Genomic DNA, 72,089 nt, shown 5'->3' with positions numbered 1-72,089 from the left:
CAGGAGACAGGGCAGGAGCTGAACGATGGGATCCCCTGCCCCACCTCCTTGAAGGACAGGAAGGAGTCCCCTACTGCCAACAAAGTCCAGCGCTGGCTCAGGGTGAGTGGAGGTGCCGGAGGGACCCAGCACCCAGGGCACCGATGCGGCACAAAGGGACCCAGATCCCAGAAACCAGCCTCTGGGCTCCTCGGGGCTCCCTCCTGGACTCCTGCTCCCATGTGAACCTGGATCCCCATCTCCTCCCCAAACCTGCCGTCAGGGCCCTGCCAACGGCCTTGGCCCCATGCACAGTCCCTATCCACATATCTGTACGAATATCAGAAAAGCGACCTTAAACCACCTCTCATCCCTTGCTCGAGATCCTGCTGAGCTGGGAGACTTTTCCCCAAAGGGGCCTGGGGCTCATGGTACTATGCCTATTGCTCTGCCCTTTGGTTGTGAAGGAACCCATCCCTGGGGCCCCTCCAGGGTCCGGAGCAGGCGCCTCCTTGTGCTGCACAACATTCCAGAAGGCCCATCCGTTACCGCAGCCACTGAGCCCTTCACAGAGGCAGGACGTTCATGTGATTCCCTTCTGTTGCCAACTCACAGCGCTGCACGGAACATCCTACGTGCCCTAAAATCCCGAGCACCCCCACCCATGAAACAGTCTCTGTGTTCTCAAGCCTGACATACATCGTCAGAAATCACAGGGACGATGCCGTTAGTGCAGGGAGTGGCTGTCAATACTCCGCTAACGATCTGACCTGAGATACCGACGTCCATTCACACACCCCCCACCTCACATCCCCGTATTGTTGCCATTCTCCTTTTTCCCTAAAGAGATTGCACGAGTTATGTTTTTGAGAGACAGACAGAGACAGAGACAGAGACAGAGACGGGGGTTGGAGACACAGAGGGAGAGACAGGATCCTCAAGCAGACCCTGCCCTAAGTGCGAAGCCTGACGACGGACTCGATCTCAGGACGCGCGCATCAGGAGCTCAGCCGAAACCAAGAGGCGGACCCTGAACCCACGGAACCAGCCAGGCACCTTGCTCCTTTTGTCTACTGTGGGCCCTCCTGTCCCACCTCTTTGCCTACGTCACCGAGAGCCTGGGGGTTTGCTCTGGGCTCCAACCCCCAACCCTCCTGGTGACCGCAGTGAAGACCGCATGTCTCCCCTGTCCCACCTCAGGCTAGAAAGGCCTCAACCGTGAAGAGCAATGGGACCTGCGTGGTGCGGCCCCAACGGGCAGAGCTGCTGAAGAAGCGAGTAGAACACCTGCTGCCCGCCTTCCTAGACGGAGACCTCAGCTACGTCTCCATGTTCCTGGCCACATACAGAGCTTATGCTACCACCCAGGAGGTGCTGGACCAGCTGGTGACAAGGTGAGCACCCTGCCCCTCCACAGCCCAGTGGGATTTGCCCACCTCCTGCCTGGGAGTCTGGGGAATGCCACCCAACTTCGCGGAGCCTCAGTGGGCTCCTCGGACTGGGGCAGAGTTATTACAGGGACTCAGTGGGGTCCTGGAGGGTAAGGACACCTGGGCGCCTGGCCCTGTGGAAAGGTCCTCTACGGGGGCTGTGGTCGTGCTCGTGGATCATCGTCCCGCTCCCCATGAAGAAGCCTCTGCCTCAGCCCTCACCGTCACCACGGTCTTGAGCTGGGCTCTTTTCCCCTTGGAAAAGGACATCTGACACTCCATCTGGGGTCTGTGTCCTGGGTGAGACCAGAGCAGGCATGCCCGGGCATGAGCAGGGGGCCCCAGGCCCACTCAGCTCTCTGGGATGGGGCTGGTGGGGGCCCTTTCATTCATCGAGCATAAAGGATGGATGCCCTTCTAGGTGCAGACCTGCAGACGCTTCCCTGGGCGCTGACTGTGATCCCACGCACACAGCAGACAGCACCCGGGAGCACCCCAGGGCTCCATTCTAGTCGGCAGTCAGACAGTGACACTAGATACGATGAGAGGGAGGGTTCACAGGGCATTTCATGCGATCCCCCCACCACCCCTCCGGCCTCCTCTAGCTACGGATGCGTCCTCTCTTCCTGGGACGAGATCGGCGGAGACCAGGAGCAGCGGGGCACGTGAGTGAGCTTTGGCTAATGCACAGGGCCCTTCCTTCTTCGAGAGGGCAGCGAGGGGACTGTGATCTGGGGGCTGCTGGACCCTCATCCCACACATCTGCCATTCCTGTGAGAGGGTCCAGGTCTGAGGGCTGCTTCTGCAGAAGAGGAAAGGGGGCCTGGAGAGCCCTGGGTGGGGTGTGGGCACTGTGGGAGAGCAGAGCGGGCTGGAGGGCCGCCTCAGCCCCTAACAGAGTCATTCCCCATCCCCGCCGCCTCTCAGCCCTGTCTCTACCCTAATCCTGGGACCCAGAACAAAGGGCGTGGCTTCCACACATCTGGTGGAACGTCGACACTGGGTGCTCAGCAGGTACTCAGGAGACCCAGGGAGGGCTCGGGGACTGGACGTCCCCCAGCCAGTGGGAGATTAGTGTCCACGCAAGGACACCCTCTCCTGGCACCTACTGAACGAGGCAGCACGTAGGCACGGGAGGGGAAGTGGGCGGTATCGGGAGGGTCCTGGGAAGGCCAGGGATGGGACAGAGTCCCTTAGTTCCCTCCTTGATTGGATAGTCATAGCAATGACCACGCCAGACACGCCACCCCTCCCTGCCCACATGCAGTGCAAGTCACGCGGCAAGTGGGCAGGGAGACTGAGCAGGGTGTCCAGCTTCCGCTTGGAGGACAGAAATGGTCACACCAGGGGTCAAGGACTCCCACTCACAGAGGCTTTGGGCCAGCCCCTCCTCAGTGACCAGGCCTGCCTCAGGCAGCTCTGCCACATCACAGGTGGACATGGAGTAGGAATGGGCTCTGACAGCCAGGAGCCGGGGACCCAGGGGCCCAGGTTCCGACAGGGGCTCCCTGGGGCATCCGCGTGGGAGGTGCCCTGTCCTCTGACTCCTCTGCCCACCTGTCTGTCCCCAGGGTCATCTCCTCCATCCTGGGCACCTGGCTGGACCACTACCCTGAAGATTTCTTCCAGCCCCCGGAATTTCCCTGCCTAAAGACACTACTGGCATACGTAGGGTTCCTCGTGCCAGGCTCAGACCTGGAGCAACGTGCCTGGCTCCTCCTCTCTCGGCTGCGACACCTCGAGCCCGCTGAGCCGGAGGCTGGGGGTGAGGAGGACTGGGGGTGACTGATGGAGGCCTGTGGAGGGGAGAGAGTGGGCCACACAGAGCAAGCCTCCACAGACTGCAGTGTGGCTGGGAGCAAGGAGTGGTCTCAGATCACTGTCCCCATGGGCTACAGTTTGGGGAGACCACCCAGGGATGGGTTCTTAGACAATACTGAGTGGTGGGCAAAGTTGCCTTCATTTGGAAGGGACATGGAAAGACAATCATGATGACCATACTTTCTCTTCTTGGAGCGACAGCAGCAGCCCCACAGCGAGATCCGCAACCGCGCCGAAAGCTAGTCCCAGCTCCCACTGTGGTGCCTGATGCAGCTTCAGAGCCTGAGCTGGAAAATCCCATCACTGCTGCTGGAGCTCAGCAACTCAAAAGAGCAGGGACGTCATCTGTCGTGTCGGGCCCAGTGCAGCTGGTGGTCAGAGCTCTGATCCACCGTGAGGACGTCCAAGAGTCACCTGCACCCTTGGAAAGCCAGGAGCCTCAGCAGGCCCCAGCACCAGCCACGGAGGTCCCTGAAGAGCCCGAGATGACACCTCCCACGTCAGAGCCACGGCAGGATATACTCCCAGCTCTGACTCTCTGTCGGGAGCTACAAGAGTCACCTGCACCTTTGGAAAGCCTGGAGCCCGAGCAGGCTCCAGCACTACCTATGGAGGTCCCTGAGGGGACCCTGATGCCACCTGCCCTGTCGGAGACGGCGCAGGACATACTCACTGCTCTGACTCCCTCTCAGGAGCTCCAGGAGCCACGTCCGGCCTTGGCAGCGCCGGAGCCCGAGCAGCCTGCAGCACCACCTTCGGAGGTCCCTGAAGAGCCCCTTAGGCCGCGTCCCATGTCACAGCCAACAGAGGATATACTCCCAGCTCTGACTCCCTATCAGGAGCTTGAAGACCCACCTGCACCTTTCGCAGCCCCAGCGCCCACGCACGCTGCAGCACTAGCTCTGGAGGTCCCTGAAGGGTCCCTTATGCCACTTGCCATGTCAGAGGAAGCGGAGGATACACTCACAGCTCTGACGAACGGTCATGAGCTGCAAGAGCCACTGGCATCTATGGCAGCCCCAGAGCCCGAGCAGGCTCCTGCTCCAGCTATGGAGGTCCCTGAAGGGCCCCTGATGCCACCTGCCCTGTCAGAGCCGGCGCAGGACATACTCACAGCTCTGACTCCCTGTCAGAAGCTCCAAGAGCCACCTGCGCCCTTGGCAGCCCCGGAGCCCGAGGAGGCTGCAGTCCTAGCTATGGAGGTCCCTCAAGAGCCCCTCAGGCCACGTGACATGTCAGACCCAGCGGAGGATATACTCACAGCTCTGACTCTCTGTCAGGTGCTAGAAAGGTCACCTGCACCTTTGACAGTGCGGGAATCTGAGCAGGCTCCGGCACCAGCCATGGAGGTCCCTGAAGAGCCCGTGATGACACCTGCCATTTCAGAGCCACGGCAGGATATACTCCCAGCTCTGACTCTCTGTCGGGAGCTACAAGAGTCACCTGCACCTTTGGAAAGCCTGGAGCCCGAGCAGGCTCCAGCACTACCTATGGAGGTCCCTGAGGGGACCCTGATGCCACCTGCCCTGTTGGAGACGGCGCAGGACATACTCACTGCTCTGACTCCCTCTCAGGAGCTCCAGGAGCCACGTCCGGCCTTGGCAGCTTCGGAGCCCGAGCAGCCTGCAGCACCACCTTCGGAGGTCCCTGAAGAGCCCCTTAGGCCGCGTCCCATGTCACAGCCAACAGAGGATATACTCCCAGCTCTGACTCCCTGTCAGGAGCTTGAGGACCGCCCTGTACTTTTCGCAGCCCCAGCATCCGCGCACGCTGCAGCACTAGCTACGGAGGTCCCTGAAGGGCCCCTGATGCCACTTGCCATGTCTGAGCCACCGGAGGATGTACACAGCACTCTGACCCCCTGTCAGCAGCTCCAAGAGCCACCTCCGGCCTTGGCTGCGCCGGAGCCCGAGAAGCCTGCAGCACCAGATTCGGAGGTCCCTGAAGAGCCCCTTAGGCCGCGTCCCATGTCACAGCCAACAGAGGATATACTCCCAGCTCTGACTCCCTATCAGGAGCTTGAAGACCCACCTGCACCTTTCGCAGCCCCAGCGCCCACGCACGCTGCAGCACAAGCTCTGGAGGTCCCTGAAGGGTCCCTTATGCCACTTGCCATGTCAGAGGAAGCGGAGGATACACTCACAGCTCTGACGAACGGTCATGAGCTGCAAGAGCCACTGGCATCTATGGCAGCCCCAGAGCCCGAGCAGGCTCCTGCTCCAGCTATGGAGGTCCCTGAAGGGCCCCTGATGCCACCTGCCCTGTCAGAGCCGGCGCAGGACATACTCACAGCTCTGACTCCCTGTCAGAAGCTCCAAGAGCCACCTGCGCCCTTGGCAGCCCCGGAGCCCGAGGAGGCTGCAGTCCTAGCTATGGAGGTCCCTCAAGAGCCCCTCAGGCCACGTGACATGTCAGACCCAGCGGAGGATATACTCACAGCTCTGACTCTCTGTCAGGTGCTAGAAAGGTCACCTGCACCTTTGACAGTGCGGGAATCTGAGCAGGCTCCGGCACCAGCCATGGAGGTCCCTGAAGAGCCCGTGATGACACCTGCCATTTCAGAGCCACGGCAGGATATACTCCCAGCTCTGACTCTCTGTCGGGAGCTACAAGAGTCACCTGCACCTTTGGAAAGCCTGGAGCCCGAGCAGGCTCCAGCACTACCTATGGAGGTCCCTGAGGGGACCCTGATGCCACCTGCCCTGTCGGAGCCGGCGCAGGACATACTCACTGCTCTGAGTCCCTGTCAGGAGCTCCAAGGGCCACCTCCGCCCTTGGCAGCACCGGAACCCGAGCAGCGTGCAGCGCCAGCTACGGAAGTCCCTGAAGAGCCCCTTGGGCCACGTCCCATATCAGAGCCAACAGAGGATATACTCAGGGCTCTGACCCTCTCTCAGGTGCAAGAAGAGTCACCTGCACCTTTGACAGTGCGGGAGCCTGAGCAGGCTCCGGCACCAGCCATGGAGGTCGCTGAAGAGCGCGTGATGACAGCTCCCATTTCAGGGCCACGGCAGGATATACTCAAAGCTCTGACAGCATGTCAGGATCTTGAAGACCCACCTGCACCTTTCGCAGCCCGAGCACCCGCGCATGCTGCAACACTAACTATGGAGGTCCCTGAAGGGCCCCTGATGCCACCTGCCCTGTCGGAGCCGGCGCAGGACATGCTCACTGCTCTGACTCCCTGTCAGGAGCTCCAAGAGCCACCTCCGCCCTTGGCAGCGCCGGAGCCCGAGCAGCCTGCAGCACCAGCTTCGGAGGTCCCTGAAGAGCCCCTTGGGCCACGTCTCATGTCACAGCCCACAGATGATATACTCCCAGCTCTGACTCCCTGTCAGGAGCTTGAAGACCGACCGGCACTTTTCGCAGCCCCGGCGCCCACGCACGCTGCAGCACCAACTATGGAGGTTCCTGAAGGGCCCCCGATGCCACTTGCCATGTCAGAGGAAGCGGAGGATACACTCACAGCTCTGACGAACGGTCATGAGCTGCAAGAGCCACTGGCATCTATGGCAGCCCCAGAGCCCGAGCAGGCTCCAGCTCCAGCTATGGAGGTCCCTGAAAGGCCCCTGATGCCACCTGCCCTGTCGAAGACGGCGCAGGAGATACAAACAGCTCTGACTCCCTGTCAGAAGCTCCAAGAGCCACCTGCGCCCTTGGCAGCCCCGGAGCCCGAGCTGGCTCCAGTCCTACCTATGCAGGTCCCTGAAGAGCCCCTTTGGCCACGTGACATGTCAGAGCCAGCGGAGGCTATACTCACAACTCGGACTCTCTGTCGGGAGCTAGAAGAGTCACCTGCACCTTTTGCAGCCCCGGCGCCCGCGCACGCTGCAGCACTAGCTCTGGAGGTCCCTGAAGGGCCCCTGATGCCACCTGCCCTGTCAGAGCCGGCGCAGGACATACTCACTGCTCTGACTCCCTGTCAGGAGCTCCAAGAGCCACCTCCGCCCTTGGCAGCACCGGAACCCGAGCAGCCTGCAGCACCAGCTACGGAGGTCCCTGAGGAGCCCCTTAGGCCACGTCCCATATCAGAGCCAACAGAGGATATACTCAGGGCGCTGACCCTCTCTCAGGTGCAAGAAGTGTCACCTGCACCTTTGACAGCGCGGGAGCCTGAGCAGGCTCCGGCACCAGCCATGGAGGTCCCTGAAGAGCGCGTGATGACAGCTCCCATTTCAGAGCCACGGCAGGATATACTCAGCGCTCTGACTCCCTGTCAGGAGCTTGAAGACCCACCTGCACCTTTGGCAGCCCCGGTGCCCGCGCACGCTGCGGCACTAACTATGGAGGTCCCTGAAGGGCCCCTGATGTCACTTGCCTTCTCAGAGCCAGCGGAGGATATACACAGAGCTCTGACTCCCTGTCAGCAGCTCCAAGAGCCACCTGCACCTTTGGCAGCCCCGGAGTCCAAGCAGGCTACAGCATCAGTTATCGGGCTTGCCGAAGGGCGCCGCCTACCAACTCTCTCAGTGGAGCATACGGCCTCGGCCCCGGCCCCGGAGCAGCAGTTCCTGCTCGCTGAATCCCCAAAGGATGGCTTCCCCTCCCCTGTCATTCCAGTGTTTCTAATTTTTGCGTTGTTCATGCACCTATTTCATAGCTTAATACATCCTGGTCTATAAATAAAGGATAAATTGAGTTTTCATGGAATTTTACTCTGATCCTTTTAAACTGTACCTCCAGGTGTCATTAGGTACACAGTGTTTCACAACCTGTCCTTCTACAATATTTCCCTCCCAGACACTCCCGTGCCACTCGTCAGATACTGCTCATTCCCTCAGCCCAGTCCCTGTAGCCACGGCTCCCCTCTCATCTCCGCCTCTGTGAGTTACTTCTTCTGGGTTTTCATGTGTGTGGGATCAGGCAGTGTGGCCTTTCTGTATCTAGCTACGTAACCTATGAGTGATTCATTTTTTTTTTCAGCTTTTTTTCTCTTAAAAAACAAACAAACACAGAAAAACAAAAACAGAAACAAACAAACAAAAAAAAAACCCTTTTCACTACAAAGGAATATTGCTGATACAATACTGCGCATGTGAAGCCCCAAAATGAAATGTTTTCATGATCTGGGATAGGCTTCCCTTTTGTAAGTGTGACCCAGGAGCCAGAAATCTCTGGGTCCAGGAGACACCTTCAAAATCTTTCATTTTCCTGGATAGGCCAGGTTTCAATGATTCTAATGTGCATGTTATAAAAATATTAAGACTGCATATTAAATCTTCCTCTTTATTACAAACATATCAGGTAATTTAAAAGTTCTCTAAGGTTTCAGCCAGATTACGTTTTGGTAGCAAAAGAGTGATGTAAATATGAAGAAAGGAAGACACATTCCTTCTACCTTCTACCATGATAGCCCATAACACATGGCGTCCCTCTTCCAGTCCTTTCCCTCGGAGTGTATGGGTGAGTGAGAGCGGGGGAGGGGGTTTGCCTGTGTGGGGGACAGGGTGGGGCAGGGAGGGTTCCACAGCTGGGCTCTTGTTCGGCCTGAGGTCCCCACAGTGGACAGGCACTGCTACTCCTCTCCTGTCCCCTTCTGCATTTTCAGGGGCTACACATCATTTACTCAGCAGCACCACCTGCCCAACAACTGAGACCTCTCCAATTCTTTGAGTCTCCTCCTTAAAGTGAAGAGTACAATGTGCCGTAAATCTCTTCTGCTTTAGGGCTGTCTCCTAAAAGCACAATTTCTGGAACACACGCTAGTCCCATTGTTGGGAGTATTGGCTGCAGGGTCCTCTAGCTATACTCTCTTTCTTTCCGTGGAGCCTTGCTCGGGAAAGGAGGGTCCCCGGAGACTAGAGATGAACCCTGAAATCACGAGGAAGACAAGCCAGCACTGAGGCCACCAGGCTACCTGGGCGGGACCCGTGGAGCACGGGAGAGCCTGTCCCTACCGCCCTCATGGATCCTCCCTCCACAAGCAGCCCTGCCCCCCCACCCCACCCCCACCCCCCGTCCTGGAACACCCCTCATCCAGACCCCGTCCCGGGACACACCCCAGCCACTCCAGCCCCTCTTGCTCTAGAACTCAGCTTCTAAGTAGAGCAACCGGGTCCTGCTTCCAGGCCAGCAGAGGGGCGTCGGCCGGGCCACACTTGTCTGCTTGCTCCGGGTCCATCCTTTTTGGGCCCTCTCCTCGCAGGAAGGAACCAACCTCTCAGGGCCGCTCAGCTCAGGGAGTCACAGACATGACCTGAATGTGTTCATCCATATGTCCACTAGGTGGCAACAGCGAGAACTGCTTGAACCTCTGTGAACAGGAGGGACCTTTACTGAGGAGGCAAGAGAAGGCTAGCTGAGGAGGACAAAGCCGGAACTGACACCCCACACCCACCCCCCACCATGGGGTGGACGTGACATTCCTCAGGCACTCCCGGCTGCCCTAAAGGGCAAAGAAATAGTTCACCTATAGACACCACAATCCTGCAAGACTTAAGTCTCCCTCAGTTTCCCAACGTCTTAGCACTTTACAAGAACCAAGCCTTTCTATCAATTACTTAGCTTCCTGAAGGGAAAGTAGATACAATGAAATGTCCTTCTAATCTGCAGCCTCCAGGAAGTTCCCAACCGTCTTAATGTCCATGCCTTGCTAGAGGGCAAAACCACCTTCCCTAGACAATGGCAAGGCCTCTGTACCTTGGGAGTCTTCTTTAACATATGCAAGTATTATCTCAACCTCCCTTTTCCCTTCCCTTCCCCCAACCCCATAGTCTTATCATCAGCCACCCCTCACAAGCCGGGGCAGCAGCTCTATCTGCCACGGGTCCTGTCAGAAACCACCAGTTTTGCACCAAAGACGTCTCAAGAATTCTCTCCTGGTCGTCGGCTCCGGGTTCCACCCCACTGAACCTCACCTATATTCCACGACCTCCTCATTTCCAAAGCACACTGGGTGCTCATGGAAGCTGCAGGATGGACAGAGCCTCAACCGGCGGCTTTGGCACTGGGCATAGCCCCTCCACACCCCTCAGGCTCCTCCAGCAGTGACCCCCTGCCCCTGCCAGCCCCAATTCCCGATAACCCTCCGGTTCAGTTGTTGTGAGAGCAGTGCCTACGCTTCCTGCTCGAGACCCAAGTGAGGAGAAGGGAGAGATCCCTCTCCTCGCACGAAGTCACTTGACGGGGAGTCCACTTGATCAGAAGCTCTCCGTCTGGGAGCCCTGCAAAGGACAGGAATGCTGTGACCCTCCGCCTTCCCCCAAGGAGCTTTGGTGTGGGGAGCACCGCAGACGTCTACACAACTTGGCGCACAACAGCATCACACCTCCGCGCCTACAGATGCGGGCGGCCGTTTTTATTCTCACCCTCTCAAGAGGCGGGGAAAGCCCTCTGGGAACGCAAGGCACACAGAGCAACCCGCTGACCCTGAGCCCCACCGGGCCCCCTGGCAAGGGGCAGTGCATCCCCGTCCAGGCAAAAACACCTGCGAAACAGGGCACTAGGCCCCTGCCCCCCGAAAACGAGGTGAAACAACAAGTGAACAGCAAGTTTACAGACCAAAGAGGACGGCCAAACTCCAGCGCTAGGGGAAAATAGCACCTAGAGCTCGAGGCTTTTTCTCATCATTCATTTCTCTCTCCATTCAACATTTTCCATTTCGTTGTTTTTTTTTTTTTTCTGTCTTTTTTCCCTTTCCAACTACTTTTTCTTTTTCTTTTAGCAACTCTTCATTTTTCAATCTTTTCTTAACTTTCATTTTTTACATTGACATTTGATACACATATTCTTCATTCTTGGATTCCTGTCGCTATATTCAATTTGATTTCTGTGTATATATGAGTTTGGCTTTCTTTACCATTTTGGGATTTAGTGACTTCCAACACACAGACCAACAGACACTCGGGACCAAGTGGCTCACCCTGTTTTGTCCACCCTGTGAGATCCTAATCTCTCTCTCCCCCATCCATTCTTCTCTGGGAAAAGTGACTAGAGGGAGGGATTCACGGCAAAAGAAAGAGCCAGAGGTAACCCTCTCGGCCACTGATCTAATGCATACGGTTTTAAGTAAGATGTCAGAGCTGGAACTCAGGATGACAATTACAGAGTTGCTAGCTGGGCTTGAAAAAAGTCTAAATGACACGAGAGACTCTCAGAGTGCAGAAATGAAATCGAATCAGGCCCAAATTCCAAAGGCTCTAACTGAGATGCAGTCTACATTGCATGTGGACACTCTAACGGCCAGGGTCAATGAGGCAGAAGACAGAGTCAGGGACACCAAAGACAAGCTGACGGAAAGGAAGGAAGCCGAGGAAAAGAGAGAAAGCCAACGAATGGACCATGGGTGGGGGAATCGAAAAATCAGTGATGCCACAAAAGGAAACAATATTGGAATTACTTCTGGCCCCGAGGGAGAAGACACAGAGGGACAGAAGATCTGTCTGTGTAGATCGTAGCTGAGAACTTCCCCAATCTGGGAGGGAAACGGGCATTCAAGTCCAAGAGGTAGAGAGGACTCTTCCCCAAATCCACAGGAATAGAGGAACACCCTAACATATACAGTGACGTTTGCAATTTCAGACACAAAGAGAAAATCCTGAAAGCAGCTTGAGACAAGAGGGTCTTCTAGCCACATACCTATCCACGGAGACCTGGCACACCAGAAAGGGCTGGCGTGATCGAGTCAGGGTACTAAATGAGAAAAACATGCAGCCAAGAATACTTTACCCAGCAAGGAGGCATTCCGAATAGGAGCAGAGATAAAGAGCTTCCAGGACAGAAAGGGACTCAAAGGATTTGGCCGCGAAACCACCCTGCAAGAAATAGGAAGGGGGATCCTGTAAGTGAAGAGACACTCCAAGAGTACCACAGACCAGAAAGAAACAGAGACCATCTACAGAATTAGGGACGTGACAGGTAACGCAATGGACTCATCTCCATCTGCTTTTTTAGATTTTTTCTTTATCATTGGTCTGAAGCAATTTTATTGGGATGTAGGTTGATAAGGAGGGTTTTTTTCATGATCTTTATGTTTGGGGGTTTTGTTGGCTGGATTCCTGCATTCTTGAATCTCTGGGTGGAGAGGGTTCATACAATTCAGATAATAATCAGACATTACTTCTTCAAACAGTTTTTTTCTGTACCTCAGCCAATTTCTTATCTACCAGGCCACGTGAAATTGCTACAAAGCTCACACATACTCTAGTGTTTGTGTGCAGGGCGTGGTTTGCACCCTTCCTTTTCTCTGCTTTATTCTGGACAACTGCAATGATCATACATTCACGTTCTCTCTCTCTCTGTCTCTGTCTCTCTCTCTCTCTTTTTGCTATTTAGTGTCTAACGTGAAAGAAAGGCCATCTACTACATTTTTCATCTTAGACGTGCTACGGTTCAGCTCCAGAAGTTGGGTTTTCCTTGTTTTCATATTTTCTATATCTCTGTTTCACTTCATCCTTTGTGTACATTCTTACGTATATAAAACCTCTTTCTAACAGTGGTTTGAATGTCCATGTGCAATACTTCCATCGTCTTTTTCATTTCTGGGTAGGTTTCTATTGTTTAATCTTTCTCCTCAGTACGAGGTGAACTTTTCTCCTTCTTTGCATCCTGGTAATCTTTTGTTGGAAGGCAGCTATCGTGAATTTTAATTGTTAGATATTAACTATGGCTTATATTTCTACACATACCCTTGAGGATTGTTCTGATGGGGAGGTTCCTGGAAAACTATTTTATCCTTCCAGACTAGCTTTCCAAAGGTTTGTTAGGTGGTATCACAGTAGTCTTCAATGTATTTTGCTACTGTTCTGTTGGTATTCTGAGCTCTCTTTGCAATGTCCCACGAATTACGAGGTTTTCCACTCTGCCTGCTGCCGGTAGCACAGACTTTTCCTGATTGTGTGTGAAGGCTAGTGACATTTTCCTCTCTGCTTCCCCTGCGCTATTATTTTCCCCACACCACCTACGTTCCTCACACATGTGCCCTACTGCGGAATTCTATGACAACTCAAAAGTGATCCTAGATGGCTTTCTGAGGTCCTCTTTCTCTGTGCAGCTCTCCTCAGTATTCTGTACTGTAAACCACAGCCATATTGACTTCTCCAAACTTCCACCTTGCTGTCTCCAACTCATGGAAATGGCTGAGCTTCGCCTGTGTTCTACATTCCTGACCCGTAGACTAGAAATGAAATCTCTTTAGGCAGTAAGTTAGGGAAACGCAGAGTCCCTCATGTTTGTCTTCCCCCTTGCACTAGTCACTTCCCTGCATTGCCTGGAAATATATCGAAAGTGTTCTTTTGCCAGGGCGCCTGGGTGGCTCAGTTGCTTACGCCTCCGACTCGTGATCTGGACTCAGGTCACGAACTCAGGGTCTTGGGATCAAGACCAGCGTTGCGCATCACACTCAGCACAGAGTCGGCTTGAGATTCTGTCTCCCCTCTCCCTCTATCCTCCCCACCCCCCACACTCTGTCTCTCAAACCAACACAGAAAATCTTTCAAATAAAAGAAAATCAGTTACGTAAGAGACAGCCTCTGCAACAAGGGGAAGACCCCAGCAGGGTCCGTGCCTTGCCCAGAATCACAGACTGGTAAGAAGGCAGAACCAGGCCTGAACCCAGCTCTCCGAGTGTCCTTAACGGTGGGGCCGTGGCTGAACCTAGCTACTCACTGGGAGCTCGGGAAGAGGTTGTGCTTTGGAACTGGCTGTAGACCTGGACATGGTATGGGGGTGATGAGAAGAAGCATCGACATCCCAGGCAGGAGGCATCCCAGCACGTACCCGTCTGAGGAGGAGCCCAGGCCAGGGCAACCCACTGACGGCACCCCTGCCCGCAGGACACCCAGAGGAAAGGAGGGATGGCTCGTGACACACGACTGGCAGCGTCTAGGGGTAAGGGTGGGCTCAGCCCCTCTAAGCCAAGGCTCCAATGCCTTCTGCAGGGTTTGCCTTGGAAATTAGAAAGCCTAAGACCTGGGAAAGCTATTTCCCATCCACCCCTAGGTGGGACTCTCATCTTCTGGGCCTGCACAATACGAGTATTGGGGCCCACACATGTGCACAGATACACACACAACACAATAGGGACTGTGGGTGGCATCGGAGGAGCTACAGACTCAGAGAAGGTGAGAAAGGAAGAAAATGTGGTGGCAGGTATTCCCTACGTGGGACACCACTCCCCCAATTTCTTAGATGGTATCCCACCTATGCCTGTGGACTTCCGCAAGAAGTCCGCTGGAAAAATCCCTATCGCACAGGCAAGACACAGACCATCCCTGACGGGCACAACGGCTTCTCCGGGGTCCCAAACAGGGAAGATGGAGACTTGCGTCAGAGCCCGGGGTGTTTCTAAGCTGGGGCCCTGGCTGCACCCAGACCTTCCCTAGGGCCTGCGGAGAGGGTTGTGTTGGTGTCACCGGGTACGCATGTGGCATGGCACGCAGAAAGGGGATGAGCAGTCGGCAGCCCAGAGCACTGTTTGTGTAGGTGCTAGTCCAGGTGTGGACTCGGGGAGGGGATCCCAGGAAGTGAAGTCACTTCCCTGATAACCGACCCCCACAGAACTTGGAACCCTGGTCACCAGGCACCCACATTCTAGTGCGGTCCCGTATCAGGCTCACTTGGCCAGAGACATTCGATAGCGAAAGATGTTCTCTTGCTGCGTGCCCATTTTCCGGGGCTCTGGCTTCCAGAAACCCCGGGCTGAGGGACTTTTCACCTGCTGCAGACACTGGCTCAACCCGCGCCCCCGACGCCGCAGGGCCTTTGCCAGGAGGTGCCGGAAGGTAATACTGAGCGGCCTAGGCCAGGCCAGGCCAGGCCAGGCCAGGCCACCTCTCCGAGCCATCCCTGGGCAGCCCCATCCCCCCAGTTTCAGGGAAAGAGGGGTATGTGGGGGAGGTCCCGCCCTGGGCTGGAGGAGGTTGCAGGGCAGTGGATACCCTGGGGATGCCTTCATGCTCACACCGATGCCACGGTGGGCAGGGTGGAAAGAGGATTCCTGAGGTGCCTCTCACCAGGGCCAGAGTGAATCCAAGGCCCTCGAGCTGTGTCACTTTTCTCTCCATGGTGGAGCTGCGTGCATCCTGGGGTGTGGTGGGTCTGCAAGGGAGTCCCCTGGGTCTGAGGACCAGCAAAGGCAGCCAGACAGACCTCCGAGGCCTCCCGCCTGGCTGCCGGGCACTGTCTTTACAGAGCTCCACACAGGAGACAGGGCAGGAGCTGAACGATGGGATCCCCTGCCCCACCTCCTTGAAGGACAGGAAGGAGTCCCCTACTGCCAACAAAGTCCAGCGCTGGCTCAGGGTGAGTGGAGGTGCCGGAGGGACCCAGCACCCAGGGCACCGATGCGGCACAAAGGGACCCAGATCCCAGAAACCAGCCTCTGGGCTCCTCGGGGCTCCCTCCTGGACTCCTGCTCCCATGTGAACCTGGATCCCCATCTCCTCCCCAAACCTGCCGTCAGGGCCCTGCCAACGGCCTTGGCCCCATGCACAGTCCCTATCCACATATCTGTACGAATATCAGAAAAGCGACCTTAAACCACCTCTCATCCCTTGCTCGAGATCCTGCTGAGCTGGGAGACTTTTCCCCAAAGGGGCCTGGGGCTCATGGTACTATGCCTATTGCTCTGCCCTTTGGTTGTGAAGGAACCCATCCCTGGGGCCCCTCCAGGGTCCGGAGCAGGCGCCTCCTTGTGCTGCACAACATTCCAGAAGGCCCATCCGTTACCGCAGCCACTGAGCCCTTCACAGAGGCAGGACGTTCATGTGATTCCCTTCTGTTGCCAACTCACAGCGCTGCACGGAACATCCTACGTGCCCTAAAATCCCGAGCACCCCCACCCATGAAACAGTCTCTGTGTTCTCAAGCCTGACATACATCGTCAGAAATCACAGGGACGATGCCGTTAGTGCAGGGAGCGGCTGTCAATACTCCGCTAACGATCTGACCTGAGATACCGACGTCCATTCACACACCCCCCACCTCACATCCCCGTATTGTTGCCATTCTCCTTTTTCCCTAAAGAGATTGCACGAGTTATGTTTTTGAGAGACAGACAGAGACAGAGACAGAGACAGAGACGGGGGTTGGAGACACAGAGGGAGAGACAGGATCCTCAAGCAGACCCTGCCCTAAGTGCGAAGCCTGACGACGGACTCGATCTCAGGACGCGCGCATCAGGAGCTCAGCCGAAACCAAGAGGCGGACCCTGAACCCACGGAACCAGCCAGGCACCTTGCTCCTTTTGTCTACTGTGGGCCCTCCTGTCCCACCTCTTTGCCTACGTCACCGAGAGCCTGGGGGTTTGCTCTGGGCTCCAACCCCCAACCCTCCTGGTGACCGCAGTGAAGACCGCATGTCTCCCCTGTCCCACCTCAGGCTAGAAAGGCCTCAACCGTGAAGAGCAATGGGACCTGCGTGGTGCGGCCCCAACGGGCAGAGCTGCTGAAGAAGCGAGTAGAACACCTGCTGCCCGCCTTCCTAGACGGAGACCTCAGCTACGTCTCCATGTTCCTGGCCACATACAGAGCTTATGCTACCACCCAGGAGGTGCTGGACCAGCTGGTGACAAGGTGAGCACCCTGCCCCTCCACAGCCCAGTGGGATTTGCCCACCTCCTGCCTGGGAGTCTGGGGAATGCCACCCAACTTCGCAGAGCCTCAGTGGGCTCCTCCGACTGGGGCAGAGTTATTACAGGGACATTTAAGTTATTTCCAAATAAATATTGCACAGACGTCATTTAGATAGCATGTATGTCACTGGATAAATTCCTAGAAGGGGAATTATTAAGCAAAATGAATTTTACATTTCAATTTTGAGCAATATTTCCAAACTTCCTGTTGTATTAATTTATATTTCCACCAGCAACGCATGAGAATGCATGCTTTCCTGACACTCCATTGACACATTTTGTCAGTAATTGTTTTTTTAACTATAGGAATAGGATAGGTATGTTACATAGCTGAGTTTCAATTTGTATAAGTGAGGATGAGATTTTTCCCCACATGCATGTCATCTTCCCAATCCTTCATTGGACATTGGTCTTTTCCCAACTGATTCACATGGATGCTGGACATGTTAGGAATATGAATTCCTTAACTGTTAAAGGAATTATAATTTTTTCCAGTTTTATCTTTTGTTTGTAGAATTTTATATGCAGTTTTACCTTAATGTAATGAAACACAGCTATTTATATATTTGTGAGCTTTTTGTCATTTTAAAAAAGCTTTCTCCAATCCAACACCATAGCATTTAAGTTGAGCTTTGCCTTGATAAGTTAACTAGTGGTATGTTTTATATAAAATGTATCATGCAGATGAATGAATTATCCTATTGGAAAAAAATATCTCCTATTTAAATTTTGGAGTTTGAGATAGTCAACATTTTGCTTTTTGCATGGTTAATATTCAAATGCACAGGCATTGGAAAACAGGCCTAATTGTTTCTAAAGCTATTTCTGGTTCTAAATGATAAAACCACATCTTTGACACAAACAAGGATACTTTGTTCTCATTTCTAGTAGAAACTGATGGCCTCCAAGTCATCTAGTAGTTACCCTAAAGGATCCAACTATAATTAAGATGTAGGAGATGTAGTTTACATCCCTTTGACCAGAATTAGAATTGTATTTGTCAAAATATTTTTCTTATGTTTATTCTAGCTGAAACTAGAAGCTACTTCTCATGAAGTAGATGGCGTAAAAGCATTTGTGGTTTTGTATCTTTACTGAGATTTTACAGTTTTCTGGTGATATTTCTATCTGTGGACTCAAAGCCTCGTAATTAATCATATATGTTGAAAACCCCTTACGTATGTTCTTCATGACATGAAACTGTATTTTTTGAGTGACATTTTAAATGGGAGTATCTACACATAAACCTATATGCTCTTTTTATATTGATATATACATTTAGTCCAAAAAGCATACAAGAAATATCCAACAGTAATATTTTGAAGGGATATTCTATAGATTCATGGCTTTGTTCTTTTGTGAGAAAATATTTTCCCTTTTTAAAAAAGAAAACTATACTCACATTTCTCGGTAAGGCAACTCTGTGTAGTTAAATCAGAGAAAGAACATTTTGTAAGGTTTAGAGAACTCTTTCAGGAGAGACTACAAAGTAGTCTTGCAGTTAGTATATGTGAGTTAGTATAAGTGAAGTAATTATCTCAAGTCCAAGGACTTCATGTGAATCTCCAGAGCAAGTCAAAGCATACCAAGAATTCTCAACATAAAAGAGAGGAGTTGGGTTTATACATGAATAAGATAATCAGATTTTAAAATTCCAATATAGTTATCCAAACAGTCCGCCCATACCAATTGTAAATTGTATTCACTTACTTAAAATGTGTAATTCTACCCAAAAGTTCATTTGTCCCTATAATTTACTTAAATGATGTACTTTTAACCGAGATTTCAATTTCATTGATGTCCCTATAATAATGTGGAAAGTAAAATGGAAAATTCAAACATTTATCCCACATGGAGCAATATGGAAGACCCTAAATAAGAGACTTCAAATAAATACCTTTTTATACAATGAATTGCTTTGAATGAAACAAATTTCCAGTGTTAGTGACATATAAATGGAGATGCAGGAAAATCTTGTCCTTTACTTCTATTTTTATTATTACATACAGAGATAAGATTTTAAACAACAGAAGGAATAAAATCAAATATTTCAGAAAAAAATAGGAAGTTTTGAGGAGTAATTGTATATGGCATTGTTTATCCATGAGTATGATCTGGTAGGTCTTTCAACCCAGGTGGGAAAAGCAGGAGAGCAGCACTGTGGGTGGGAGTGTGGGGTAGACTGGGTGGGTGATTGGCACCTACCACTCCCAGACATATCCTGTGCAGGACTTAATACTGTACGTGTGATGGAACTTCACTTTAACATTCCATAGCAGAGTGTAGCTTTGACATAAAGGGACTCTACTTTCGATCCACAGCAAGATGGTTAATTGCAAGTACAGAAGAACCCTATTAGGCAGTACTTCCTTAGACGATGACTACGGAGTAGTTTACCTGCCTCTTGGCCACAACTTTTGTAAGCGAAAGGCCGCCTAACTCCCTAAAGTTGGCTAGTATCCACTGCTTGCTTCTTCTTCTTTTTTTTTTTTTTAAAGATTTTATTTATTTATTTGACAGAGAGACAGCCAGCGAGAGAGGGAACACAAGCAGGGAGAGTGGGAGAGGAAGAAGCAGACTCATGGCGGAGGAGCCTGATGTGGGGCTCGATCCCAGAACGCTGGGATCACGCCCTGAGCCGAAGGTAGACGCTTAACGACTGCGCCACCCAGGCGCCCCTCCACTGCTTGCTTCTAAGCCAGTGCATTTCTTCTGCTCAATTTCCCAATTAAATCTGATCTTTCTTTGGGATCAAGTAAGTGAGCTGTAAGTAATAAATAAAAATACTAGCTAGAAAACAGGTGGATAGGTAGTGAAGGTAAGAGTTTGCCTAGAAGGAATAGAAAGAAAATACAAACATATTAAGAGTCTCTAAAAAGTTAATACACATTGAATGTGAATGTAACTACTCATTTTTTTTTAAACTGTGACTCTGTCTAAAATAAAAAAGATGCTTTTCTGTGTGACTTTGGGATAATTATCTTTTATTAAAAAAAATCAAAATCTGTCCGTGCGTTCCCAAGAACATGTACTTTGGCAATTAAATGCAGCAGTAGAGCTATCAGAATGGGAAGTATTTTAGCAATTATTAGTTCATAAAATAACCTTGATTTCTTTTTGAGTCAAGTTCATATGTTTTCTTTAAGTGGGATATGCATGGAGCACTTTACTGTGGTTTACAAAAAAACTATTTCGTATGGGAATCTGATCGCCATCAAAGCATTAAATCCTAGTCAATCACTAAAACCACTAGATCTCAATCACGACATCACCTTTTAGGTTTACAGTTCTTCCTCCTATGTTGGAGGTTCTCAGAATAACAAAGGTTTTCAACTAGATCCAGGAGAACTATGGAGGTCCTCATGTCAGACAGGTAGGTAGCAGAATTTCAAAAATCACATTTGGACAGTCAGGTGCTTTTCTCAGTTTGCTACGTAAATTTGCCACAGCCTAACAAGTCTACCATTTTACGTTGCAACCATATAAGTTATATACTATTTTCCAAACTGAACTTTTAAGAGTAAAAGGGACACCGATAATAAGGATACCGGGAAAACAAACATAATCTGGGCCTATTTCAGGCTAACTGGAACTTAATGGCCACCTTACCAGGGAAGTGTTAGGGTCCTTTGTCTGCTTCTATTTCAAGAATGCAAATATTGACTTTGGTATTTATATTGTTTAAAGCAGGAAAAACATTACATCTCAATTTCTTTTGATGAAACGTGGATACACCATTTAGAATGATGGCTCACCCTTTCACATCCTATGATCTACCAATCTTGTTACCACTTTTTAAAGCTGGTTCGTACAGAGAAAACCCAAAACACCGCTTGTTTTAATATTGTAAATAAAAGACCTGAAACAGGGTAACAGGATCTCTGAAAAGCCAGGCCTTAAAAGGCATAAAATTGCAAGTCATTGTAATGTTGATCTTTATCCCCAAGATGATTTTGATGATGATAAGGTTTGTTATCATTCCTTGGATGGGTGCTGTATGCCAGGTGTTTTGCTAGGTGCTTTTCATATATTAACTTTCCTCGCCTATCCAACATCACTCTCCATCTGTCCAGATTTGCTTTATTCTAAGAACAAGAAAAATCAATCATAGATAAGTTTGACTGATTTGTTTAAAGAAGCCCAGCTAGTCACCCATTGGAAGCTTCTGTGTTCAAACTGGGATACAATTCCAATCCCCACGCTCTTCTTGAATAAGCTACAATACCTTTATGTCATCTTTCTTAGGAATTTTAGGATTCCTCCTGACATAGTACTGTGGTCAGCCTTGTTCCCATTGCTGACTTTTACATTAAGGAATTAGTGGAGACATTTGAGGCCATCAGGAAACAGAACATGATGTACATTTGCCAATGTGTAAAGAAGGAAAATGTCCACATTACTAGCAAAATAATAAAAGCCACGTGTACCTAATCCACAGCAAATAATATTGACCGGAGACAATAAACCGTGGGAACTGACGTGGGATTGGAAGATAAGAAATTCTTAGTAACTGCTTTGTCAACGCCAAATTCCCCACGAACTCCTCTTTGCAGCCCAGTCATAAGGGGCTCCTCTACCCTGCCACCTACCAGGCAGTCACATGAGGAGAGATGGGAGGTCTACCCAGTACAGGTTCCACAGCAAGCACCAGAACACCTACGTGCTGGTAAATATTTGTTAATTGCAAGAAGGACCTAGAATTAACTAAATCAGGGCATCAGTCAAATGGATAGGAGTATTTCCCATCTGCAAAGCCTCTTTTTCCATTAAGTTAGTATTAATATATGACTATTATCATTTCCATCTCTCAAATCAGAAAACCAGGCACAGCAACGTTACTAATTAGATCACACCCTTTCTAAGTGATATTATCAATTAAAAGATCCGGGTATTTTAATTTGAGTAAGACTGTAGGCTTAAGTACTATGCCCCACTCTGCTTTTACTAAATTCTACAAATAAAAATTTAATTTGCAATACTGAAGAAAAATCATTAAAGTACAGATATGTTCGATTTTTAAAATGAAGTGCTTCTATTATTTCAATCCACATTATTATAAAGCTATATTTTAAAAAAAATTATCTTCAAAATGTTAACAAGGTTGCCCAAGGTCTACTCCTTAAATGATCTGAGCTAATCATCCTGCTTGGCCACTCCCTGACATCTCGATTTCAAGAAATAAAAGTTCTAGATGAAAACACATATTGAAAACATGCGCTGAAGTGGTGATTTGAAATCAGGCATATTTCACTTCATCAGCTACACGAAGTATCAGGGATTATGTGATGTTTCTACATACACCTTGTACTGACAGAAATAAAGTTGTATTTTTACCTATATTGTGATTTTACGAAAGGATCACTATTTATCTTCCTCTCTACTCTCAGCTTCATTCTAGGAACTAATACTAATTACAGGAAGGTTGAATCGCCATCACGTGTGATTAACTTCAATGGCGTCCCTTTCTCCTCCACTTCAGACATCCTCTCCTTTCATGGAGTTCTTCTCAAGGCCACTTAGGCCATCGGTGACACCTACAGAGAATACTAAAACCCAACTCATTATGAAAAGTAGTAGGGAGAGCCACTGTAGACAGGAGGCGGCATCTGGGGAAACCCAACAGTAACAACAAAGGTAGAGCTGGAGCAAGTGAAGATTGCAGCTGTGTCCCTACATCCCTTAGCGCTATGGGAAAGATGAAGTAGGAAATGCTTTAAAAAAAATTATACCGAATTTTAAAAAATTGTTTAACACTGTTTAATCCTGTTTAAAGCATACAAGAGAGTATCATTAAAAACTTCTCCAGAAACAGCTGTGTTTTGATGCTTTGCTACTTAGAAAAGTAACAATGGAAGATGTAGGGTTCGAAGGGTTTAGATTTCATGTGAGCATTCAGGGTAAAGAGAGCAGAGCACTGGGATAAGGCACAAAGAGAAGCTGGAGAGAGAGACAGCAAGAAGAAGGCGGACTTGGTATGCCATGCCAACCTTAGTGGGCTCAGCTACCACCCTGAAGGGCAGCTTCTGAGTCAGATGACAGGAGAAGAATGAGACACAGCTCAGTCCCTACAGATTCAGTGAGGACTTGGTCTCAGTTCTGAGATTCAGAGGTAAAACCAGTACTGCTGTGCTCTCCGTGGGTGGGTTCTGGCACTTGGCTAACAGCAGAAGAACTACTGCATAGGGGAGAGAGACAAGACTTGCCCCGGGGCTGTATATAGCCAAGGTGTACTTGAAAGTAAATCTGTCTTCATAAACCAGTAAGAAAAAACAAACTTCACTCATAGTGGGCAAGTTAAAACTAGACTTATATGTTTTTATTTTCACATCTTGCTTTCTTTTATTTTTTAAAAGACTATTTGAGAGACAGAGAGAGAGTGAGCAGGAGAGGCAACGGGAGAGGGGGAGAAGCAGACTCTCCACCGAGCATGCAGCCTGATGTGGGGGCTCGATCCCAGGACTCAGAGAATGTGCCCGGAGCCAGTCAGATGCTTAACCAACTGTGGGGTGAGGTGCCCCTCACATCTTGCTTTAACGTCATTTTGTCTTGTAATGGAAATGTATATATGTTTTATCCATATCTGCCTTTATATTTAATAAACAGCTATTTTTATATAGGTAAAACACTTTGAATTTTAGTAAACTATGACCATATAAAGGACGCTTTCTCAGAGCACTGCTTTTGTCCGTCAAGCAGCTACGTCATTTAGTGGAAACTAAGCCAAACTGTAGCCATAAGCACAAGCATGGTCCTCCAATATATATGCTCTTTGAATGCATATTAATCACATATTACACTCTCAAATGGCTACTTGGACCAAGCAGGTAATACATGAATGAAACGAGCCAAGATAAGAAAAATCATGATTGTTGAAATCTATGGTAAACTGATGTGTACTTGCCAAGGCTAAAAGGACTCGATTCCAGAAGATTTCTTCCCTGTAGAAAGTGAACTCCATGTTGGCAAATCCCACAATTTTCAAAAGCCAGGTTACATGAAATTTCCCGATTTTTAAAAGTTATTCAATTAAAAAATACTACAGAGGTAAAAACAAAACAATATAACTCACAACAGTCATTGCAATAGAAACACATCTGCTGAATGAATTTGGCTTACAGGTTGCCAGGTTATGACTTCTGATCAAATTTTTGAAATTATCTTTGGGAGGCTGGGGAGGGGAAGACTCAATTTGAAAGGAGCCACATGTAGTTTTGCAGGAGAATTTGTAGACGTCAAAGTATGCACTCAGAACATTGCCCAAGGGAAAACGAAAACTAAAATAAGACACATTAAGGTTAATACTCAAAGGAAGGAAAAGTCACTCCTTTGCTATCATGCAGACGTACACTCACACATGATTGCTGGCTGTAAGACCAAATCAGTCTGTGAGACTAAACCAGAAAAAGTAAAAAGAATATAAACAAGCAAAAATAAAAGAAATATAAAAATCTTTCAATTTCTTATAGACAAGGACTAGAAATCCAATGTCAATCAAAACAAACAAACAAACAACCCCACCAAACAACTTCCCTAGGTATTACCTGGCAAACATTGGCATTAATCACAGTTTCACAATAAACTGCAGATTTTATAGCAGTATTTGCTGCAATAAAATTTGCTTAGTCTTAGCACTAGTTGTAATTTATGTTTTGTTTAGATGAATTCATGAGTTCTCTGTACCTAAATTTAATTAATGAATGAAAATAAATAGTTTAGCTTGTGTGCTTGCTTTGAAAAATAGATATAAATAAAAGGTAATAGTACATGGGTGATGGACACTGGGGAGGGTATGTGTTGTAATGAGCACTGGGTATTATATAAGACTGATGAATCACAGACTGTATCCCTGAAATAAATAATACATTACATGTTAATTAATTGAATTTAAATTAAAAATGTTTTAATAAAAAAATAAAATGTAATAGTACATTTAAAACCACATTATGCATGGTAAGTATGTCCTATCTACTGGTGAGTTGATTACTGGAGAACATAGCAGGTGCCAATGGGGAATGTAAATATAGTTATTGACCTACTGTGTCAGTGACAAGAGATTAGTCTTTTTTTCCAGGAGGTTGTAATTAGCCTTGCAGAAAATATTCATTCCATACCAAATTAGACTACACATTGTATTTCTGTCACTGAATGTTTTCCTTGATGGTTGTCTGAGTAAAACAAATTGGACGTAGGTTGAAGGTATATCATTCAGGCACCTTCTTTCAAAAGTAATTAGGGTCTTACTCACTTGAAACCAGATAATTACATTTAATGTAATCTTAAAAGGGCCCCCAAGGATTGTTTTCCATTGGTAAATGAATGAGAAGTGGAACAAATTGACTTTCATGATCACTAAAGTTTAGAAGAACTAGGAAAAGAAAATAATGCTGAATCTAAAATTTAGTCTCATAAAACTAAGAAAGGTAAAATACTTTTTTTCCATTTATTCTCATGTAACCCCCAGGGGATTTTTGTCCAGTGAAAGTGGCACATGGAAGGATGTTCCACAAAGACTCATTCAGTGATCAGCTCAGCATGGTTCCACACTAGACCTCCAACCAAATGAGAGCTAGACACTCATCCCCTTGGCTTCAATTCATTTAGGAAAAAAAGCGTATCTTTGGATAGCTCACTGGACTCCATGCTAGCACACCAGGATGATAAGACTTCATTCCTGACTCAACATACAGGTGGAGACCCATCACTGTCTGACCTAAACCAGGCCACCTGTAATTAGAAAATAAATTCACTACCAGCCCAAGAACTAGGTTAGTAGATACACAATGATTTTAGGAGTAACATCATAAAATTAGAACAGAGGAGGTCTTGAAGGGAGAAAAAAGGGTTTGGTAATTATTAATGGGCAGAAATGCTAATAATGATTTAAAAAATTCAGCAATTTTCAGAAGAAATCTTTCCCCTATTTCAAGTATTTCTAGAAAATGAATCTAGATGCAGTTTTGAATAGGTTTGTATACCAGAAAAGTTATATTTGATTTCTCTTATTTTTCTATGTCCAGTATAAGAAAAAAATTGTACTAAATCACTGCAGGTACTGTCTAATTAAGTCATATTCAATAATATATTTTAGTCTTCGAATGTACCCTACTAAAAGTTAAAATACAATTTTTGAATCAAATAAAAGCTATTTTAAATTTCACTCTGCCAATTTCTAAAATGTATTCAGAAATTTATATGAAAATTATTTCAATGGCCACCGTGCTTAAATCTCTTTTATTTTAAAATATACATTTTCTTATTAAATCTATTTATTTGAATTTTAATTAACATTTGAATATGTTAATTTGTAAAGATACTTAAATATGCCAATGGTCCTATTTCCTTCCTGTGGGTGGGTATTTGAAACACATTTCTGTAAATTTAAAGGACCCTTTAAACTTTGAAAACATAGCTATTATTTTGTACTTTCAAAACTTGGTGTTGCCTATGACCCTTTTTAACTGAATGTCTTCTAAGCAGTAAGTCTGCCACAGTTCACCCATGTAATGGACACCCTGTGGATAAAATCATGATGCTTCATCTTCCTAACAGCATTCTCTTCTCTCCTGAGGGAACTTCTAATGGGATGACTCCGGTGTCTTGAATGTTTTTTTCAATTTCCTTCATATGATACACAGCCTATTCTTATTATGCTGTTTTTTTTTTCTTTTGTAAAAATTCAGATCTAGAATTTGGCCTACTATAGTGTATTGCTTATAGGACTCTCTTTTCAGCAACTCTGAACAGATTATTGAGGTTTAATTGACATACAATTAACCACACATGTTGAAGAATACAATTTGATAAGTTCTGAGTATGTAAATAAACATATATTGGTCAAATTCTAAAAAGATATGTTGAAATATTTGTTTCTTCAGGATGTGACCTTATTTGGAAATAGGGTAACTGCAGATGTAATTAGTTAATATGAGGTCGTATTGGAATTCCAATATGACTAGTGTTTTTTTTTTTTTTATGTTAGTCACCATACAGTACACCATTAGTTATTGATGTACTGTTCCATGATTCATTGTGTATCACGCCTGGTGCTCCATGCAATACCTGCCCTCCTTAATACCCATCACCGGGCTAACCCATCCCCCCACCCCCCTCCCCTCTGAAACCCTCAGATTGTTTCCCGGAATTCATAGTCTCTCATGGCTCGTCTCCCCTCTGATGTCCCCCCCCCTTCATTTTTCCCTTCCTTTAAGAAGTGGGAACTTCGGAAAAAGACACAGATGCAGGGAAGATGGCCATATGAAGATGGAGGCAGAGACTGCAGGGATGTTGCCCCAAAGCCAGAAACACGCAGGACTATTACAGACTGGAAGAAGCAAGGAAGGATCCTCCCGTAGACACCTCAGAGGAAGCATGACCCTGGAACACATTGAGTTTGGACTCCTAGTCTCCAGAACTGACGTCATAAAATTCTGTTACTTTAAGCCAACCAGCTTGTGGTAATTTATTATAGTAGCCCTAGGAAACTAATAAAATTTGCAGTCAGGAAACTGACACCAAAAATAGCAAACAAATGCATCACCTCAAACAGTTACATGATCCCCTTGCCATTGACATCTCCCTAACACTCACCCCATCCCCGTGAAACCACTGAACATTTTTCTGTCATCCTAGATTGCATTTTCTACAATTTTACATATATTTTACATAAATTTATAAGAATGATATGAAATATATTATAGACATTTGGCATGCACTGGATTCTTTCAGCGTAATTATTCTGAGACTCATTCATGGTGTTGTTCATTCACGTGCACATTCACTTGTTGCTCCTTTGTGTTAAACAGTATTCCATTACATGACTTTACCACCATCAGTTCATTCACTCACCTGCTGACATACATTTAGATGGTTTACAAAATCCTGGCTATCCGAAATACACCAGCTATATACATCATCCGAGTGTACAAATATCTGTATGGAGTTACACTTTCACTTCCCTTGGGTAGAGAGATCCCTAACTGTGGAATCACTGGGTCACAAAGCAGGTAAATGTTTACATTGTAAAGCAACTACCAAACTGTCTTCCCAAATGTATGAGAATTCCAGTTCCTCCACACCCTTGTCAACACTCGGTATGTGTATTAATTGTGCTTGGTTATTTTCTGAATATTATGACGTTCTGACCTCTCTTGGGAGCCTTCAGACCCGGGAAGAGACTGCCCTTCCCGGAATTAGAGGATATCTGAAGATAATGACAGCCTTCCCACAAGCACGTTTTCACGTACACACCAAGCAGCGCACTGTCCGTGCCCCAACTACGTCTTACCCAGCTCTCCCTCCCACGTCCGTAGGGTCGTGTGCCCTTGCTGGGGAGCACACGTGCCAGGACCGCAGCGGTGCCGGAAACCGTGGAGAGTACCGAACCCCGCGGACACGACGCCCTTTCCTATACCTAAGCCCCTCTGACAAAGCTTAATGCCTACAGGAGGCACCGGAAGAGACACAGCAGTACCCAGTAATAAAATAGCGTCATTATAGCAATATACGTTCACAAAAGCACACGAACGTGGTCCCCCTCTCCCCAAATCCCTTATTACACTGCACTCACCCTTGTCTCTGTGACGTGCTACGAAACATCCACAGCAGGACAGGAAGTGGGACGAACGAGGCGGGTGCGCCATGTGATGCAGCGTGGGCAACCGACTATTCACGCTCCGAGGGGAAGGAGGCGGAGCCACAGCTGCTCCCCGATGCAGGTGCGAGTGCGGAGCTGAAGATGCGGAGCCCAGTGCTTTCTCTGCCCTGAATGGGTTTCAGGCAACTCTATAGAGACCACCTCTGTGGCCCCAGACGCACCAGAGTAATTCGAACCGGCTGAGCCTAAAGTGTTGACTCCTTCTTGCCTTGTCTTTCCTGGGGGAATTCCAAGGCGGCTCTGGCACAACTGCCTTTCTGGTTGGATTTACACTCTATTATTAAAGAAAGTCTTTCGTATTGATTTGTTTTTTCAAAAGACTTCCCTACTTCATTCATCTGTTCTGCCTCATCATTCCTTTTTGATAGGCATCGAGCATTCTCGCATCTGCAAGGATGAAAATACGGTAGCTATTTATGAGACCGCCATGAAACTGGAAAGGTTGAAAATCAGTTTTTGATACAGATTTCCATAAATAGTTTTATTATTATATTCCTAATCTCTAACTGCTGAATCCTAGATGAATCTCTTACTTTGTTTTCTTGACACAGAACATAATTTAAACTATTTTCGGTTTTTTTGGTTTTTGGGTTTTTTTTGGTTTTGTTTTTTGTGTTTTTTTTGTAGCTGGTCTGTGATGTCTTTTAGCTTGAACGAAGTTTTGTTTAGAGAAAACATTTCTTCCTTTATCTATATAGTCACACAGATTATAGCTGTAAGGGTGGGGGAGGGGCATAGGAAGAGGGAGACAGAGAATCTCAAGCGGACTGCACGCTGAGCACAGACCTGTCATGGAGCTTGATCTCACAAGCTTCAAGTCATGACCTGAGCCCAGATTAAGAGTAGGACGCTTAACTGACCGAGCCACACAGATGCCCCTCTTAGTAGATCTTATTAGGAGTGTATCAAATCTATTAGTCTATAATTTATAGAGAAATCAACTTTTGGCTGTTTAATACTTTTATTGACTAGTGTTCCATAGATTTTTAAATTTTTATTTCTGCTCTTTATGTTTTTCTTCCATTTTCTTAGAATTAATTTGATATTATCTAACTCCTTTAGAATAATCATTTTTAGCCTTTCTTTTTCTATATATATACATTTAATGTAATACCTTCTGTCTAAACAATTTTGCCTGCCTCTGCAGGCAATACTAGATTTTTAAAAAATTGTAATTCAGTTCAAAATATTGTCTGTGGATTATTTAGTAATATATAGCTTTACTGTATAACGCTTGATCTGTGGATTATTTAGTAATATATAGCTTTATTTTCAAATATAAGGACATATTCTAGTCATCTTTTATGACTGAATTCCAGTTTAACTACATTGTGGTCAAAGGACTTTCTGAATTATCTAGTACTTTAACATTTGTTGAGATTTTCTTTTTACTCCAGCCTATATAAAATTTTTTACAATACACTTTGATAAATGTTCATGTGAATGTCAAGAGAATCTGTGCATTCATCTATTTTGTTCTGCAGCACTTCATATATATCAATTAGGTAAATATCTTAATAACTTCTACAGATCTTCTATGTGCTTATTGAATTTTTTTCCTGCTTGGACTTAGTTATGAGAAATGTGTGTTAAAATCTTCTTCATTGTGGATTTTTGCACTCCACCTTTTACTTTTGCCACTTTGTTCTGTATATATTTGGAACTTATATTGTTGGATGCACACAATTTTAGAATTATTTAATCTTCTTGGTAGATTGACCTTTTTCATTATGAAATGTTTTTCTTCTATTTATTTCTTTTTTGCTCTCTCTTTATTTCTAGTGATACTTCTTGCCTTAAAATATTCCCTATTTGACATTGGCATAACTACATAAGACTTCTTTTGGATACTGCTGAAATAACATGTTTTTCCATTCTTTAGTTTTTTTAGCACTTTTACTCTTTTCTGTATTTATTTCTAGGAGTATTTTCCTTCTTCTTGAAGACTTCCTTTTAGTATCTATCTACTACTAGTGAATTCTCTTCACTATAATTTTGTGGACATGTCTTTATTTCACCTTTACTTTGAAGGATATTTTCAGTGGGCATAGAATTATATATTTTAAATTATTTTGTTTAAAATGATAATTGCCATTTTAAAAAAAAATTTCTATTAAGAATTCCACTGTCAGTCTTATTTTTAGTCTTTTGGGTTGCAGTTAAGAAATACACCCTTCCGGGGCGCCTGGGTGGCTCAGTCGTTAAGCGTTGGCCTTCGGCTCGGGGCGTGATCCCGGTGTTCTGGGATTGAGCCCCACATCAGGCTCTTCCACTGGGAGCCTGCTTCTTCCTCTCCCACTCCTCCTGCTTGTGTTACCTCTTTCACTGGCTGTCTCTTTCTCTGTCAAATGAATAAATAAAATCTTAAAAAAAAAAAAGAAGAAAGAAATACACCCTTCCTATAACACTAACTTGACTACTAAGATAAGGAAAAACTGAAAAGCGGGAAAAGTTCATAGTGGGGAAAAAAAACAACTATGAGGGGAAGAAACACCACAGAAAATAATTTATTAGACAATTAAGTGACACTTACTTTTGACCAAAGTTTGCAGACTGGCTGGAATTTGATTATTAGCGGTCAGATGAAAACAAGTAATGCTCCACTCCTTGTCAGAATACCTTCCAGAATGTTCTTTAGTAGAAACTGGATGTTACATGAAACTAATTGCCACAAATGAGGTTATAGTTTTAGTAAAATCCAGCATGGATGTAAATTTTGACTCGTACTCCAAACCTAAAATGAAAGCAGAACTATGTTAATAACAGTCATATTTGATGAAAATAATTAATTCACTTATTCATTGATCAATATCATATACCAATGAGGTGACAAAAGTTAATTTTCTTTCATTATAATTCACTTGATATATTTTGTTAAAGATATTTATAATATCAGTCAATAAAAATAAATACCGACTTTCAGGGAAGACGTGATGCAGACGTGGGTATTACATGAGAACATAAACCCTATGAGAGTGTGAACTTTGTGTATCTTGTTCTCTGTGGTATCTCTTGCACTGAGATTAAGGTTTATTTCATAGTGCTCAAAAATATGTGTTGAGGGTGCAGGAATGGGTTACCCAGGTGATGGGGATTAAGACATGCACTGGGGATAAGCACCAGGTGTTGTATGTAAGTGTTGGCTCACTAAATTGTACACCTGAAACTAATATTACACCGTATGTTAACTGGAATTTCAATAAAAATTTAAAAAATATATATGTGTTGAACAAATGGATCAGTTTTTCTCTAAAAGTTGACTTAAAAACATCTTAAGGGTGATGATAAGCAGTATAATCTAGTTGGAGAGGCATCTAACAGAAGTCTGTAAACATCAATCTCTTATTCACTCTAAACACATAGTCCAGATAGTATTTACAAATGAGGCAAATCTTGAATGTCCACTGAGATTGGCTCTGTCACTATTTTTAGGGGATACTGAAGTTACCACGTAGTGTGATCTGAGATGTCTTCAGGCCTAGTTTGCTCTAAAAATTATTAACACCTTTCAATGGTATAAACCACCTCTTGAAACTTTGAACTCTTCATCGTTTGCAGCACTTCTGCCGAGGCTACCAAGCTCTGTATATATTCAGTATGTTTTGATGGTAACAACAGTTTGAAAAGAAAAATATGGAAAATAACTACATATATTTGGGTGAGAAAGATAACTCCAAGTTTAGACATATGAGACAGGCCTACGTTTCTCACCAATAGCATTTCATGATTGTCTACAGTTCCTGCCTGGCTTGAAGTTCCTTAATGTAAAATACTTATTTGGTTAGACAGTAGTGAGGCTCTTGCCTCCAGACTTATTTAGCAACTACCATAACTTTTACTCTCTTAGCATCATATTAGATTCTATGAGTGGTATAAAAAGTGCATAATGCAGTCTGTTTTTATGACGATCACAATTTTGTTTTCTGCAAGGAAAAAATAGAGATATCTGCATTTGCTTGAACATGTATTAGAAATTCTGAAACCTCATATTAGAAGTCTGAAACTTCATAGTGGGATTATATATTTGAGATCTAAATCTTGACTTAACTTTCCTAAAGATATCCATGGTTGGCAAAGCTGGGAAGTTGTGTTATGTAAAACCTTCCTGGTCTACTACTTTTGGGTTAAATTGAGAGTGTTATCACCCATCCTTGGAAAGAGAAAAGTTTCCTCCCCCCCCCCTGAAAAACCAGATTACTTTAACCTTTACAAATGTAAAATAATGCCACCTAAAGGAGCTTCACTGATACAAAACAGAGTTTAGCATGCAGAATCTACTTTCATGTGAAAAACAGAGCAAAGAAACTATAGTCTGAGTCCTTCACCACTACTTCCGTGGAATAATGGAAAGATCACAGGATTTTGAATGAGATAAATCTGGATTTGAGTCATGTTTGTGAATTAGCACAGGTTTCTTAGTTTCTCACCTACAAAATGGCCTTAATAATGTCGCCACAGAGCATTCTTGTGAAGATTAAATAAGAGAATGCATGTGAAAGCTCTCAGCAATTAGATTTTCAGTAAAAATGAAGTCTAGTCTTCTGTTGTTCTTATAGTTGTTTCCACAGAGTTTAACAGAAATTGTCTTTCATTTCATACATTAGCTTTGTCTTTCTATTGGGTTAACATATAATTGAGGAAATGGCCAAGAGTTACGTGGAAAAAAATCACTAACCATCAGGGAAATGCAAATCAAAACCACAATGAGATATTACTTCACATCTGTTAGAATGGCTGTCATCAAAAAGAAAAGAGGTAACAGGGGCGCCTGGGTGGCACAGCGGTTAATCGTCTGCCTTCGGCTCAGGGCGTGATCCCGGCGTGATGGGATCGAGTCCCACATCAGGCTCTTCCGCTATGAGCCTGCTTCTTCCTCTCCCACTCCCCCTGCTTGTGTTCCCTCTCTCGCTGGCTGTCTCTCTCTGTCGAATAAATAAATAAAATCTTAAAAAAAAAAAAAGAAAAGAGGTAACAAGTGTTGGTGAGGATGTGGAGGAAAGGGAAGCCCCCCATACACTGTTGGCAGGAATGTAAATCGGTTCAAACACTATGGGAAACAGTTTAGAGTTTCCTCAAAAAACTAGAAATAGAACTACCATATGATCCAGCAATTCCACTTCTGGCATGCAGCCAAAGGAAATGAAATCTCTATCTTAAAGAGATATTTGCACCCTGTGTTCATAGCATCCTTATTTACAATAACCAAGATATAGAAACATCCTAAGCAATGAGAGATGAATGGATAGAAAAATAGCAAATATACATATATATATTTATAGATTCCATATATATTCCATATAAATAGATGAATGGATAGAAAAATAGCAAATATTCCATATATATGGAATATATATATACATATATATGGAATATATATATATATTCCATATAAATTGATCAATGTGGAATATTATGCAAACATAAAAAGGAAAGAAATCTTGCCATGTATGACAACCTATATGGACTTTGAGGACATTATGCTAAGTAAAATAAATCAGACAGGGAAAAACAAATACTCACATGTGTAATCTGAAAAAGCCAAATTCAGAATCAGAGAATAGAATGGTGGTTGCCACAGGATGGGAAATGGGAAGAGTTGGTCAAGGAGTACAGACTTCTAGTTATAAGATTAATAAATTCTGGGCATCTAATGATGATTACAGTTAGCAACACTGTGTTATACACTTCAAAGTTGCTAAGAGAGTAGATCTTAAGTGTTCTCACCAAAAAAACAAAATGGTAATTATGTGAGATAATGGAGGTGTTAACTAACTTTAGTATAGTAGTCATTTCACAAAATATGTGTTCAAACAATCACCTTGTACATCTTAACCTTATACAATGTTATATGTCAATTATATCTCAATACAGTTGGAAAAAATATCCTTGAGGACAATAATAAGGTCTTAGTCTTCTCCTTAGTACCAGTTTTCAGTCAGTTATAACACTGTGGTCTGGAAATACTACTTACCAGTTTGAGAAATAGACTGGTTCTCTCATTGTTTCATTTATGCCTATCTGCCTATCTATCATCTATCTATCCATCCATCCATCCCAGATCTTCTATACCTGATATGGATACAAGTGACTTCAATATTTCTGTATTTATTGTTAAATTTGGTATTTTATTCCTTACATACTTGAACAAAATTATAGTAAGTGCTATATAAATAGTAGATGCCATTATTATAGCTCACTCAGTAAATACTTCATTTTACAATAATTCATTCAAAAAACTATAGGAGAAAAGATATAAATTTCTTCTGAAAACATGGTTAAAATCAAAACTCAAGTTCTAAGCTGATAAAATTCTTAGTAGTAACAATAAAGCTGACAATACTTACTCAACCAGAAAAGTAGTTGACTTATCCCAATCTTACTCAAAGATTTCTGTTAGGTGACTTTAAATATCTCTTCTCATATACAAAAATGTGTACCTCATTTAACTGAGATAAAGATGCTTTCAATTTCCGTTTATAAAATAATGGCCCTAAAGACTTTAAAACAAATAGTTAACACCAGTATGATTTATGGTGGGGATTTCAACAAAACTCCATCACAGATAAAGGTCAAAGTGATAAACTTATGTTCCTAATGACAGAGAGTTCCAGAAACAGAGGTAAATCCAAGGTCTGTATACATAATCATGGAATGATAATGTGCTAGAGAACACCTGCATTATAACTCTGGCAGAAACCCTGCATCCCAAATGGCTAAGCAGGGAGCAGAGAATGAAAAGATGTTGATCACAACATAGTTACCAACACTCCCTTCACTGCCCCCCCCCCCAACAAAAAAAAAGGAGTAATCCAGATTTATCAGGCAGTCATGGACATTTTTTTTAAAGGAAGTTTTTTGTTTTTAATTTATTTATATTGCATTTTCTTTTAATTTCTGGAAGGATGAATGCACTTACAATAAGTTTTAGCAAACGTATATGATATTTGTAATGAAATGGAAATAAGTAATCTTGACAGAATTGAGAAGTTAAGATTTTTAATCAAAACTTCTAAGTTAGAAATAATACGTCTTGTTTCTGTGATAACATAACCTCTACTTATTCTCATTTTCTTTTCTGTCTTCTTTGTGTAGACCACTCGTTATACACATTGGCATTAGCCAGGTGTGTCTTCTTCCCTTGACTACTTGTTTTTCCCATTCTGTGGATTTAACACTTTAGCCATATGTGTGTGTGTGTGTGTGTGTGTGTGTGTGTGTGTATGTCTATACTTACAGATATAGAATATATCAGAATCCAGTGTCTCTGTAAGGTATCATTCACAATGTTGGATATAATCCCATATTATTAGCTATACAAAGAAACCTTAAAATGTAACTAATACTCAGAATAAAAGGCAATCAATGAACAACTCTATAAATATACTAAAAACCACTAAATTATAGACTTTAAATGATAAATTCTATCATATGAGTAATTTCTCAAACTATTTCAGCAATAACAAGCAATCACTGGGGTTTCTGAGATGATGCATATGTAATTAGCAGACAAGATTTTAAAAGCATTTATAATAACTAGGCTCAGTATGTAAATTAAAATACACACATAATGATTAAACACATAAATCTTAGCAGAGAAACTGAAATGTTCATTGAAGAACCAAATGGAAATTCTAGAAAAAAGTATAGATACATAGATCTTATGTATATGTATACTCCATGTACTTATATCTACATTTATAACTATCTCTAGTAAAGTTTTCAACCATAATCATTCTCTACTTGAGACTTCCGTAATAGACACAAGGGTCCAATGGCCATCTTCACTTTCTCTCATATGCACCTTGAAGTCAACACATTTAAAACTGAGCTTAATATCTTGTCTAAAACTCCACCTTCTGTATACGTCCACAGAAACAGCAGATTCCACCCATCCCATCCAATATGGAAACTGAGATTTACCTTTGATCTCACATTTTTCTTCTCCACTCACATCTAAACAATCACCCAGTGCACACAGAGTTTACTTTCTTAGTTTCCCTTTTCTTTCTTCTGCATCACTACTAGATCTATCATGGGTAATTGGGGGGAAATCTCCTTTGTTCTCTTCTGCCTCTGGTCTTATTTCTTTAAATCCATTCTCTAAACAAAGCATAGTTACAAACTGAAATATAACTATACTACGGTTATGATCAGGTATTTTCAATGACTCTACATATCCTTTGAATTAACTCCAATCTTCCTATATTATGTGCAAAAGAGAAGATACTTCCACATCCCCTTCTTCAACTGGAAGAAAAAGATGGGAAAGGGAAATTTTAACTTTAAATCAACTAGGAATCTTGACTATTTTATGGGACCGGACATTTTAATAATTGACTGAAGGAACTGACTAGAAAAATCATGAGGGAAACTCCATCTGAGTTTCAGCTGGAGAAAAGAGAAATGATTAGCCTCATCAAATGAATATAAAGAATAATAAGAGGAGGATCAGGGTCATGTATACTTTCATTCCAAGGAGGATGGATTTGATACACTAGTTATATGTGCAATTTTTTATACTCGATACAAGCTCTGTACTTCATGTTCAATAAAAAAAGAGAAGAAAAGCTTTATCCTCAGTTTAGAATGCCCTATCTCCTCCTTCTGCCTTACTTGAATAATTACTCTTCATTCTTTAAAACACAAGTGGTGATTTTACTTAGCAATTCCTGATTATTCAAATCTTAGTTTGTATTCTGCATCCTTGTTCCCGTCATACCCCTTGATCTACACATGCCATCATCCTTACAGTATTGGATTTTGACCATGTGTTTTGGTTCTGACTATTCCATGAATTCTTTAAAGTCAGAGAATATGGCCCATTCATCTTTGTGTTTTCAAAACTGCAAACTGGACCTGAAATATTAGGTTATCGATAAATAAACGAAATGATGTTGCAGAGAAGGAGAGACAAACGGAACTATCAACAACAATAGAGAAGTAGGTATGATTATTTTTGAGAGGGGATGAAGAACTCCATCTGGGGAAGTTCATACTGGAATGGCAAAAGATCGTTTTTAAAAATAGAGCTTCCTACAGACCTAATAAGCACTAGTTGAAGTTAAAACAGCACAAAAAGCTAGTTAGCACAATATCATTGGGATGCTTTGAAATTGCACTCTCTTTAGATACAGGAATCTGAACTGGAAAGTCTGGGAGTTACAAAAAATAGAAGGTATGGTCCCTTCACTCCTTAACATCTCTGTAACCATGCACCACCTTTGGGGAATAATCCTCTTCTGAGAAGATCCATCTGATGACTGAGATACAGAGAATACAAGTGATACTCTCAATTGCTTAATAATGAAACTAAGACAAAACAAAAAACCTATCTTCTCTAAGGAAAATAACCCAATGCTTTGTGTGAGAGAATATAGAACTAAGGAATGATTTAGCTATAGAAAATGCAAGTATGATGATTATTTCAGTTCCTCTCAGAAGAAAGGAATGTCTTATGATACCACATACAGAAAACCCAAAAGACTACCAAAAATCTATTGGACTAATAAAAGAATTCAGTAAGATCACAGGATATAAAAATCAATATACAAAAATCCATTACATTTCTATACACAATAAAGCAGCAGAAAGAGAGATTGAGAAAATAATCCCATTTACAATTGCACCAAAAATAATAAAATATCTAGGACTAGGGACCCCTGGGTGACTCAGTCAGTTAAGCGTCTGTCTTTGGCTCAGGTCATGATCCCAGGGTCCTGAGATGGAGGCCCATATCGGGCTTCTTGCTCAGTGAGGAGCCTGCTTCTCCCTCTACCTCTGCGCCTCCCCCTTGTTTGTGCGCTCTCTCTGGCAAATAAATAAGTAAATCTTTAAAAAATATATCTAGGAAAAAAACTTAACCAAAGTGATGAAAGTCTATACTCTGAAAACTAGAAAACATTAATAAAAGATATCAAAGACAACACAAACGGAAAGATATTCCATGCTCATGAATTGGAAGGACAAATATTGTTTAAATGTCCATACTACCCAAAGAAATCTACACATTAAGTGCAAACCCTATCAAAATACCAACAGCATTTTTTACAGAAGTAGAACAAACCAACCTAAAATTTGTATGGAACCACAAAAGACCCTGAATAGCCAAAGCAATCATGAAAAAGAAAAACAAAGAGGAAGTATCACAATCCCAGATTTCAAGTTATACTACGAAATTGTAGTAGTCAAAACAGTATGGTATCAGCATAAAAATAAACACATAGATCAATGGAACAGAATAGAGAGCCCAGAAATAAACCTGTAATTATATGGTCAATTAATCTTTGACAAAGGAGGCAAGAATATGCAAAGGGTAAAAGAGAGTCTCTTCAACAAATGATGTTGGGAAATCTCTATGCAAAAGAATGAAACTGGACCACTTTTTTACTTGGTACACAAAAATAAACTCAAAATGGGTTAAAGACCTAAATGTGAAACCTGAAACATAAAAATTCTAGAAGAAAGCACAAGCAGTGATTTCTCTAACACTGGCCATACAAACATTTTCTAGATATTTCTCCTAAGGCAAGGGAAATAAAAGCAAAAATAAACTATTGGAACTACATCAAAATGAAAAGCAAAGGAAATGACCAACAAAACTAAAAGACAACCTAATGACTGGGAGAAGATATTTACAAATGACATAATCAACAAAGGGCTAGTATCCAAGATATATAAAGAACTGATACAACTCAACACCAAAAAAACAAATTAGCCAATTAAAAATGGGCAGAAGACATGGGAGGTTACTCAAAAAATTAAAAATAGAACTACCATATGATGTAGTAATACAAAAACACCAATTCGGCTAGATATATGTACCCCTATGTTTATTGCAGCATTATTTACAATAGCCAAATATCGTCAAGTGTCCAACACTAGATGAATAAAGAAGTGGGATATATATATACAATGGAATATTACTCAGCCATAGAAAAGAATGAAATCTTGCCATTTGCAACATGAATGGATCTAGAGAGTATAATGCTCAGTGCAATAAGTCAGAGAAAGACAAATACCATATGATTTCACTCATATGTGGAATTTAAGAAACAAAACAAAGGAAAAAAGTAACTAACCAAAACCAGACTCTTAACTACAGGGAACAAACTGATGGTTATCAGAAAGGAGTTGGGTGGGGGGATGGGTGAAATAGGTGACAAGGATTAAGAGTACATTTATCACAATGAGCACTGAGTAATGTATGGAATTGCTGAATCACTATATTGTACACCTGAAACTAATATAACACTGTATGTTAACTATATTGAATTAGAATAAAATAAAAAGTCACTTTCATATTAAAAGAAAGGGGATTTCTTAACATGGGTTTTAACTTTTTTTTTTACTTTATTTTTATTTTTTTAAAAGATTTTATTTATTTGAGAGAGAATGAGAGAGAGAGAAAGAGAGAATATGAGCAGCGGGAGTGGGAGAGGGTGAAGCAGACTCCCTGATGAGCAGAGAGACTGATGCAGGGCTCGATCCTGGGACTCCAGGATCATGACCTGAGCTTAAAGCAGATGCTTAACCAACTGAGCCACCCAGGTGCCCCTTAACTATTTCTTTTGAAAAAACTCTACAAAAAAACCTATTACCTTTTCGCCTAATATAAAAAAGTGAAAAATTACCATGTAAATAAAATTAGGTGCGTATGCTTCTATTTTCTTTTGAAAATATATCCCAGGCTAGAAAATGTTGCTTTAATAATGTTATGACTATCTATCATCTATCTATCTATCTATCATTTTTGTGTATATATGCACCCACATTATAGATCAAGGATTATCCCTTTTTTAAAAATTTTCTTATGCTACCCTTTAGTTACTTATTTTGAACATTAAGATACTAAATTTTGAAGAACTTCTTTTAATGAAAGGTTTCAAGTTTATTAATTTAGTTTTTCTAATAAAAATGAAGAAAACAAGGCATTTTACAGAACTATAATCACTGTTATATAGCCAATGGAAGGGAAAGGGGATAAAAAAAATATGGAATTAACAATGGTTAATTAGTATTTCATGTTAAAGTAAAGGCATTGTTTAAAATAATATTAAATGGCTCAAGCAGCATAAAAATGCTACCAAGTTTGAGTAACAAAATCTAACAGATTGATTAGAGTTGGTTTGGGTCTTCAGAGTTCAACTCTAGAGGCCTTGTCTCTGCCACCTTACTTTTACAATGACATTTTCAGTGCACAGTGATTACTCATTGGGTTTTCCTTTCCCTCTGAATGGTTTATGGCAACAGGAGTCATCGGCCATGAAATTGCAGGAGATCTCCGAATAAATACTATCATTGACTGAAGGGAAACAGCTGCACACATTTGTACAGATTTCTTTAACACCTAATGTAAAACAAGGCATCACACTGGACCTGGTGAGGTGGTTCTCCTCCCCCTCTTCCTCCTCCTTCTTCTTCCCCTCCTCCTTCTTCTTCTAATGGAAATATCCTGATTTAGGTGGGCAAAGGCTGGATATGTTTTCTTAAGTGAAAAGCAATGGAGACATCGTGGAACTGCTGCAAAGATTAAAACCCATTCATATGCACACCCATTTCCTATTCATTAAAGTAAAAAAAAAAAAAGCTATAAATTAACTTACTGAAGAAAACCACAGGCAAGTATATGTATATGCAGATACATATATGCACATATATCTGCATATTTAATTTACCTATTTGAAATCTTTTCCCCCATTTAAATTCAAACAAGTCCCTTAATGAGTCTTCATCTGTCCCTTCATTTGTTCATTTGTCATGAGTCCCCAGAAATGAAAGACTCCATTTTATGAATGAAGATAAAATGTTCCCTGAATAGTGAATCTTTCTTAATAAAAGGAGAATTCAGGTTAAAGCAAGGGGGATAATCAGTTCTTGAGGGCCTTGGGTTATTTTTTCTAAAGTTTTAATTCATTTATATCTTCACTAAAAAGAAAAATGTAAATTATTCTCTGGGTTTCCATTTAGCACACAAGTGAGTTCTAAGATATTATTTGAGGGAATTAACAGCCGAAATTATCCTAAGAGAAAATCAATAGTATTCAGTAATGTGTAATTGCATTTTATTTTAGTGAATGTTAGAATAACGACATATACGTGTTAAACCACAAGCATCTTACGGGCTTTAAAATATGTGGTTAGGGGATTTTCCAGCTGCCACATATCCTGCCAGAGGCTTCGGGTTTTTGGTCTATTCCACAGATTCGGAATGAAGAAACTTGCTCTGCAGAAGTGCCAGGGCTTGCATTCAGATGCTTTCCTTGAAGATTCCTTGAAACTAGTTTCATGGTGTGATGAATAAAGCAGCACTGTCAATGAGATTAAGTCAAGCTGCCCCTAAAAATAACACTGATTGAGCAGTTATTTCATGATTCATCCTTTAGTTTTGTCTTCTTAAAAAATTTGTTATTAACAAGCTAAGTGCTCGTTAATAATAAATAAATGAATAATAATGAATGAATAAATGAAGGAATGGATAGCTCAAATATAATCTTCTCTAAAAAAACTCGGTGACTCTTTCCTAAGAGATTTCCAGAATCATGCACTTCTTGATTTAGTCACACTTTCAGTATGGCTTTTCTAACTTTGCTTTAGTATTATGATCATGTGTTTTATTTCTCTGTGACTTTCTGGCGTGCAAAGATCACATTTTCTGTTTGCCTTTTCATTCTCAACACAAAGTGTGGCATTTTGCATATTAAAGATGATTAGGGAATGTTTGACAAAAGAATTAAGGAATGAAGCAATAGGCTTCCTAAGCTTAGTCTCACTCCATTGACAGTATCAATTAGATCATTACAAACTCAAGCCTTTTATTTCATCCCTTCATGAATGTTGGTAGAGTGCTTAATATAAAGTAAATGCATCCATAGCTACCGATCAGCTTTCCATTGAAGATAACATCCGTGAACATAAATAAGGGAGAGGAGGGGAGAAATCCCCAATGGCACACAAAGCCCCAGGCTAAAGCTCTGGGGGCAGGAGATACGAAGTTACTATGGGCTCCATAAAAAACTAGTTAGGGTGCTGTTGGCTGCTTAACCTTTCTGGTTATCGGTTCCTTCATTTGTATGATGAAGGGATCACCTTAATGATAAAAATTCCCCATAGGTCTAACGTTTTATTTTTGTGATCGATAGCTGTACTGTTCAGGGACAAGCTCTGTAGGCTCCTCATCACATTGCTTGAAGTACAGGCATCAAATCATTCTAATGGGTATCAACAGGGGGAAACCAGACTTCTAAAATGATTCTATGTGCAAAAAGCTGCACAAACAGAGACAATGAGAGGTCAAGTCCTGGTGGTGGTGTGTGGTGGGGAGAGAAAGCTTCAAGAGAAGTGTTACCAAAAAATATGGACACTAAACCTAGGCTTTTCAGGGTGAATTTTGCAGGGACACAGCAGGGGACGTAATGGGAATAGTCATTCCAAATGTCAAAAACAACATGTGCAAAGAATAAAGGTTTGAAGCAGTGGGAACATAAAGGAAATTGAAAGTAGTTTGGTTTTGTTGGAGAATTAATCTGTGTGATGGAGACTGGAGTCGTAGGCAATAGTCAGACCTAAAGGATCTTGGATTCCATGTCTAATGGTGTAGACATTCTTATTTGTGCGGTGATGGACCATTTGGAGGCGTTTTAACAACAGAGCGACATGACCGATCATTGTTTGCAAAGCTCATGAGGGCTGCTGTGTAAAGACTAACTCAAGGAAATAAAAGGAAAAGCAGTGGGTCTCTAAGAGGGAAGTGAGGTGAAACTTCAGGGGAGATGGTGAAGGGGTAAACTGGAACAGGAGCAGTGACCTGGAAAGGGGCGCAGGACGAGAGAGATTTGTGAGGAAGAATCAGCAAATAAGATTTGTTAATAAACTAGATTTGGAATCAGGGAAGAATTACAGGGCAGAGTAGGAGATTCTTTTAGGTCGGGCAACTGAGGGGAGATGATGTCATTAAATGAGATGGGCAACGTAGAAGCAGGAACATGCTGGTGGAAGAAAGATGGCGAATTTGGTTTTAAATATGTTAAATCTGAAGTGCCTTTGGAACATTCAGGAAGGAATAGCCTTTTGCAATTAGTCCAACAGTCCTGCCTTGAAAGTCTAACATCATGCTCTCACCCCTTCCTCATTTCCTACCTTTCTCTGCTTTCCTGCTCTAGCCAACACTACCATCTTTAGATTCCTTGAACATGCAACAGTTTTCTGCCCAGAGCTTTTGCATTTATTATTTACTCTACTTAAAATAATTTCTGAGGGGCACCTGGGTGGCTCAGTCGGTTAAGTATCTGCCTTCAGCTCAGGTCATGAATTTGAGGTCCTGGGATCAAGCCCCACATCAGGCTTCCTGCTCAGCGGGGAGCATGCTTCTTCTTTTCCCTCTGTTTCTCCACCCTGTTGCTCGTGCTTGCTCTCTCTCTCTCAAATAAATAACAAATTATTAAAAAAATAATAATTTCTAAGGTGCCTGGGTGGCTCAGTCTGTTGAGTGTCTGACTCTAGATTTCAGCTCCGGTCATGATCTCAGGATCCTGGGATCCAGTCCCACATAGGGCTCCCAGCTGAGCAGAGAGTCAGCATGAGATTCTTTCTCGCCCTCTGCCGCGGCCCCTCCTCCCCACTCACATGTGTGCTCACTCTCTCTCTCTAAAATTATTTCTCCTAAAATATTTATAGAAATGGTTTATGTTTATTATTATGTCTCAGAATATTTTCTTCTTAGAATCACCTTCTAGTTCTATCTCAGGTTGCTCATTACCCCAGTCATCTTTATCAATTCCTATTTTATTTCCTGCATTGCTTATATGACTATCTAAAATAGTCTTGGTTATTTATGTATTTACTTGCTAATTGGTTGTTCCCCTCTCCCCACCTGACAAAAAAGCTCTGTGGGAACATGGATTGTTATTCGCTGTTTCTACACCCACATCTAGAACAGAGCCTCATATGTACTAAATGCCCTGCCGAAATTTATTCAATGAATGACTGAACCTATGGCCGTAGAATTATGGAGAAAGGATGGGCTGATACTCAGTGGGGAGCACAAGAAGATTTACTGGGGAGTTTCAATTGTCCAAGCCCCTTCTACAGCTCTGGGAGAGCTGCTAGCAATGGGTTCACACAATCAGATTTTGTGTGTGTGTGAAATTCACAAAATAAGATATTTTAACCATGGTAAAAGTACTATCTTTTTTTAACTCTGACCTTTTCTACTCTACCCTCCTCATGTCAGGTGATGTTGAAAAAGGCATATTTGAAATCTGGCTTGAAAAGTTAAGTTGGGATACATTTAGTTTGGTTTTTAAAGGATGATATTATATAGTTCACAAAATAAAAAAACATAAATGCAGAATTACATACAGACAGGGATATTTACTTAGAATGAGAAAAGAAATAATAAATTACAAATTTTAAAAAACTAATACCTTAAACATCACAAAGTCCAGAGAAATAACGTATTTTTATGCTATTTATTTCTGACGTACTTCTGTAACACTTCTTTTCTGATATTTTTGGCTGGGTACTCTTTGACCTCCTCTTCAAATTCCAGTGCTTTGGTGATATAATTTTCTTTCTTTCTTTCTTTCTTTCTTTCTTTCTTTCTTTCTTTCTTTCTTTCTTTCTTTTTCTTCCTTCCTTCCATCCTTCCTTCCTTCCCTCCTCCCTCCCTCTTTCCCTTCCCTTTTTCCTTCCTTTCCCTTTCCCTTGCCCCTTCCCCTTCCCTTTCCTTCCTTCTTTCCTTCCTCCTTCCCTCCCTCCCTTCCTTCTAGACTCCAGCCCAGCTAGAGCACAACGCGAGCCTTGAACTCATGACCCTGAGATCAAGATCTGAGCTGAGATCAAAAATCAGACACTTAACCAACTAAGCCACCTTGATGCCTCAGTATAATTTTCTATACAAATAATAAAAAGAAAATTCTACTTTTCCACTAGCATGGTTGATTTTTTTAAAACATTGGTTGTTTAAAAAAATATTTTTAGCATTACAACTTGTTAATGCAATATCATATATCTTTAAGGATTGTTTTCAAATTTGGGAAAAATCTCAAGTTTCCTTCACACAAGTTGTTACTTTCATACTCACTGACTTCACAGGTTTGTACCCTACAAACACAGGAATTCTGATAAATTCTATTTTGTGTAATTGCCACTAAAAAATAGTGTGCTTATCTGTGCATATACCCAAAAAGAAAGAACTTCTATTACTTGAGAACCAAATTCTCTAATTGCATGTTATTCATTGAACATTAGAAGAATTTTCAGTTATGTACATTTCAAAATTTATTTCTCCTCCATTCTTCATATGCTTCTGGTACTGAGTCACTCGGGGTACATTCACATTTTGATGAAATCTTTGGCCCTGCTGCTCTGTCACGCCATTAGATGAGTCAGTATTTGGGGTTGCCTAGGTGACCTACTAATAACTTAACTATATACCTACACAGCTATACGGACGTAGTTGATATATATACAAGATGGCCTAAGGGAAAGAGGAGATGGACAAGACAGGAATTCTTACATGAATTGTTTAGTAAAGAAGTCAGTAAAAGATTTAGGAAATAAATGGGCAGAGAGGAAGAATTATAACAGGTAAAGGCAAATATCATGGAAGAAAGGCAAGGAAAAATTTCATGTCTATAAATATGTTTAAACAATGTTTATACAGTACTAAACCACTAATCATTATGAACTGATTTTAAAGAATTAAAAATTAAGATAATATAAAATACTGGATTTTAGAATGGAAAGTTTTCATATAAAATTGGAACGAATATACTTGTATTACTTTCCTAAGGCTGTTGTAACAGATTACTGCAAACTGAGTGGGTTAGCCAACAGAAATTGTCTCATATTTCTGGAGGCTAGAAGTCAAGATAAAGATGTTGGCAAGTTTGGTTCCTTCTGAATGTCATGAGGGAAAGAATTGATCCAGGCCTTTCTTTTTGGCTTATAGACAGTTGTTTTCTCCCTAGGTCTTAATTTTTTCTTTTTCCTACGCATGTTTGTCTCTAGGTCTGAATTTTCCCTTTTTAAAAGGACATCATCGTACTGGATTAGGGACAGCCCTAACGATCTCATTTTAACTTGATTGCCTCTGTAAAGACCCCATCTGCAAATAAGGCTATATTCTGAGACATCAGGGGTTAGGACGAGAACATATCTTTTGGAGAGGACACAATTCAACCTGTAACACATTAAATTTAAAATTATATTTAGTGTTACTAAGTAATGAGTGAAACAATATGATGGTAAGCAAATGTCATGATTAAAAAATTGAGCTACCCTATGACCCAGCCATTGCACTACTGGGTCTTTACCCCAAAGATACAGACATAGTGAAGAGAAGGGCCATATGCACCCTAATGTTCATAGCAGCATTGTCCACAATAGCTAAATCGTGGAAGGAGCCGAGATGCCCTTCAACAGATGACTGGATTAAGAAGCTGTGGTCCATATATACAATATAATATTACTCAGCTATCAGAAAGAACGAGTTCTCAACATTTGCTGCAACATGGACGGCACTGGAGGAGATAATGCTAAATGAAATAAGTCAAGCAGAGAAAGACAATTATCATATGATTTCTCTCATCTATGGAACATAAGAAATAGGGTGATCGGTAAGGGAAGAAAGGGATAAAGAAAGGGGGTGTAAGCAGAAGGGGGAATGAAACATGAGAGACTATCGACTATAAAAACAAACTTGAGGACCTCAGAGGGGAGGGGGGTGGGGGAATGGGATAGACCGGTGATGGGTAGTAAGGAGGGCACGTATTGCATGGTGCAGTGGGTGTTATACACAACTAATGAATCATCGAACTTTATATCGGAAACCGGGGATGTACTGTATGGTGACTAACATAATATAATAAAAAATCATTAAAAAAAAAAAAAGACTGGTATCCAAGATCTACAAAGAACTTCTCAAACTCAATACAAGAGAAACAAATAAACAAATCATAAAATGGGCACAAGATATGAACAGACACTTTTCTAATGAGGACATACAAATGGCTAACAGACACATGAAAAAATGTTCAAAATCCTTAGCCATCAGGGAAATTCAAATAGAAACCACACTAAGATACCACCTTATGCCAGTTAGAATGGCAAAAATCAACAAGGCAGGAAACAGCAATTGCTGGAGAGGATGTGGAGAAAGGGGATCCCTCCTACATTGTTGGTGGGAATGCAAGTTGGTACAGCCACTCTGGAAAACAGTGTGGGGTCCCTTAAAACATTAAAAATGGAGCTACCCTATGACCCAGCCATTGCACTACTGGATATTTACCCCAAAGATACAGACGTAGTGAAGAGAAGGGCCATATGCACCCCAATGTTCATAGCAGCATTATCCACAATAGCTAAATCGCGGAAGGAACAAAGATGCCCTTCAACAGATGACTTGATTAAGAAGCTGTGGTCCATATATACAATGGAATATTACTCAGCTATCAGAAAGAACGAGTTCTCAACATTTGCTGCAACATGGACGGCACTGGAGGAGATAATACTAAGTGAAATAAGTCAAGCAGAGAAAGACAATTATCATATGATTTCTCTTATCTATGGAACATTAAGAACTAGGAAGATGGGTAGGGGAAGAAAGGGATAAAGAAAGGGGGGTAATCAGAAGGGGGAGTGAAGCATGGGAGACTATGGACTCAGAGAAACAAACTGAGGGCTTCAGAGGGGAGGGGGGTGGGGGAATGGGATAGACTGGTGATGGGTAGTAAGGAGGGCACATATTGCATGGTGCACTGGGTGTTATACTCAACTAATGAATCATCGAACCTCGCATCAGAAACCAGGGATGTACTGTATGGTGACTAACATAATGTAATAAAAAAACATTAAAAAAAATAAAGTCCTGTAGAAGGAAGCACTCTGTCAAAACAATCAGCCTTTGAAAATTATAGGAACATTATAGCTAGAAAACTGACAGCTATGAAGTTTCTAAGTGAACTTCTAAACTCTAAACCACTTTCCCTTGGTTCCGTGAAAGAAAACATTTTATTTCAAAAATTTACTTGACGCTTATTCTGTTGTTGTTGCTGTTGATGACCGCTCTTCAGTTCCACCTGAAAAAGTATATTTCTCATTTTGATAAACCTAGCACATTAGGCATCGGCACCCACTGCCACCACTGCCTTCAAAGCTTCCACTTCAAGCTTCAGTCTCCTTACCAGCCTGCAAGTCTCTATTTCTTCATTCAGCCTAAACTAATTGTGCCCACAACTCTGTCTCTCATTTTCTGCTTCCCTCCTGGAATTCAGCTACCTCATCCTCAGCTTCCTGGAAGCTAATCAGAAATAAAGTGGGAAAGAGAATTATAAAAAACGAGGGTCCTCTTGGAGATGATCACAGAGCAACTCAGGAATCGTTGCCTGGGTGCTCTTGCTACTACTGTAAAATCTACTTCACAAACAACAACAAAACCAAATGTGCACGCACACAAAAGAAAGGAAGTCACGGGATCCAGAGAGCCCAGGATCTAAGACCAGGAAAGGCTATAGTAACCCACAGGACTGTGGGCCTGAAAACAGCTAACCCAGACTGGAGCAGTCAAGACTGAAGGAGCACTACTCTCAAGATGAAATGATAAAGTTCCTGCTGTGCGTGAAGGTCCAGAGAAGAAATTTACACAGCTGGGGAGTATGGAGATAAAGGAGGAGGTAGAAAAATAAGCATTTTAAAAGAAAAAGAAGCATTTGAGCAAAAGAGCAATTAAGGACATCAAGAAAAACAAAACTTTATGCAAGAAATTGTAGCAAACTCTGCAGCTACAGATACTATTTACAAGGTCATAATAATATAAATGTGAACACGGATCTAACAAAATCATATTACTGAACTGGGAGGCTCCCAGGTCCTATATATATAGGCTTTCCATGAAAGAGTCATTCCAACCCCTCAGGAACACTGGTCCCATTAAAACCACGGGAAAGCACGTGTGTCTCCGCACATACCAGTTTGCTTCTCTTAAAGGCGGTTTCCGATGCTCGTGCAGGTGAAGCAGCGAGAAGGGACGCTATTCACGTGCTCGGTAACCTCAGCAAGCGGCCCTACTGGTTCCACTCGGAGTAGCTGAAGAGTCCGAAGGCAGTGCACCTCGAGGCTGGCTGGTGGAAGCGATCTTATGCTGGAAGAGAGCACATCCGGCATGTGGAGTGTGTATCACAGACCCTACTTCATGTTAACCAGTGGGACCTTGAGGGCGAAGCTGATATCTTGAATTTGGTCGGCCTTATTACCAGAAAGATGTAGCCAAGACGATCATGAATTTAGCCGACTATCACCACCAACTCCGGGCACAAAGCTCAGAGGAGGTCCCTGCCCAGGACGCATCCACCCAGCGGTCCCCTGAGGCTGCCCGCGAGGCTGCGACCCCCGCGGTCCCCTGAAGGCTGCCTGTAAGGCAGCCACCTGTAAGCCTCCCCCCCACTCACTGCCAGTAAGGCGGCCACTGGGAGCTACCCCCCACCCCCTGCCTGCCAGGAAGCTACCGGGAGCTACACCCTCCCACCCTGCACTGCCCGCCAGGAGGCTACCTGGAGCTCCCCCGCCCCGGCGCTGCCCCCGAGCCTGCGACCCAGAGCTCCCCCGGCGCTGCCCTCGAGGCTCCCCAACGCCCCCCCCCCCCCTGCCAGCGAGGCTGCGACCCAGAGCTCGCCCCCGGCGCTTCCCGCGAGGCGGCCACCCGGAGCTCCCCCCAGCGAAGCCAAGCCCCTGAGGCGGCGACCCAGAGTTCCCCCCGGTGCTGCCTACGAGGCTCCCCTCAGCGCTGCCCGTGAGGCGGCCACCCGGAGCTCCCCCGATGCTGCCCCAGAGGCGGCCATCCGGGGCTACCCCCCCCCACCCGCGCAGCCTGCGAGGCGGCCACCCAGAGCTACCCCCTCCCACCCCGTGCTGCCCGCCAGGAGGCTACCCGGAGCTACCCCCTCCCACCCCGTGCTGCCCGCCAGGAGGCTACCCGAAGCTTACCACCGGCGCAGCCCACGAGGCAGCCACCCGGAGCTCTCCACCCTCCCCCTGCGCAGCTTTCCAGGAGGCTACCCGGAGCTCCCCCAGCCCCGATACTGCCAACGAGGCGGCCACCCGGAGCACCCCCCCCCCCCCCCCCCCCCCGCGCAGCCTGCCAGGCGGCTACCCGGAGCTCCCCCCACCCCCGCTGCCCGCGAGGCGGCGACCGGAAGCTCCCCCCAGCGAAGCCCGCGAGGCGGCGACCCGAAGCTCCCCCCAGCGAAGCCCGCCAGGCGGCGACCCGAAGCTCCCCCTAGCGAAGCCCGCAAAGAGGCGACCCGGAGTTCCCCCCCGGTGCTGCCTGCGAGGCTCCCCTCAGCGCTGCCCGCGAGGCAGCCACCCAGAGCTACCCCCTCCCACCCCGCGCTGCCCGCCAGGAGGCTACCCGGAGCTACCCCCTCCCACCCCTTGCTGCCCGCCAGGAGGCTACTGGAAGCTTACCGCCGGCGCAGCCCACGAGGCGGCCACCCGGACCTCTCCCCCCTCCCCCCGCGCAGCCTGCCAGGAGGCTACCCGGAGCTCCCCCCGCCCCAGCGCTGCCCGCGAGGGGGCGACCCGAAGCTCCCCCCAGCGAAGCCCGCGAAGAGGCAACCCGGAGTTCCGCCCCGGTGCTGCCTGCGAGGCTCCCCTCAGCGCTGCCCGGGAGGCGGCCACCCGGGGCTACTCCCCCCACCCGCGCTGACCGCGAGGCAGCCACCCGGAGCTACCCCCTCTCACTCCACGCTGCCCGCCAGGAGGCTACCGGGAGCTACCCCCTCCCACCCCGTGCTGCCGGCCAGGAGGCTACCCGGAGCTTACCGCTGGCGCAGCCCATGAGGCAGCCACCCGGAGCCCTACCCCCCTCCCCTCCCCCCCCCCCCCAGCGCGCAGCCTGCCAGGAGGCTACCCGGAGCTCCCCCCGCCCCGGGGCTGCCTGCGAGGCTGCGACCCGAAGCTCCCCGAAGCCCGCGAAGAGGCGACCCGGAGTTCCCCCCCCGCCCCCCCCCCCCGTGCTGCCTACGAGGCTCCCCTCAGCGCTGCCCGGGAGGCGGCGACCCAGAGCTCCCCCCTGGCGCTGCCCGAGAGGCGGCCACCCGAGGCTACCCCCCCCCCACCTGCGCTGCCCACCAGGAGGCTACCCGGAGCTACCCCCCTCCCACCCCGTGCTGCCCGCCAGGAGGCTACCCGAAGCTTACAGCTGGCGCAGCCCACGAGGCGGCCACCCGGAGCTCTCCCCCCTCCCCCCTCCCCCCCCTCACAGCCCGCCAGGAGGCTACCCGGAGCTACCCCCAGCGCAGCCCAAGAGGCGGCCACCCGGAGCTCCCTCCCCCCCCCCCCCCCCCCCCCCCCCCCCGCAGCCTGCCAGGAGGCTAATGGGAGCTCCCCCAGGCGCAACCCCGCCAGGAGGCTACCCGGAGCTCCCCCTGCCCCGGCGCTGCCCGCAAGTCGGCGACCCTAAGCTCCCCCCAGCGAAGCCCGCAAGGCGGCGACCCGGAGTTCCCCCCGGTGCGGCCTGCGAGGCTCCCTTCAGAGCTGCCCGGGAGGCGGCAACCCGGAGCTACCCCCCCCCCCCACCCGTGCTGCCCGCGAGGCGGCCTCCCGGAGCTACCCCCTCCCACCCCGTGCTGCAGGCTACCCGGAGCTTACCGCTGGCGCAGCCCACAAGGCGGCCACCCGGAGCTCCTCCCCGGGGCAGCCCACGAGGCGGCCACCCGGAGCTCTCTCCCCTCCCCCCCCCCCCCCCCCCCCCCCCCCCGCAGCCCGCCAGGAGGCTACCCCGAGCTCCTCCCTGCACAGCCTGGGAGGCGGCTACCCGGAACTCCCCCCTGTGCAGCCCTCCAGGAGGCTACCCGGAGCTCCCCCCTGCACAGCCTGGGAGGCGGCTACCCGGAACTCCCCCCTGCGCAGCCCGCCAGGAGGCTACCGGGAGCTCCCCCGTAGCACAGCCCGCAAGGCGGCCACCTGGAGCTACCCTGCAGCAGCCCTGGAGGCAGCGACCCAGAGGTCCACCAACGCTACCCAGGACCCGGTTACCAGGTCATAAAAGCACTTCAGGCCCGGGAGCAGGAGCTAGGCAATGATAAAGTGGAAGACCTTGCTGCTACTCTATTCATCTAATTCCCGCTTCTTCAGGCAGAAGCTGGGGAAAGAATGGTGTGGGTAGTTCTCAGTCCCTGTCCCCAGGTAAATGTTTACAAACACTGATCTAAAGAGTTCTAACAAAGAATTGAATTTCCCTTAAAAATAAAATAGGTGATGGGGATTAAGGAGGACATGTGATGAGCACCAGGTGTTGAATAAGTGTTGAATCACTAAATTCTACACCTGAAACTAATATTACACTATACGTTAACTGAAATTTAAATAAAAACTTTAAAAAAGAGAAAGAAATGAGCTATCAAACAATGAAAAAACATGGAGGAACCTTAAATGCTATTACTAAGTGGAATAAACCAGTCTGGAAAGGCTACAAACCGTATGATTCCAACTATGACATTCTGGAAAGAGCAAAACTATGGAGACAATAAAAAGATTTATACAGGGTAAGAGGTAAAAAACGACCCACATAGAAGCATTTCCACCATGTTTCCCAAGATTCAAACTTTACCGCTTAGGTTTGATACATTCGGCAGGAGAATATCAGGGACAAGAAGGAAACCTTAAAAGTGTTCAAACAGCAAGATTAAAAATTCAAACAGTGAGTTGATGTGGCTGGCCATGCCTCCCTACCTTGGGCTGACCGAGTCTCTCCCTGGAGATTTACTTGGGGCTCAGGAGCCCGGCTCGGCGCTGCAGGACCGGAGGCCATTCCCCACGCCAAAGTGGACTCCAGAGCCAGGCGCCAGGCGGGGGGCGGGGAAGTCTGTGCCTGAGCATGCGCCTTATTGGCTCCTGCCCGGAAGCCGTTGGGGAGAGTGCACCTGCAGCCAGTTAGCTTGCAACCGTTGTGCATGTGCTCTTGGTGCTAGGGAGGCCTGCAGGCGCTGTGCTGCTTCCTTGTTTGTTACTAAGGCACTGTGATTGGCAGCCCTGGAGAGTCTGCTTTTTCCAACTGTATTAAGGAGACCCAGGGAAAAAAAAATAACGCTTGCCAGGGGTGGAGGTGGAGGAAAGATTAACAGAGGACACAGGATTTTTAGGGCAGTGAGAATACCCTGTATGCTATTATAAGGATGGCTGGATCATTATATATTTGTCCAAAACCATGGAATGTACTCCAAGAGTGAACTTTAAGGTAAACTGTGGACTTTGGGTGCTTATGATGATGTCAATGTCCACTCATCCTTGGTAACAATGTACCATTCTGGTGAGTGGTCAGTAATGGGGGAGGCAATGGAGGAGTGTGTGTGTGTGTGTGTGTGTGTGTGTGTGCGCACTCACACAGGGGATATATGGGAAAATCTCTGTGCCTTCCTCTCAATTTTGTTGTAAACCTGAAACTGCTCTAAAAAAACGGATGTCTTAAAAAAAGAATGCTGTCAGATGTCTGTCAGAAGATACAGTAGGTATAAATACACACCCAAATAAAGTACAAAAAAGCTTAATAAAATATATGACACACCAGCACACTCATCATACATAAGAAACATAATATTGTGAGAAACAACAGATCAGTAAATAAAACTTCAATTTCAGAATAAACATCTTTGAGCATCCCAGAATCCAAAGCAAGAAAGGAAGCTAAATAAATTATAGTGTTCTAATTGTATAATGAGACAATATAAATCAGAGAAGCAAAATTTTACATAGCATGATACTTGGAAAAGAATTGATTCAATTGGGTTCCCCATGGTTTTATTTTAAAAATTATTTTACAACTTTCCTATAAAATACAATATGCAGCATAAAATGCACAAAACATATATGTAAAGTATAATAAATATACAGCAAACATCCAATAGCCACTACCAAAGACAAGTAGGGCATCGCAAGAACTCTGGAAGTCCCTTTGTTTTTATCACCCCTAATTCTCCCCCTAACTTCTCGTGTAAACTTCTTTGCTTTATACTTTTTATTCATCCACTAAAAAATAGATTTACCTGTTTTAAAACTTATGTAAGTGGAATCATCTTTAATATATTCTATTTTAAATGTATTTCTTTTTACTTTATATACAGTAAAATTCACTCTTTGAATTAATTTCACCTTGATCAGATTTTGCTTATCTATTTTGAAGCTCTGTTGTTGGGTACCTCCCACCTTTGGAACTGTTATATCTTCCACAAGAAATGACCCCTTTTGGAAAAAAAAAAAAAAAAGAAAGAAAGAAAAGAAACGACCCCTTTTGAATCATGAGATGTCCTTCTCTCTGGTAATGTTCCTCATTCTGAAGTCTATTTTGTCTAATATAATGTAGCTACTCCAACTTTCTTTTGTTTAATGTTTGAATAGTATGTATTTTACTTTTTAAATTATTTTTTAGATTTTATTTTACTTTTAGTCTTTTTTTTTTTTTTTAAGTAGACAGCATATTGTTGGGTCTTCCTTTTATTTCTAATTTATAATCCCAGTCTCTTGGTTTCTTTAGATCATTTATATTGAATCCAATTTCTGATATGGTTAGATTAAAATTACCATTTTGCTAATTGCATTCTATTTATTCTATCTAATCAGTTCTTTTTCTGCCCCCTTTTGTGTTAGTTTTTATGAATCCATTTTAACTTCATCATTTCCCTATTATTTATATCTTTTTAAAATATTTTAAATTGTTGTTCTAGGATTAAAAACATTTAATCGAAGTCTAACTTCAAATAATTCCACTACCTGATGTGTCGTAAAAGAGATTTACACCAGTATATCCCCAATTCCTCACTCTCATCCTTTGGGTGATTTTTTTTTGTCATAAATTCTACTTTTACTTATGCCATCAACAAAACATATTGCTACCATGCATATTTCTTTTATTCCATTCCCACTGCTTTTCATTTCTTTGGTGGATCCATGTGTCGGTCTGGTATCACACTACTTTTGCCTGAAAACATTAAACGTTATTCATAGTGCAAGTCTACTTGGCAGTGAATTCCCTCGGTTTTGTTTTTATGAGAAAGTATAGATTTCTCCTTCATTCTTCTTCCTGCTTTATTGAGGTATGATCGACAATAATTATATGTATTTAAGTTGTACAGTGAGTTTTTTGAAGTTATACAAGTTAATGATGCCTTAATATATGTATACATTGTGAGGAAATGAGTACCACCTCAAGTTGATTAACACATTTATCACCTTTCACAATTACACTTTTTGTGTGGTGAGAACACTTAGGATCTATTCTCTTGGCATATTTTAAGTATGCAATACAATACTATTAATTATAGTCACCATGCTACATATTAAAGCCCCAGAACTTATCATCTTACCAACATCTCCCCATTCAACCACCACCCCCATCCTTGGCCACCAGCCCCTGGCAGTCACCATGTTACTGTCTGGTTTGATGAATTCAACTTTTTTAGATTCCACATGTAAGTGAAATCACACAATATTTCTCTTTCTGTGTTTGGCTTATTTCACTTAGCATAATGTCCTCCAGTTTCATTCATGTTGTCACAAATAGAATTTCCTTCTTTCTTATGGCTGAACGGTATTCCATAGTTTTGGCTATTTGGGTCTTTTGTGGTTTCATACAAAGTTCAAGGTTGTTTTATCTACTTCTGTGAAAAATGCCATTGGAATTTTGACAGGGATTGCATTAGATCTATAGATGACTTTTGGTAGTATGGACATTGTAATAATATTAATTCTCCTAATCCAGGAACAAGGTATCTTTCCATTTATTTGTGTCTTCAAGTTCTTTCATCAATGTCCTACAGTTTTCAGTGTACACATCTTTCACCTCCTTGATTCAATTTATTCCTAAGTACTTTTACTTTTTGATGCTTGGCAGCAGGAGTGTTCCCAGCCTGTGACTGAATTAAAGGGCCATATCAGGATCTACAGTTGGACCAAGCTCAGAGGGCCTGCCTCAGGGACACGGACAGATGTGTCTACCGCCCGGTCCCTTGGCATACACAACTAGTGGCTAAAAGGGACCAGAATTGAGTCACAGGCCACTTCAAGGTCTGAGGTTCTCAGGACTGCTACCTGTGGCACAGTCGAGTGTGACTCTTAGTGGTCCTGGTGGATAGATGGTGTTGGTGGGGAGACCAAGACCAAATATGGTTTAGCCAAGTCCACAGGGAGACTACAGCTGTTTCTGAATCTGTACCCAGACACTAGATCAGTGAGGTCTGCCACCTGGGCATGGGTCTGCCTACTCAAAATGGCCCTCATTGATCATGGGTTACACTGGGATTTTCACAATCTCTTAACTAGATCCCAAATCTCCCACAAAGGCACTATTGTCCATGGTTGGCTGCCAAATTATTGTTACTGAGGGGGGATATGAGGCCAGCATTACCAAAGCCAAAAAACACACCACAAGAAGCACCTGGGTGGCTCAGTCTGATGAGTGTCCAACTCTTGGTTTTGGCTCAAGCATGATCTCAGGGTCTTGGGATAGAGCTATGTGTTGAGCTCTGCGTTCAGTGTGGAGTCTGTTTGTCCTTCTCCTTTCCCCTGTGTCCCTCCCTCTCCTCTCTTCCTCACCCTCTAAAATAAGTAAAATCTTAAAAACAAAAAAGACACTACATGAAAAGAAAACTACTGCCAATATCCCTGATGAATATACATGCAAACATTTTCAACAAAATATTAGGAACCAAATTCAACAGCAAATTACAAGGATCATATGTCATGATCAAGTGGGAATCACCCCTAGAATACAAGAAAAGTTCAACATATGTAAATCAATATATGTGAGACACTATATTTAAAAAATGAGGGATAAAAACCATATGATAATCTCAATAGATGTAGAAAAAGCATTTGCAAAATACAACACCCTTTCATGATTTAAAAAAAAAAACTCATAAAATGTGAGTGGAGAAGAAACATACTTCAACATAATAAAAGCCATATATGACAAGCCCACAGCAAACATCATACTCAATGGTAAAAGGTCAAAAGCTTTTCTGCTAAAGTCAGAAGCAAGGTCAGGGTGTCCATGCTTACCATTTCTATTCAACATAGTACTGGAAGTCCTAGCCAGAGCAATCAGTCAAGAAAATAAATAAAAGGGATCAAATCAGAAAAAAAAAAGATAAATTGCTTTTGCAGATGACATATTCAATAAATGTCAATAAATGGTGCTGGGAAAATTGGACAGCTATATGCAAAAGAATGAAACTTGACCACTCTCTCACACCATACACAAAGATAAACTCCAAATGGATGAAAGACCTCAATGTGAGACAGGAATCCATCAAAATCCTGGAGGAAAACATAGGCAGCAACCTCTACGACATCGGCCAAAGCAACCTTTTTCATGACACATCTCCAAAGGCAAGAGAAACAAAAGATAAAATGAACTTGTGGGACTTCATCAAGATTAAAAGCTTCTGCACAGTCAAGGAAACAGTCAAAAGAGCTAAGAGGCAGCCCACGGAATGGGAGAATATATTTGCAAATGATACTACAGATAAAAGACTGGTATCCAAGATCTACAAAGAACTTTTTTTTTTTTGGAAGAATATTTAACTTTTCTTTAAAAAAAAATCTTAACCATGAGAGAAAGAAAATAAGAGTATACATTATTTTAACAGGAAAACAGTCATTTCCATCTCTATATTTTATATATTATATATATATTTATATTTATATATATATATGTATATATACACCTAGCACAGTGTGTCTATTCTATCGGTCCGCAGGGAGGGGGCTGGCATGGGGTGAGCAACCGATGCTGCCGTGGCCCCTGGCGATGGTCCTGGGTTAATGCGGGGACTCCAGCATTCACACCCCCTGCCCCACCTCCTGGGCCTGGTTTTTAGGGCCGTACCGGATACACTGGTTTTTCTCTAGGGAGAGGGTGGGGAAGGGTGGACAGAGGTGGGGTCAGGAACTCCCGGAAGAGGACAAGTCCTAGGAGCAGGGAGAAGCTCTCTGCTCGGGCCACAGAGACTGGGCTCTCAAGCCACATGGGCTGGGACACCCTCCCACTCACGGGGACCCGGGTGCTCAGGTCTGGCTCCCCCCTCGGCCCTGACCCCGGAGCTGGCCTGTTAACTAGGAGATGCGAGCTGTCCCTCTGGGCCTGCCTCCGCCCCCGAGGAACAGAAACAAAACAGGTCAAAGTTATTTACAAAGCAAGACGCACATACAGCACGTATGTATTTATAGGAAACCGAAGTGACTATGAGGGGAGAAGCAGGGTGCCCACCTCAGCCCCGGGGTCCTGCGAAGAGGGGAGGGAGGAAGAAAGTGCATTTACACAGAGACTCCTCCTTTCACCTGCATGTCTGGGGGGGCCTTTCAGATGCAGTCAGCATGCTCAGGAGAGGCCTTGGGGGGCGGCTGGAGGGAAGGGGAGACTACTGACACTTGACCGGGACCTGAGCAGACCAAGCGACATGCGGGGCGCCCCCGGGGGTCTCAGCTAGACCCGTTCTCCATGGCCTCCACCGCGGGAAGGAGGTCTGGGCTCCCACTGCCCTGTGCCCCTGCCTCGGGCCGGTCCCCAGAGCACGAGTGGGCAGTTACAGTCCTGGGGAAGAGGCCGCAGGCGCCACGCTGTCTTCCGGGGGGGCATCGGAGCCGTCCTCCGAGCACGGCCATGGCTGGTGGCCGTCCCTGGAGTCGCAGGCCAGGGCTTCCCTGGCCGGAGGTGACAGGGAGCCGTCTGTCCATCTAGCCACCTCCGTGTGGAAACTGCCCACGGGTGTGGTGCCGCCCGACACCTCTCCCGCGAGGGACCTGAGCAGCTCTCTGTGGGCCAGCTCCATGTCCCTGAGCCTGTTGAGCTTGACCGTGAGCTGCTCGATGGTGCGGAAGATGCTGCCCACGTCCCTGAGGGCCAGGCTGGGCGGGGAGTGGCGAGGGTGCCTGTGACCTCCACTGGGTCCCCGAAGCCGCCAGGCAGGGATGCTCTCGGGCTGGGAGGGCTCGGTGCTGGAGTCCGGGGTCCGGCCGGCATGCTGACATAGAAGCAGTTCCCTTTTCTCACGACTTTGTAACTTCCTGCCGCCTCGGTGCTTAAAGCCTCTTCTTCTGGGTTCCTGTCCAGCTTGGGAGACTCCCAGATCCCGGAATTCCTGGCCTGTGGGGGCAGCTGTTCCAGAGAACAGAGAGCCATGTCCTCCTGCTCTGGACCTTCACCCCCGGGGGGCCGTGCCCTGGGGCACCAGCTGCTGCTCCTGAGAGAAGGCGCAGGCGTCAGGCCGTCGTCGGGCTCCCTGGCGGGCTGCGCTTCGGGGTGGCGACCGGGCAGCAGGCCACACAGAATCAGGTGCCGCAGGCTCTCCACATCTTCCTGGGCTGAGTCGGCGAGCCCTTCCATGAACAGAGGACGGGGGATGGGCAGGAGGATAGGGTCTCTCATCCGGCCTCCCCTGTTCTCTCCATCCAGGGATGTGGAGGGGTGAGGCAGGGCACCCAGCTCCCCTTCAATGCTGTCTTCCTGCTCGGGATCGTCTAGGAGGCCCGCGTGCTTCCCCTCAACCCTCTGCTGGGGCCCAGTGCCTGCTCCGGGCAGCTCCCCGGGCTCTGGTTCACTGTGGAACACTTCTGAGCCATCCAGCCGGACCCTGCTGGGGGTGGGGCTCTGCTGCACTGGCTCCCGGGCGCCCAGGGGTGGGGGATGGGCGAGCACTGGGGCAGCTCCTGGGCGCCGGGTGGCGTTCCAAATGGCCTCGTCCAAGAGCTCCATCCACGTGTTCTTGTCTGACGACGTCAGTGTCACCAGCTCGTAGATCTGGGGGGGGCCCAGCTCCGAGGTGCAGATGATGAAGAAGGCTCGTTTGTCTGTGGCCACGGAGCAGATGAGCACGGCATTGAGCTTGAGGACAGGGCTGAAGGTCTGCTTGCTGTCCGCGGAGCCTGCGGCGGTCTTGCTGTGACACTTGAGCAGCAGCTTCTTGTCCTGCTTCTGCAACAGCACCAGGAGATCCTCCAGCAGCAGCACGCACTGGTCCAAGCTCTTATCCTTGCTGATCCTCCAGGTCAGGGGCCCCTCGTGGACCATCCTTCTGGCTGTGAGATCTAGGCTCTTGAACTCTGCTGCCAGGGGGTTGCTGGCCCTCTCCAGGGACGTGGTGTCCAGGTGTTTCTGGCAGCCCTCCAGTTGGTGCCGGTTCTCCGTCTGCTTCACCGCCTTGTTCACATACTTAAGGATTTCCCAGCACTGGTCCCATGCCCAGCAGAGCTTCTAGTGCTTGGCGGTGCCACCCTCCGTGTGCTTGAGGACGCTCTCCAGCAGCAGCGGGTACTTGGTGAGCCGTTGCATCTGACACAATGAGATCCCTGAACTGCAGCCGCCGGCACCGGGGGTGACTCTCAGCCTCCTGCATGAAGAGCTGGAAGCAGCTTTCCTTGCACTGCTTGGTCTTGATGAGCCCCAGGGCGATGGACTGACAGGAGCAGAACTGGGCAGCCACCTGCTGGAGCTCCTCCCGGCCAGGGCCGTCAAACCGAGCCAGCATGAGGTCACCGATGTCTCTGATAATGGGGCCCTCCTCTCGGAGCTTCCTCATGGCCTTGCACCAGGAATTACGGATCTCGATGAGCTCAGGCAGGTTGGGGAAGAGCCGGGCCAGCTCCTCCCGGGGCATCAGGTTCTCCTTCTTCATCCGCTGGTAGAAGATCAGGTCCAGGACCCGGAGCGTGCGCAGATGGGAGGCTTCCATCACAAACAGCTCATTGATGACCTCCTGCCGGTCAATCTCCCTCTGGCTTAGACCGGCCACCACATCCTTGCCCACCGTGTGCTGCCAGTTCTGGGCGTCCGGCTCTGGCTCCAAGTCCAAGAGCTGGCCCAAATCGTCCTCTAGGAGGTGGGGGAGGAAGGCATCTGTGCAGAACCCCAGGCTGGGGGACTCGATGCTCCTGCAGCCCATTTTGGGGGTAAAGGGAGGGGTTGGGTTCTCCAGAGACCTTGTGGAGAGGCTGGAGGCAGAGGACAAGGCTGACTGGTGGAGGCGGGCAGCCTCCACGGCCGCATCCATGTCCACATCACTGCGAGAGCGGGGCACGTTCTCCACCTTCCGGGACCACTTCAGCTCCTCCCAGCCCTTCAGGCTCTCAGAGCGGCCCAGGCAGATCTCTGAGTGTGAGCTGTAGCTCTCCAGCAGGTCCTTGGGGAAGTTCCTGTGGAGAGCCGCTGCATCCCAGGCTCCGGGGCGTCATACGGCTGGGTGTTCTCAAAGTGCTGAATGATGTTCCTCACGTTTCCTGGTTTGACTTCCACAGGGGACAAGGGAATATGAAATGTGCTCTGCGAAGAGCTTTTGGGCTTCCTGATATACTTGAGGATAGGGTTTCGCCTCTTGTCCTCCAAGGCATCCTTGTCTTTTTTGGAATTGCTGCTCTTCTTGGTCTTTGGGAAGAAGGGCAGCCACTTGTCCTTGTCAGGAGCTACCTGGGCCTTTTCAGCTGTGCCGGAAGGCCATGCCTCTCGGAGACGGAGCCCAGCGTAGCCCAAATAGGTATCGAGAGCGAAATCCATGGGGGCACTCCTGTCCTCCTCGTACTTGGACAGAATGCCTGCCAGGGCGGCTAGCTGCTTCTCGGCCACTTGGCGCTCTCGGACAGGGTCCCCATCCAGGTCTAGCAGGTCATTCTCACCGTACAGACTACCCAGCCCCAGGGTGTGCTTTGTTCTGTAGTCCTGGATCTGCCCCTGGATCTCGGGCATGGCTGCCTCCTGCACTTCCCAGAGTGTGGTGCGGACGTCCTCACTGCCGCGCAGACGCAAGTCAATTTCAGCCTGTAACACCTCCGGGACTTTCACTCTCAGCGGCGCATTTTTCTCTAAGAAAATATTCCAGATGTCTTTTCCTAAGCTTCAGGAGTCCTTGGGGTTTGTCTGCTGGTAAACTTCTGCACACAGGTAAAAAAGCAGCGGACTGGGGTCAGCCTGAGAGAAGATGTACCGCAGGAAAATGCCCAGGTGAGCCGGCCGTGCCTTCAGCTTCTCAAGGTCCTGGAAGATGATGTCGCCCACGTTGTTGAAATAACCCGAGTCATAATCTTCCTCTGGGCCAATAATTAAAGGCTTCGGGCTCTGGTCTGCGCCCTGCTTGCTGGTGCCAGGCCCTGGTGCGTCCGAGCCCTGCCGCCGGTGGTGCTGGGCCAGCCTGGCCATGATCACAGGTGAGGTTCGGGGACTGCCCAGCCCAGGGTCTGACAGTGCCAAGTTCCAATTCATCAGCGCCTCACTGAGGGAGGGGAAGTGCTCCGTTCCAGCATCCAAGCCGCTGTCCCCCTCCTGGCAGTCCAGAGAGAGCTGGCCTTCTGATGCTTTCTGGCTGTTGTCACCATATGGGCGGGTATGTCCACGAAGCCACCCGTCTCCTGCTGGATCTTCAGCTGGAGCTGAGTGACACGCCTCTGGGCACCTTCGATCTGCTCCTCCAGCAGGCTGGCAGGATTCCGGCTGTATACCTCACAAATACACTGTAACTCCTTTTCCTCCTGCCTCAGCATATTGCAAAGGATCTGGGTGGCATGTTTTTGGAATTCGGGATCCTGCAGTGGTTTGCCCCCCCCCATGCGCTGCGGGGGGGGGGCAGAGGTGGGGGCCGAGGCAGTGGTGGGACCACAGGGGCGACTGGGGGGGCTCCAGCGGGGGCAGGGTCCTGCTGCAGCCCAGAGACACTGATGGACGAGGGGGAAGAGCCCAGGAGGGTCAGTGCGACATAGGCGCCAGATCTGATAAGGTTTACCACCTCCAGGTGTGAGCTGTTGGTCACCATGGTGCCGTTGACTTTGATGATCCGGTCTCCCTCTTTGACACCAGCTCTCATGGCTGCCCCTCCGGGCCACACAGCCTGCACCAGAACGATACGGTCCCCACTGACCGTGAAGCCGAAGCCATGCTGGTCCTTCTGGATGATTACACAGCGCTGAACAAGAACCTGCTGTCTCGGAGGTGTCGGAGGGCTGGCGGAGGTGGGAAGGGGACCTGTGTTCAGACGCCGGAACTCCCAAAGACAGGCCGCTTAACCTGTCTATGATCTGGGGTAACCTCACAGTCATGGTTTCTCAGTGTCTCCGCAGAACAAGGATCCTGCAGTTTTGATGTCTTGATCAGGGCTGAGTCAGCTGCAATTTTTAAGAAAGGTGGGAGGAGGGCCTCCCAACCTCAAGGTCGGATGCTCGGATGCTCAAATGCTCTCTGCTGGCTCTCAGGACCCTGGGAACTGAGGCTCCACTCTACTTGTACCAGCGAGCATGGTGTCCATTCTCAGCCCCTGGCCCCTCCCCCGTCAGAGAAAAAAACCAAAAGAAAAAGAGGAAAAACTATGACCTTCTTAGAAACCAAAAACCCAACCACAAATCTCTTCAAGGTTAGCGCTATGGGCTAAGACATGAATCACAGAAAGAATGTGCCTTCAAAATATCAGTCTTCACTGCAAGATACAGATGAAGCCCATGCTCGAGACGCCGTTCCCGCAGCTGTCCTCCCGCAGGTGGGCGCCCGGTGGCCGGCAGGGCCGTGCTGGGTCCCCCCGCACTCAGCAGGAGGGCGACGCTGACACCAGGGCAGGGGTGGCGGAGGGCCGGTCCGAACCGGCACCGGGGCAGGCCCCAGGCCGGCGCGCTAGGCGGGGAAATAAATGAAAGCATACAACAGGACGTGCACCGCGGCAGCCCTTCAAGTCGGGGCAGCCCTGCGACCACGGTTATGGAGCTCATTAAAACACAGCAACAAAAATGGCTTTTACGTGAAAGGTCTGGAAACCCTTCAAGGAGCCGAAGGCACCGAGCAGGAGCGCGGCGCCCCCGCCTCACGCCGGCCAGGCCCTGGCCTCCCCGGGCCCCGCGCTCACCGCCCCGGCCGCCGTCAACCGCGGACGCCGCTCGCCTCCCCGCGCTGCCCGACCCGCAGCCTCCTCCGCACCGGCCTGCGGGGGCCCTGCCCGGCTACCCTCCACCCCGCCCGGCCCGCTCGCCCGCCGCCTCACGCCCGCCAGGCCCTGGCCTCCCCGCGCCCCGCGCTCACCGTCCCGGCTGCCATCAACGGCGGACGCCGCTCGCGTCCCCGCGCTGCCCGACCCGGGGCCTCCTCTGCGCCGGCCTGCGGGGGCCGGGCCCCAGCTACCCTCCACCCCGCCCAGCCCGCTCGCCCGCCGCCGCCTCCGCTCTGGCCCAGCGCGCGGGGCTCCTCCGGTTGCAGGCCTGGCGGGCCAGTGGTGCCCGCGCTGCCCCCTCCAGCCCCGCTCCAGCAGCGCGCTACAAAGAACTTCTCAAACTCAATACAAGAGAAACAAACAAATCATAAAATGGGCAGAAGATATGAACAGTTTTCCAATGATGACATACAAATGGCTAACAGACACATGAAAAAATGTTCAAAATCATTAGCCATCAGGGAAATTCAAATAGAAACCACACTAAGATACCACCTTACACCAGTTAGAATGGCAAAAATTAACAAGGTAGGAAACAGCAATTGCTGGAGAAGATGTGGAGAAAGGCGATCCCTCCTACATTGTTGGTGGGAATGCAGTTTGGTGCAGCCACTCTGGAAAACAGTGTGGAGGTCCCTTAAAAAGTTAAAAATGGAGCTACCCTATGACCCAGCCATTGCACTACTGGATATTTACCCCAAAGATACAGACACAGTGAAGAGAAGGGCCATATGCACCCCAAAGTTCATAGCAGCATTGTCCACAATAGCTAAATCACGGAAGGAACTGAGATGCCCTTCAACAGATGACTGGATTAAGAAGCTGTGGTCCATATATACAACGGAATATTACTCAGCTATCAGAAAGAACGAGTTCTCAACATTTGCTGCAACATGGACGGCACTGGAGGAGAGAATGCTAAGTGAAATAAGTCAAGCAGAGAAAGACAATTATCATGATTTCTCTCATCTATGGAACATAAGAACTAGGAAGATCGGTAGGGGAAGAAAGGCATAAAGAAACGGGAGGTAATCAGAAGGGGGAATGAAGCATGAGAGACTGTGGACTCTGAGAAACAAACTGAGGGCTTCAGAGGGGAGGGGGGTGGGGGAATGGGATAGGCTGGTGATGGGTAGTAAGGAGGGCACTATTGCATGGTGCACTGGGTGTTATATGCAACTAATGAATCATCGAACTTTACATCAGAAACCAGGGATGTACTGTATGGTGACTAACATAATATAATAAAAAATCATTAAAAAATAAAAATAAAAAAAATAAAATGGATTGAAAGAAGGATAAATAGGGGTGGATTGATAGGTATGTGGTAAGCAAATCTAGCAAATGCTAATGGTAGAATCTAGGCGGCAGTATATGGGTATTCACTTTAAAGTATTTCTACTTTATTGTATGTGTGAAAATATTTGTAATAAAATTTGGAACAAAAATAAAAAAAAAAGGAGGGCACGTATCGCATGGTGCACTGGGTATTATACGCAACTAATGAATCATCGAACTTTACATCAAAAAAATAAATAAAAATTAAAAAAAAGAAAAAAGAAAAAATAGGTCAAAATAACTATTTTCAGACATTATACTACAGGCAGTGCAAGACTGTGATCACTGGGAGAAGCTAAATTCAGCCAGTAGCACCTTCCAGACCATGGAGCATGAAAAGGAGCCTCCGACAGCACTTGCGAGTCTAAGTGAACACAGCAGATAAAGAATGGAGTTTGGAGCTACCACACTGAATCCAATCTGTAAGGCAGCGTTCCAGAGGGAACTGCGGCAGAGAAGGAGCTATAAAAATCTGCAGAGATGAGCCCGGGGTCTTCAGCACCCCCCCCCACATGCACGCACGCACGCGTGCAGGTATTCTGCAGGGCCGAGAACAGGAAGACTATTGGGGAAAACTGCCTGAGCTTGGAGAGGGTTTGGAATGTTAGAATTCTACCCCATCGGAGTGGAGAGATGTCAATGAGCACTCGGAGCTCTCCTAGGAGATCCCAGAAAGACCCTATCTTAAAGTAGGACTAATCTAACCCCAAAGTAAAAGCTATTCTAAACCATATCGTCTAAGAGTTAAAAAGAAGCCTTAAAAGATTAAGCTGATCCACAAAAAAAAATAAACCATATCCCAGAACAAAACTCAATACCCTATTAGGGGAAGATAACAAAACTTCCTAACTCAACTCCATAATGTTGAACATATAATCTAAAGTGTTAGAAAAAAAATAGTAAAAAAATTTTTAAAAAGGAATGTATATGTTTCTTACTCTCAAAAACTATTTAGAGGGTTATCAGTTAGATGAATTAGAGTGAATCCAATTTATATAACTGCCTAACAACAACTAATGGGATATATCAGTTTGCTTCATCACATTATCATACCACTACCATATAGTAGCTCAATTCAGAGAGCAATTACTTAATAATGTGGGTTCAACTAACTTTTTTTGAATTACAAATCAAGCAAATCTTCTACAAGTCATTTAAATTATTGCAGCCCTAGTTTCTTTAGCTGTAGTATGCATAGAATGATGCCTACCTCTCAGTGCCCTAGTGATGGCTAAAAATGGCAAGAGATGGGAATATGTTTAGTTTGGTACTTGACTAATAACAGGACTTCACTATTATTTATTCATTAGATTTTTAATGACAGAAAGATACATATTGTGAAAATTAAAGCTCGCTGATTTCCCTTACTGACAACAGTATGATCTACCATAAAAAGTTTAGGGAAGATGCTAGAAAGTGTAAAGAAATGAGCCATATTTTCATCTTTATCCATCTGGGGCACACTTTATACTACTATCACCATTATCATAAAAAAAAACCCTCTTTGGCATTTGTTATCCTCAGAATTATATTAAGACTAATTCATAGGCTTATGTCCTCCTTATTAAAATTTTATAATCAAAGATAGGAAAATTGAATTGACATTTAAGTTAAGAACTAACTAGACACAAAATATGAACGGGAAAAAAAAGCATTTTTATTTTTACAGCCTTTAATTTTTAATTTTTTAAAACATTTATTTATTTTGAGAGAGAGAGAGTACAGGAGTGAGCAAAAGTGGGGGGGGGCAGAGGGAGTAGGATAGATAATCTCAAGAGGACTCCACACTTGGCACGGAACCCACGGCGGGGCTCCATCTCAGGACCCTGAGATCATCGTCTGAGCAGAAACCAACAGTCAGAGGTTTAACCGACAGCACCACCCAGGTTCCCCTATTTTTACTGATTTTTCAAGTAAGTGAATTACAGAAGCAATTTCAGCAACTAATTGTGTGACAGACACAAAAGCCAAAAATGTTAGGTAAATTCACTGAACACTGAAGTTTTGTCTTTATTATTCTTACATTCCCAAAGCTTTTTCAAAGGCCTAAAATAAAACAGAGACTCAGTAGAAACATGTTTGATAAACGAAGGAGGTTTTTATATGTTCTTTCATCAATGTGGTAAGGATTAAGGAAGAGATATTTCAGAGCTGTTTTCTTTTCCCTTACTTGGAAAGATAACTTGTAAATTTTTCATTGAGAACTAGGAAATACTTTGAGACGTGTCACAAAGGCAATATTTTACAAAAAGAAAAAAAATAGACACGTCACAACACCTATGCATTTACCACTGTTATTGTCAGAGAAGTCAGAAATGTCAAAATTAAGCAGTTAATTAAGTAATCAAATTCACAACACAAACAACTATAAAGCACGTGATTTCTTCTATTGATACTATAGAATCAGAAAAGTCTATATTTGAATTCTTAGTACTTTAATAACAGCATTACGAAGAGAGGAGGTATTTGAGGGTCAAAATTCAGCAAAATTAAGGCAGTATTAAAGACACAATCCAGTTTAGTTTCCACTAGAGATTAATATAGAGAGGCTCTCAGGTGCTGCTAGAAATTTCCTACAAATCAATGATGCATGGAAAAAGTGATGCTTGGGAATTTAAACTATTCAATATTTTGTAGTAGAAGGAGAAGATAAAAATTAAGATAAAATCAGTGTTCTGAGAAAATATAAAGAAACAGACAAACTAAATTCTATAGGATAAATGAAAATATGCATCTAAGTATAAATATAAAACTTTCTAGAAATTCAAGAAAACAGGCATATTAAACAAAAAAAGGATTGCTTCTGTGTATTTTTTTTTGCTTTTTTTTTGCTTCTGTGTATTTAAACAAATACTGAAATTGTTCACAATACTAGCAATTTTAAATTGTTTCTTTTCTTATCCTTTTCAAAGGCTGCTTTCATTTCAACATAACATTAAATTCTATGAGAAACCTACCATGACTGATAATTTGAATCTAAAATCCGGTATCTAACGCTCTTATTCAAATAAAATATGACAGCTCAGATTTGAAACAAAAATTCTTACCCAGTAGTGGATAACATGGTAATTCTATTTTCAATTTTTTGAGGAACCTCCACACTGTTCTCTCCAGTCACTGCACAATCTCATTCCCACCAACAGTGCCTGAGGGTTCCTTTTTGTCCACACCTTCAACACCTGTTATTTCTTGTCTTTTGATTTTAACCATTCTGACAGGTATGAGGTGGTATCTCATCCTGGTTTTGACCTGCATTTCCCCAAAAATGGTCCTCTCCCCATTTTTAATGGGAGAATTTGTTTGTTTGTTTTCTGGTGTTGAATTGTGTAAGTTCTTTACATATTTTGGATATTAACTCCTTATCAGATACATCATTCAGAAATGTTTTCTCCCACTGAATAGCTGGCCTTTTGTTTTGTTCGTGGTTTCCTTCACTGTACAAAAAACTTTTTGTTCTGATGTAGTCCTAATAGTTTAATTTTGCTTTTGTTTCCCTTGCCTTTGGAGACATATCTAGAAAAATGTTGCTATAGCCAGTGTCAAAGAAATTACTGCCTATGTTCTCTTCTGGGATTTTTATGGTTTCAGGTCTCACATTTAGGACTTTAATCCACTCCGAGTTTATTTTTGTGTATGGTGTGAGAAAGCAGTCCAGTTTCATGTTTTTGCATGGAGCTATTATGGAGCTGTTTAGTTTTCCCAGTACCATTTGTTGAAAAGATGGTCTTTTCCCCATTGTATAGTCTTGCCCTTTTCCTAGATTAATTGACCATAAATGTGTGGGTTTATTTCTGGATTCTTTGTTCTATTCCATTGATTTATATATCTCTTTTTGTGCAAGGCTTATACTGTTTTGATTACTACACCTTTGTGGTATATCCTGAAATCTGGGATTGTGATATGTCCAGCTTCACTCTTCTCTCTCAAAATTGCTTTGGCGATTGAGGGCCTTTTCAGGTTATGCAAAGAAAACAAAAACACAAATTTGAAAATATATATGCACCCATATACGTACTGTAGCATTATTTACAATAGCCAAGATACAGAAGCAACCTAAGCATGTCCATCCATAGATGAATGGATAATGAAGATGTGTTTGTGTGTGTGTCTGCATGTACATATTACTCAACCATAAAAGAGAATGAGATTTTGTCATTTGCAACAACATGAATGGATCTAGAGGGTATAATGCTATGTGAAGTGAGTCAGACAAAGACCAATACCACATTTCACTCATATGTGGGATTTAAAAAACAAAACCAAGAAAATAAACACAGACAAAAAAACCAGGCTCTTAAATACAGAAAATAGGTGGTTACCGGAGGGAAGGTGGGTGGGGAATGGTGAAATAGATAAAGGGGATTAAGAGTACATTTATCCTGATGAGCACTGAGTAATGCATACAATTATAGAATTATTCTATTGTAAACCTAAAACCAACACAACACTGTATGTTAAGTATACTTCCATCATAAAAATAATTCTAACCCATGTTGACAGTATTCTTCAGTTCATAATGAAATCACAAATGATCCCTAAAATTTCATTCTCTTAACCCAACAAGTATTTATTCTTCGTTCACACCAAACTACAGATATGGGTGCAGATCAGCAGTCGGTCTCTGCCCCACCTCTACTCGGGATTCTATTATCTCTAGGGTAGGGAAAAGACAGGTGCTGAATCTCACACTACCTCTTGAATCTCCACTTACTGCATTGGCCAATTCAATTATACCAATAAGTACAATTATTTGAATAAAATTTCCTGAACACCACAACTATTCAAGGTTGTAAGGTGAGATCTATTAAAACTGTTGAATCTATTCTTAAAATCATTCCCGCAAAAAAATTCACATAGTGAATTCTGCAAATGCATAAGGAGGAAACTCTGTGAAAAATGGAAAACAAGTGTCGTCTTTTTATGCCACCAGCTTATCTTTAATTCCAAAACATGACAATGAGATTATAATAAAATTAATTTCACCTATGAACATGAAAGTAATAATCCTTAGTAAAATGTTAGCAGAATGAATCTAACTTGTATTATTCCAGGTATGAAAGGCTGGTTTGATACTCAAAAATTAATTTATATAATTAACCATGTTTATATACTGATAGATGTAGGAAAACATCTGACAGAATTCAACACCAATTCATTAAAAAACTTGTAAACTACCAACAACATAGAATCTTGTACTAGGAAATGATCTGATAAAGAGTATTTACACAAATACTTAAAATATATAAAATAAATAATAAATATTATAGTCACCTTGACAAAGGGAAATGCAGAAGAATGCCGGGTATTACCACTTTAATGCAACACTGTTTTTGAGGATCAGATGGTGTAATGAGGCAAGAAAAATTAATAAAATGGAGTAAGAATTGGAAGGGGGGAAAAAAACCTAAGTACTATCCAGCACCAATGCTGTCACTGGCATATTCTACTAAACACTGAAAGATAAGTGATACCAATTCTTCTTAACATGTTCCAAAGGGGGGAAAAATCAACAGGAGGGAACACTTCCACCTTATTTTACCAGGCCAGAATTATTTTGGTACCACAGCTAAATAAGTACACTGTAAGAAAAATAGAGTACAGGCCAACGTCCCTAGGATATGTAAAAATTATGAACAAAGTATCAGCAAACCCAACTCAACTCCACATTAAAAGGATCATATACCGTGAGCAAACAGGAATTTTCCCTGGGATGGAATGTTTCAAAATATGCAAATCAACAAATATGATACACCTTCTATACAAAATGATAGATAAAAATCATATAACATCTCCATAGATGCAGAAAAGCATTTGAAAAAATAAAATACCTCTTCATGACTAAAACAACAAAAACAACAAATTAGTATAGAAGAAACCAATCTCAACATAATTAAGACTACCTAGGACAGTCCCACCGTTAACATCACAATCAAAGTAAAAGGTTGAAAGCTTACCATCTCAGATAAGGAACAACATCAACATATGTTCTATGTTCTATGTTCAACATAGAACTGGAACACCAAGCCGGAGCAATCAGGCAAGAAAAAGAAAACAAAGGCATCCAAAACAGAAAAGAGAAAGTAAAACTGTCTTTGTTTGCAAATGGTATCATCTTATACAAAGAAAATCCAAAAGACTCAACCAAAAAAGTGCTAGGAAAAAAATCAACAAATTCAGAAATATTGCAGGATACAAAATCAACACATATAAATCAGTGGCATTTCTATACACTACAGCCAAACATCTAAAAAAGAAATAAAGGAAACAATCCCATTCACAATAGCGTAAAAACCAACAGATCACTTAAGAATAAATTTGATCAAAGGAGGTAAAAGACCTGTTCACTGAAAGCC

At 44.9% G+C, this 72,089-nt stretch overlaps 1 protein-coding gene and 1 long non-coding RNA gene across 2 annotated transcripts; both read right to left on the bottom strand.

Annotated features, from left to right (window-relative positions):
- Window positions 1-11,761: 11,761 nt before the first annotated feature.
- On the bottom strand, window positions 11,762-53,284 carry LOC125282319 (uncharacterized). Its single transcript, XR_008956762.1, has 5 exons — window positions 53,183-53,284; window positions 49,420-49,592; window positions 30,987-31,187; window positions 28,367-28,840; window positions 11,762-11,983 (listed from the first exon to the last, which is right to left on the bottom strand). It is a non-coding gene; the product is annotated as an uncharacterized LOC125282319 (long non-coding RNA).
- A 5,607-nt stretch (window positions 53,285-58,891) lies between these two features.
- LOC125282318 (rho guanine nucleotide exchange factor 11-like) lies at window positions 58,892-63,739 on the bottom strand. The gene is given in 7 exon segments (XM_048216929.2): window positions 58,892-59,453; window positions 59,456-60,774; window positions 60,776-61,631; window positions 61,634-62,809; window positions 62,812-63,052; window positions 63,055-63,399; window positions 63,401-63,739. Coding segments are annotated over 7 exon segments (4,485 nt in total). The 5' UTR covers window positions 63,524-63,739; the 3' UTR covers window positions 58,892-59,028.
- Between the last annotated feature and the right edge of the window lie 8,350 nt (window positions 63,740-72,089).

The sequence above is a fragment of the Ursus arctos genome, unplaced genomic scaffold (assembly GCF_023065955.2).
Source record: "Ursus arctos isolate Adak ecotype North America unplaced genomic scaffold, UrsArc2.0 scaffold_32, whole genome shotgun sequence".
Lineage (NCBI taxonomy): Eukaryota > Metazoa > Chordata > Mammalia > Carnivora > Ursidae > Ursus > Ursus arctos.
This window is presented reverse-complemented; position numbering and strand designations above follow the sequence as displayed.